Source organism: Pinus tabuliformis, chromosome 4_2 (genome assembly GCF_031772625.1).
Source record: "Pinus tabuliformis cultivar Carrire ecotype Pingquan chromosome 4_2, CPIR1, whole genome shotgun sequence".
NCBI lineage: Eukaryota > Viridiplantae > Streptophyta > Pinopsida > Pinales > Pinaceae > Pinus > Pinus tabuliformis.
In genome coordinates this window covers 569,182,452-569,254,540 of record NC_142304.1, presented here as the reverse complement: position 1 = coordinate 569,254,540, position 72,089 = coordinate 569,182,452, and the positions used below count along the sequence as shown (strand labels likewise).

Genomic DNA, 72,089 nt, shown 5'->3' with positions numbered 1-72,089 from the left:
CAGTAAGTTTATGTGAAGATAACTTAGCTTAGGGAGTAGATCAAAATGAAAAGATTTTTAGACAAGAAATGTGGCTTTTAAAGGAATAAGAACCACCATAAACCTCAAATTCTTCCATGAATCTCAACTGATGAAGGGATGTTAGTAATGAATGTGAAATGGGAAAATGTGAAGTTAGACATGCTCCTTTGCTTTGCTGCAACATGATGGAGAAGCAGACCTTCTCAATCCATTGATTTTCCTTTGTCAATAGGTTAGCACACATTCAATTGTAAGGAATGACATTTCTGCAACCCCATCTGCCTACCCATCTACTTGCCTAGCATTTTTTGTTTCTTCTTGGAGGGTGCACTTAGACTTGCAGACCCTTATTTGCCTTTTCTTTTCTCTTGGCTTTTCTTTTGATTTTCTATCTAGAATTACCCTTATTGCTTCCAAGGTCCCAGATTAAGCAGTTGGGAACCTTAATTCTCTACTCAAGCTACTGGTCTGCCAAGATTAAATAGTTTGGACAGACTTCTTTCTCTATTCTACAACAGAAAATTGAAACATGGCATGATCCAGATTAGGCTGTTGGACCATCCATCAAAATTGAGTCCACATCAAGCTATATACACACATTGTCTTCTCTTGGAAATATGGGATATTTGCATCATCAAAGCAGAGCATATTTGGCACTTGCATTTTCCAATCATGAAATATGAAACCTATTGATATAGGTATCCAACAGGGTTAGAAAAAGAATTGAGTAGCTCAAGGACCCTACAGTTTTTTGGGTTAGGGTGGTGTTGGGGCCCAAAAAAATATTGAAATATTTTTAACATAGTAATCTAATGTATTAGGAAAGAGGAGTGTGGAAAGGATAAGGTAGATCATATGAGAGGATTGGTGCAAGAAGCAGGAGTGTAGCAGAGGGATGACATAGGAAGAAGGAGTGCAACAGAGGGTTGATGCATGAAGCAGGATCATAGTGTAGAGTTGGTGTAATGGTTGGGATGCGATGAAGGAAGATGCCACATTGTACGAGGATATTTAGAAGTGGAATGAAAAGGTGCGAGTAGAGGATATCGACCATTAGGAATTTACAGGAGGAACCAACCAAGGATGACATTGCTAATGAAAAATTGAGATATATTTTGAGACAGAAAGTTATAGGCAGAGTGGATTTGAACGAGGGAGAGGATATTTTTCATAGCTACAACACACATGGGACAACTCAACAGGAACCAAGGGAAGTATCTCAATAGACTATGGGACAGCTCGCTTGAATCGGCAAGAAGGAGCTCAGATTCAAGAGAAATCCTAATCCTTATAAAATAGTCAAACTAAAGCCAAGGTAGGGTTATTTATTGGTCATTAGATGATGGTCAACTATTCAATTTGTTTCATAAGATAAGTTAGAGTCGGTCTTGGAAACAATATTATGTTAGTGTAATTTGGCAACCATGGTCGAGTATGTCGTTTCTCACCAACGATATAGTAATGGGTTGTATTTATTGCATATATCTATGTTGGCATGGATGGTTTATGATGGGGTTTCTATCATGTTTTAATGGTGTCGTAAGATGGCGAGAGAGCCTCATAGTTTAATGCATATAACTCTATGTACTTTTGCCTCTTTTTCTAATATATATATGAACTATTCTTAGAAGAATTGTTGTACTCTTTGTTGAGCTAATTTATGTTCCTAAACTAACACAATTATTTACTATCAATCCAGGTTGTTTATTCTTGGAGGAAAATTCACTATTTTTGAAGATCAAATATAATCAAACTTTGAAAGATAAATGATTAAAAACTAAGAGAAAATATATCTTAAAACTCTTGATTCAATCAGCTTAAAAGAGGAAACAGTGAAAGAGTTCTTGAACTCAAGAAGTCTACTTCCACCTCAGTTATTACTTCATGAATTAGAGATGATAACCAGAAACTCAAGATGCATAAATCATATATAAAAAAGGCTCTTAACTTAAGAGACACTTAAAGTTTTCCAACATAACTTATTCATCTTAAGATATAAATCTAAATGGAAACAAACTATTTGCATGTAAACAAAAGAGACTAATTCTAATTCACCATTTCATAGAGAGAATGCCCAACTTGAACATTTGTTTCCCAACTCAATTAGATGATGAATAAACCATTAAAAACTGAAATCAATCACTATTCATAACCATGATGCAATCTGAAATAAGACTTTGAAAAACTAAAGCTACCATCAACAAGATTTGCAATGAAATAAATCTAGTCTAACTTGGAAGTGTACTTAGCTTGGAGTGGGGGCCCTCCACCCTTGCCTTGCACACTTATGAAGATGATATCAGAAGATTTATATCAGCCAAACATCCATGTATTGATCAGCAAAATGAAAGTAACACAAGTCTCCAACTTAAGTCTTCACACCAAAAATATTACAGCATAAAAGTATCATATGCCAAGTGTGTTGAGCCATCAAAGTGTGGCTCTTAAATAAGGAGTTCATGAAACCAACTGATCTAAAATCACTCTAACAAACATATCTACTCTAATCCACCTATCCAAGTTGACTCCACCTTCCTCATCCCAAGAAATATGACTAATATCTTGGAATCCCAAAACAACCCTATTTAGATGGGATTTCTGGATGACTAGTCATGATTGACTAGCTCCAAAAAGGCATAATAAAGCTCGATCTGTTTGAACCAAGCATAGGTGGCTTGGTCCTAGTTCCCAAGCTTTCCATTCATGCATCCCATTCGTGCTGAAGTGGCCTGCATCCATATCAACCATGAAGTGATTACGAGAATTTCTGAAATTGCCAAAATTGCACTTAAAATCAAACTTTTATAAAAACTTTAGAAATTGACAAATTAAAGCTAAATACCTGATTAGACATCAAATATTCATTAAAATGAAATGGATGAAGTGAAAATGAAGGATAAATTGATAGTTAGGTAAGTTTCTCAAAGCAAAATGAAATCAAAACTGAAGCCCAACATCTCTCCCATGCTTATGATCAAGCATGTCCCCATGCTTGCTTGCTCCTCTTGGACCTTCTGCCCTCTGAAGTAGATGTTGTACCTGTAGCTGTTTCCCTATTCACACAACCAAATTCTAATTCCTGTCCTGCCTTTAACATTGCTGCTTTAACCTTTTGTTTTTCATATTTAGCTTTCCACATGTTTTTATCTTTTAACCACTGAAATGCCTGTTTGGAAAGCAATTCATTTCTCCTTTTTAACCTGCTTATTTCTTCTTGGAACTTTTCATTTGTTTTCATTAGTTTTGCATTGTCCTTTTTCTGTGCCTTGTTATCTGATTTTAATTCCTTTTCCACAATTTTGCTTATTTCTATCTGATATGTTAAGTCTTGGATTTTGGCCAAATGAATTTCCTTTTCAAAATCCTGAGTGGTTTTCATTAATGATTCTCCTGCATCATTATATATGGAATCTCATTCAAGGGGCTCTTGTGCTATATCCTGCTCTTCTGGTTTTCTAGGAGAATAAGCTTCTACTTCTTTCTCAAGATCAATAGAAGTTCTAGACATAAAAGATGTTTCAGTCTCATGCATGGCCATATTTCTAGCTCTTGTTCTTGGATATAGGGGAGAATTCATCATGCTTCTACTTTCCTGTTCTACCTTTTCCTGCATATCAATAAGATGTTCTGTAAAATGATTTTACCTGGTATTCCACTAAGATTTTAATTAACCCCTGATGATAGATCTGTGCTGACTTTGGCCTATTTTCTTGTTTCACTGATTCAATCATTTTTACAAGACTTTTGTGCAGGAAATATGGTAAATTAATTCTTTCATCCCCTTTAATATGCTGTAGTAATCTAACATGATATAAATGAGCAATGATGTAACCACGATCACATGTTAAAAACTTCTGAACAACCAAGACTAGTTCCTTCCATGGTTCATTGAACCATTCCCTGGTTATCCCCTTAGTTCTATCAAATGTTCCCTTTCGGTTCTTTTCAAGGAAGAAAGTCCACCCTTTCTCCTTGAAATGTACACCTTTGTGATACTTTTCCCCTATCATCGGTAACTCTAAGGCTTTGGACAAGTACTCTTGAGTTACAGGGACACTGATTTCTCCTACTTGAGTTTGGTCTTGGTTGAAATTATTGATGAAATCTTTAGTTATCTGATCAGAATAGCCATTAAATTTCTGTAGGAATCCTATCATTCCTGACTGATACAGTTTCTCTACAGTTTCTTTGCTCCAACTCTCAATTTGAAATTTTGGTTCTACCCGGTTTGTCATGATTTCTGTGAACCAATCAATATAATCCTCTGCTGTTACTAACTTCATTTGAACAAAAATTATGACTATTGTTTTTAAATGAAATTGTAGAAGCAACGAGGCTTACCTTCCCCCTCTGACTCAACTTTAATCTGTTTGACTCTATCTTCTTTGACCTCTGCTGTCTTTCCTCTGCACTGACTCTGTTTCAATTCCCTGTTTAAGTACACCACACCTGAATATCTTCGATCAATACTCTGTTTTCTGTTTGTTTTGAAAATTAAATACACATTAAGCAATAACCATGTTTCCTTGACTCAAATTAACATGCGTTACTGTGTATTTAAACAAACAAAAACTTGACAAATTTTGCTCTCGGCCTCTCAACAGATCCTTAAAACATTCTCTGATAATCCCATTTTATTGATTTCAAAGAAAAACATGACTGTAATACAACAAATTGCTCTCTGCCTCTTAAAAAAAAAAACATTCTCCGCCCATAAAAATGACTGTGTAACACACAAATGCTCTCGGCCTATTCATTTTTTTACAAAAATATGACTGCGTTTTATATGGCAAATACTGCACATAGATTCAATTGACAAAGTTACAAGCCTGGAGGACTAATCACATGCGCTCGGCCTCATATCTCTTAATGCTTATAACAAGTGTCAAACAAACACATTTTTTTTTAAAAAAACGCAGACAATGAAACACTTGGCCTCAAGGCACAAACAATGCAAATTTAACATTCAACTCGATTCTGCAATCAACATAGCATATATGCAGGCATGCCAACGCATTTCAACCTTCTGTATATGGCACAGACATTAAAATTCAATACACAGGGTGCAATAAACGATGAATGCCTTTGACTGGTTTTGAATATGAATCCTACAGCAACAATCCTCTCGGCATATACCAATGCGCACTCGGTTTATACACACAACACTCAAAAATATGTTTCAATGCGTTCAACCACCGCATATGACAACACTCTGTATTTGAATGCGTCCTCTGTTCTGAGCAAACACATATACAGATGCACATGACAGTCATTCCATGATTTATGCGTTCTCCGTTGACAGCTAATGACAATTGCGCACAGCCAAATCGTATTCATATGACAGACTTAATGGCTATGGATATGGTGGCGCGCAGCAAACAATTGAAGGTTATGTGCAAACAAATGGTTTAACAAACAGCGCCCATATATAACAACCCTTAGCGCTTCGGCATCCAACTAACACTTCCACCTTTGATGCATTGACTCCACATTTAACTCAACCTCTACTATCGTGTTATGCATGCAACAGGTGATTTTAAATGCCGTGGCGATTGACCATTAATTCTACACCATAATCTACGCATACAAATCCGTTTAACCTATCCATACATGCTGCAACTTGGAGTTATCCCGGTTTAAGTGTTACCTGACTGTCGCTGGCCGCGTGGGATGCAAACAACTCTTCAAATCCCTCTTTCTTCGGTCAATCGAACTGGTGGCAGAGCAACAACATCTGTGAGTTAATGGCGAACTCATCCCTATCTACAGTTGCCGAGCGAAATAAACGCGAGTTCTTACCTTGTTTGCTTGCAAAACTCGGCTTCTTCTATTCACACGACTCAGATTTTGCCTTTAAAATCTCCCTCAACACACTCCTTTCTCCTTTTGGTTTTGTTTCGGCTTCAAACCCGACTCTCTGAGCTCTGGCAATGAAGAATGGTGGTTTGAACAGTGCAGGGAAGGTTTCTTATGACCGTTTCCTCGCTGTACCCTGCATTCATTTGTTTGGTATACGTGGTTACATGGCCGTCCTCATTGACTCAGTCTCCTGACTGAGTCATGAGGATGGTCGTATTTGTTGTTTCCTACGCATATCCTCCACTACTACTCCAGCTAATAGCCATACGCTGCCATTACACCGTGTCATCACCGTACCTGTGTGTTGGCCTGCGTGGAGTCTATGGTTTCTCATTTGTTCTTGCGGCGATGTCTGTTGATTATGGCTTCCGTCGTGCCCTCCTTTGCAATGATATTTGCTTATTACCATTTCCTTACCTGGCCGTAGCACCGCTGTGTGGTTATTATCATATGGTTGGTGTAATAATGTGCCAAAATGATTCCATACTATTTACGTTCAAAGCTTATGGTTTTGAATTCATAACCTTTGCATTTGAAACGTTATGCCATCATATATATATACCACAGCTTGGTTTAAACATCATCCTTTCTCACCATCGAATGAATGCTTACGGCCTCCATTATATCATTACATTGCGCCTTCATAACCATATTATAGGCACGGCCTTCACATGTATCATAACCCGCGGCCTTTGTCACTATGTTATATACTCCTTAGTTGTTTGAATATGCGCGTTTGGTTATACATATTTCTTATATCTCCCTATTGTATGCGCAATACTTTATACCCAACCTTTGATATATGCGCATACTATATTCTTTTGCAACATCATTAGCTTATGCACTTTTGAAAAATACTTTAGCGCCCATATAACCTATGATGTATATGTTCAATGCTTTCATACTTTAGCGCATATCTTTTATAACATAGCTTTATAATTTTAAAATGACCATTGGGGTCATATTTAAAATTATAATCATTCTAATGCTCTGAGTTCATGTGCAGATGAAAAGAGTGGTCCCAGTTTGATCCTTTTGCTTTTAAGGAAAATACCTAGGGAAATTTATGTGAATGAAATGAAATGGAATATGAATAGGGAATGTAGGGTATATATACTGGGAATGAATATCAATGAATATTTGCAGATACTAACTTCAATTAGATCAAAACTAGAAGTTTCTAAAAAAAAAATTGAATTTCAAGCACAAAATGGCTATGAATATACTCCCTTGCTGTTGTTTATATAGGTGGAATGTTGAATGCTATTTGTACAGGTGGAATGGATGAAAAGTAGACTTTTATTACTGCTCCTTGTTTACTATGCTCTATTTCTTGAATTGTTCAGGTCCCTTTGAATAATGTTTCTCTTTTCAGGTCCCTCTGCAATGCTTCAGATAGATTATGTCTGCTCTGATCTAGTTCTGCTGCAACTATTTGCTTCAGGTCCCACTGAATAATGTTTCAGCTCAGGTCCCTTCTGCAATGCTTCTGGAATGATTTGATCTGCTGCAACTAAGTTTGCTTCAGGTCCCACTGAATAATGTTTCATCTCAGGTCCCTTCTGGTTCTGCTGCAACAAATTTGCTTCAGGTCCAAAGTGAACAACACAATCCCTTAGCTGAGGCATCTAAAAGCTTGCTACAAGACTCTCCCTTGTTGAATGTTTGACTTGTCCTCAAGTCAATTGTAGAAAGGTCCTGCATTGAAATTTTGTGAGAGTAGTAAAACAAGAATACAGAATTCATAGAGTCCAGGTTTCCCTGGTTTTCCCCTATGAATTCGTGTTTTCTTAGTGCCAGTTGCCTGGTTTTCACCAGAAAACAATTCTTTTTTTGTTTTGTTTTGTTTTGTTTTTTTTTCATATATATTTTTCTCTTTTTTTTATGTTTTTTTTTTTATTATTTTTTTAGATATATTTTTTACTATTCTTTTTCTGAACTGGAAGATGGCAGAGCCATAATTTCCAGTCCTGATTCTTCTACCAGTTGTTTCATGAATGTCTCTTTACTAATAGGCTGATGATAAACTTTCAGCCTATGACCATTTACAACAAATGAGGTGGGGGCCTGGTCAATGGTCTTAATCTTCACTGCTTCGTTATCAAAGATCTCTTCGATTTCATATGGCCCTAGCCAGTGTGTTGTAAATTTCGCCTTAAAATCCTTGAATTTGGAGTCAAATAATAAGGCCCAGTCTCCCTTCTGAAATGTCTTTGCCTTTATGTATCTATCATGCCATTTGATTCTCTGTTGCTGTACTAATGCTGTCTGTTCAATTGCTTGTTGACGATGTTCATCCAATTGGTTGAGTTCCATGATCCTTTGTTGCTGTGCTTCAGTCAGGTCCATGCCCAATTCTGCTGCTAGTCTATAGGTTTGTATCTGAAATTCAATAGGCAACAAGGCTTCTTTCCCATAGACCAACTGGTATGGACTAAAACCAGTTGTGTTTTTCCATGTGATTCTGTAGGCCCATAATGCATCCTTCAACTTTTCAGACCAATCTTTCCTATTCTGCTGCACTGTCTTAGTCATGATGTTTTCTAAGACTTTGTTTGTGGATTCTACCTGACCATTTGCCTGAGGATGATATGGAGTAGACTTCCTGTGTTTTATCTTATATTTCTCTGTCAAGTCCCGCACTAACTTTGAGGTAAACTGCGTTCCTTGATCTGTCACTATTTGTCTTGGGACTCCATATCTCAGAAAAATTTCTTCAAAGAGGAAGGTAACCACTGTGTCCTCTGTCCCTCTGCTCACTGCTTTGGCTTCCACCCATTTTGTTACATAGTCCGTGCACACTAGGATGTATCTTTTTCCACTTGATGGTGGATTAATGGGTCCAACAAAATCAAGTGCCCATTGTTCAAATGGCTCAATGAGGACTTGTGGCTTGAGCGGCATTTCATCTGACATGATGGGTCTCCCTATTCTTTGGCAACTGTCACACTGTTTGACATATGCCTTAGAATCTTTGAAGATAGATGGCCAGTAATATCCCAATTGCAGCACTTTATATGTTGTTCGCTTGTCTGCAAAATGACCACCACATGGTTCGTCATGACATGCCCTGAGAATATCTAGTATTTCATCTTCACGCACACACTTTCTAATCATTAGATCTGAACCTGTATAAAACAAATCACCATTCACCCAGCTATATCTAGAACTTTCTCTAACAATTTTCTTTCTTTGCTTGCTAGTGAATTGAGTTGGAAATTTTCCATATGACAAGTAATTGGCAATATCTGCAAACCAAGGTGTTTTAACTGCTATGGAAAACAGATGTTCATCAGGGAAGTTGTCTATAACTGGATTTGGGTCTTCAGGTGATTGGATGCGGGACAGAAAGTCAGCCACCTGGTTTTCTTTACCTGGCCGGTCTTGGATTGTAATGTTAAATTCTTGCAATAACAGGAGCCATCTAGTTATTCGTCCATTAGTGATGGGTTTATTCATCAAGTATTTTATTGCTGAGTGATCTGTGTGAATAAAAACTTGATATCCTGTGATGTAATGCCTGAATTTGTTTACTGCATGTATGACGGCTAACATTTCCTTTTCAGTGACTGTATAGTTTGTTTCTGCAGGTGTCAAATTCTTACTGATAAAGTATATTGCATAGTTGAACAAATTTTCTTTCTGCCCCAAAGAGGCACCTATTGCAGTGTCTGATGCGTTAGTGGAAATATGAAAAGGCAAAGACCAATTTGGTCCTCGAAGTATGGGTGCCACTGACAGTTTATCTTTTAAAATTTGAAAAGCATTTTGACAGCTATTCGTCCATTGGAATTCAACATCTTTTGCTAAAAGTTTAAACAGGGGTTGAGATAATTTGCTAAAGTTTTCTATGAATCTTCTGTAATAGCCCGCATAGCCCAAGAAACTTCTAACCTCCTTTTGAGTTGTAGGTGGCATTAAGTTAACTAGGACTTGAATTTTGGCTGGATCCACCTTAATTCCGGAGCTAGAAATATGGTGTCCCAGAACTATACCCTCTGTTAACATCATATAGCATTTTTCGTTACTTAATGACAGATTTGTTTCGATACATCGCTTCAAGAATTTCTCAAGATTGTTCAAACAATCTTCATATGTGTTTCCATACACTGTGAAGTCATCCATATAAACTTCTACACATTCATGGACTAGATCAGCAAATATCGCAAGCACTGCTCTTTGAAAAGTTGCAGGTGCATTGCATAAACCAAAAGGCAAAACATTATATGCATAGGTTCCCCAAGGGCAAGTAAATGTAGTTTTGTCTTGGTCTTCTGTTACTATTCTAATCTGATTGTACCCACTAAACCCATCCAAGAAAGAGAAGTATTTCTTTCCAGCCAAAGAATCTAGCACCAGGTCAATGAATGGTAGAGGAAAATGGTCTTTCAATGTAGCCTTGTTTAATTCTCGGTAATCTATACATACCCTCCATTTTCCATTTTTCTTTGGTACAACAACCAGTGGTGAAACCCATTGACTATCTGAAATAGGATAGATGAATCCAACATTTAGTAGTTTTTGCAGTTCTTCTTTCACTATTTCTTTCATCATTGGATTCATTCTTCGTTGTGGTTGTCTAACAGGTTTAAGTTTATCATCTGTATAAATGTGGTGGATACATGTGTTAGGATGGATTCCTTGCATGTCAGTGTAATCCCAGGCAAATGCTTTTGAGTATTTCTGTAGTAATGCAATTACCTCTTGTTCTTGTTTTGATTGCACTTGGTTTCCAATATTTAAATGTTTTCCAGGATGTACCTCAATTTTTTTGATTATTGGGTTGCTAATTGTGTTTACAGGAAAGATGTCTCCCAAAGAATGTTGCAAAGTTCTAATAGTACATGTTTCCTGAAAACATTGATTCAAAAGTTCATTTGCAGCTTCATATTGAACTTTCCTAAGCTGCTCTGAAATACTTGGTTCTGAGATAAAAAGGTCCATCAGATCTTCATTCTCCTCTTCTTCTCTAAAATCAAAGAATTGATTGATACTTAAAACTGCTTTTGTTTGTTGCTTTTCCTGGGTTTCAAGTATTGATTCTAAAGAAGTGGTTTGTGCAGGTGAATAAAGAGTGACATGCTTCCTCTCATCTCCATGTGAAATTATCATACTTCCAGATCTGCATCCTATGAAGGCATCTGCAGTGGCTAACCATGGTCTGCCTAATATCAGAGGTTGTCCTCCCAAGTTTGTCTTTGGTTGCAAGATCAAGAAGTCAACAGGATATTCCCATGAATCCAAGGAAACTATGATATCTTCTAACATTCCTTCAGGAACAACCTTTGATCTATCTGCTAATTCCAATACTGTTGAGGTTGATCTAATGTTGTTTAATTGCAAAGTTTTCATTGTTTCCATTGTCATTATGTTGATAGCTGCTCCCAAGTCTATTAATGTATTAGGTACAGAGAAATTATTTATTGATATGGTAACCATTGGGATACCAGGATCAATATATTTTTCTATTACAGTTTGAGTAGACCTGAGACTTGCTAATTTACCAATGACTTGGATTGTTGCAGGATCCTTTTTCTTTCTTTCTTTCCTAATGCACAATTCCTTTATTGTCTTTGCATATATTGGTATTTCTTTGATGGCTTTTAATAAAGGAATCTTAACATATGCATTTTTTAACTCATCTAAGATATCAAATTCAGGAAGGGTTATTTGATTTTGAATTTGTTGTTCTACCAACCTTTCAGGATAAGGTGGTGTTTGTGTAATATTTGCTCCTTTCTGATTTTGTACCTTAGTTTGTGTTGTTTTAGATGATTCCCCTTGTTCAGCTGGTTCTTCTATAATTGGAGGAGAATCCTTCTTAAGTACTTTTCTAGACCTTAAATGGACATCATCAAGAGGAAGAATTGAATATGCAGGATAATACGCTGTTTCCTCTACTGTATATGCAGATTTGTCCGCTTTGTTATTTGGATTTGCCACTGGTTGGGATGGTAATTGCGTTGGTCTGGGTTGATTTGAAGGTAACTGTAACTGTTGTGGTTGTGACAGAAATGGTGGTGGATTCTGCTGTTGGAATGGATATGCAGAATTTTGTTGCGGAAATGGCATGGATGGAGGATATTGCGGATATGAAAATGGCTGTTGGTACTGTTGCTGGTATTGCTGTTGATATTGTTGAGACTGTTGTGGCTATTGGTTTCCATAACCATATCCTCTCCAACCTTGTGCAGGTTGTTGTGGATATTGTTGTGGAGGCCAAGCTTGCCATGGCATTGGAGGGGTCCAAGGATTATAAGATGGATAAGCATAATTTTGCTGAGGGACTTGTGGCTGATTCGGTTGTGGCATTCTAGGTGGCCATGGTCTTCTTGGTGCAACATAATAGAAGCCTTCTGCTCCTTGCATTTCTTCCATTGAATTAGTTTGTAAGTCTTTTAATGTTACACAATTTTCAGTGGAATGATTGCCTGTACAAAGACCACACACTTGAATGCTATCTAAAGGACAATCTCTCAAAGGATGTTTCTTTTTACATTTTGAACAAAATATTGCTAAGGCTTGTTCTTGTTCTTCCTTTTTCTTGTTTGCCTTTAGCACATCTACTTGTGTGCCTAATGTACTCAAAAGATCTGTTTTGAAATTTTCCAATAGACTTCCTATTTCAGCCCTTGTTATCCCTCCTGCAGTTGACTTTGCTGCTTTGGAACTCACTTCCCTTCTTCTAGATTTTGATCTTCCTCTAGAATATTTCTGACATAACTCGACAATTTCATCAAATGGAAGATTTGAAATATCTCTTTTACCCATTACATTTAAAATGTCAAGGTACTCATCTCTTATGCCTTTGAGGAAGATTGTTCGAACAGTTTCTTGGTTTAGGGAATGTTGTTTAGACTTCTGCAGATTATATGCAAACCGTTCTAAATATTCTTCTAGATTTTCATCTTCTTACTGTGTCATTCTAAACAAATCTTCCTTTGAATCTCTAGATCTACAATAAGGCTGATATTTCTTAAGGAAGACAGTTCGCATATCATCCCAGGAGGCTATTGTTTGTTCTCCTAAACCCATAAACCATTTTAAGGCTGCTGCTTTTAATGTTGCAGGGAAAAGACGGAGCTATGGACATCATCAGTATAACCATATGTTCTACATAAGATATCGAATTCAAACATGAATGAATCCGGATCTTCTGTAGACATTCCATAGAAGTTTGGCAACACAGAAGGTGGAATGTTTTTCATCTTTACTTCTTCTCCTAGTATTGCACTTGTATCTATTATTGGGAAACCAAAAGTAGATTCTTGGTCAAGTCCATCTTCTTGTCTTTTCCTGTCATTTTCTAATTTCCTACCATTTTCATGTTTCCTTTCTTCCTCTCTCTTCCTTCTCCATTCTCTTTCTTGTCTTTCATTTTCAGCTCTTTGTTCTTCAGGAGTAAGATGAATGGATCGATGTCCCTCTTCTTCTGCCATTGGTGGAGTTATTTCAATTTCAGGTGGAGGTTCAAGTTGCGGGAAGATAGGAGGATCGATGGATGGAAAAACAACTTGTTTCCCTTTTTCTTTTAGTTTTCCGGAAGTGGAGAATTTTTGCTTTGTCTCCCAAGCTGACAAAGTTTGCCTTTCAATCAAGGTTAATCTTTGGCCACTCCTTTGTTTTTCAATCAGCTCTTCAATGATTGGATTACCAGTAACACGTGTATGTGATGATCCTATCTCTACTTGTGGGGGGTTTTTGATAAATCTACCTTGAGAATCTCTAACTCTAGGCATAAAGAAACATAATTAAAGAAATGAAATGTAACTAATGTTTTTGTGTATTTTGGATTTTATCTCTCTATTGACTATGCCGATATTTGCCTCCCCGGCAACGGCGCCAAAATGTTGAGCTAATTTATGTTCCTAAACTAACACAATTATTTACTATCAATCCGGGTTGTTTATTCTTGGAGGCAAATTCACTATTTGTGAAGATCAAATATAATCAAACTTTGAAAGATAAATGGTTAAAAACTAAGAGAAAATATCTTAAAACTCTTGATTCAATCAGCTTAAAAGAGGAAACAGTGAAAGAGTTCTTGAACTCAAGAAGTCTACTTCCACCTCAGTTATTACTTCATGAATTAGAGATGATAACTAGAAACTCAAGATGCATAAATCATATATGAAAAAGGCTCTTAACTTAAGAGACACTTAAAGTTTTCCAACATAACTTATTCATCTTAAGATATAAATCTAAATGGAAACAAACTATTTGCATGTAAACAAAAGAGACTAATTCTAATTCACCATTTCATAGAGAGAATGCCCAACTTGAACATTTGTTTCCCAACTCAATTAGATGATGAATAAACCATTAACAACTGAAATCAATCACTATTCATAACCATGATGCAATCTGAAATAAGACTTTGAAAAACTAAAGCTACCATCAACGAGATTTGCAATGAAATAAATCTAGTCTAACTTGGAAGTGTACTTAGCTTGGAGTGGGGGCCCTCCACCCTTGCCTTGCACACTTATGAAGATGATATCAGAAGCTTTATATCAGCCAAACATCCACGTATTGATCAGAAAAATGAAAGTAACACAAGTCTCCAACTTAAGTCTTCACACCAAAAATATTACAGCATAAAAGTATCATATGTCAAGTGTGTTGAGCCATCAAAGTGTGGCTCTTAAATAAGGAGTTCATGAAACCAACTAATCTAAAATCACTCTAACAAACATATCTACTCTAATCCACCTATCCAAGTCGAATCCACCTTCCTCATCCCAAGAAATATGACTAATATCTTGGAATCCCAAAACAACCCTATTTAGATGGGATTTCTGGATGACTAGTCATGATTGACTAGCTCCAAAAAGGCATAATAAAGCTCGATCTGTTTGAACCAAGCATAGGTGGCTTGGTCCTAGTTCCCAAGCTTTCCATTCATGCATCCCATTCGTGCTGAAGTGGCCTGCATCCATATCAACCATGAAGTGATTACGAGAATTTCTGAAATTGCCAAAATTGCACTTAAAATCAAACTTTTATAAAAACTTTAGAAATTGACAAATTAAAGCTAAATACCTGATTAGACATCAAATATTCATTAAAATGAAATGGATGAAGTGAAAATGAAGGATAAATGGATAGTTAGGTAAGTTTCTCAAAGCAAAATGAAATCAAAACTGAAGCCCAACACTCTTTTGTGCTTATAAACAATAGTTGGAAAAACCTTGTGTACCTTTTCTTTTATTGCATAGTTTTTTGATAAACAATAGCTGGAAAAACCTTGTGTACCTTTTCTTTTATTTCATAGTTTTTTGAGTGTATGGACGAATCTCATAACTAGGTGTATGTTATATATTAAGCGAGGGTTTTACATCTTTTTCATTGCGGGATTATATTTTCATTGAGGGTTTATTTTCTACTTATTTAAACCTAATCCTCATCTTGATGATATGTTTCGATGTAATTGTATATAGTGACAATTTGGTTTTGTATGGTCCTCTAGTATTATGATTGTTACACCTCACAAAGTGAGCACAATTGGGTCCCATGTAATTATAGTGTGAAGTGCGAGTGAGTTTTATATGTGCATGACAGTTGTGTAACACTTGCACACGTGTCACTATGTTTAAGGTTAATTGGGGAACATGGCCATGGTGGGGTTTCACAATAGATAGATGGACTAAAATATCACGCACTATGCATATGGCACATTAGGAGTGAGGTATTGCATTATGTGTCACCTAGAAACCATGTGCCTTATCCTCAATACAATCGTGTAGGATTTCATAAACTTGATAGTGAAAGTCACCCATTAGTGTATCCAATGAGACTTTAGTCATCTTGTTGGTGTTTCTGAAAGGGGTGATGCTAAGATGGTCTTCGTTGACCACCATCTCATAAATCCATAGTAACAACATCTCAATAAATTTTATCACTATGAGACTTGCTAGATCCATTTTTATGCTTAATCCAAAAAAATATTTTGAACCTTAAACCTTACATGGATTTTATACTTAATCTAGAAAATATTTTGAAGTGTAAACCTCACATGGATCTACAACATTTTTGTAAGTTTTGGGCTGTAAAATTTTTTTCTACTTTGAGAGACTTTATCTCTTTCACACTATCATAGATTTAAGCTAACATGAATCTAAACTTATGCCTAATCCAAAAATGCTCTAGAAAGTCACTTTGCATAATTAGTTGACTTTACAACATTCATTAGGCCGATAAAATTTGTAGTCTCAAAAAAATTCCACTATTCATTTTAAACTAACAAAATATCTCATCCTAAAAATAGAACCAAATCAAATGACTTTGAAACTCATAGAATGAGGTGGATAATATCATAAGTGTCCAAAAAAATATTTTATTCACTTTAAATTAACAAAATATATGATATTATGAATGATATGAGATTTTTATATAAAGATGAAATGAGTGAAGAAAATAAATAAATAGTACAATCTGAAAGTTAACTTTGAAGTATTTTACAATGTTACAGTGGCTCCATGGAAATAGAAATATTGACAGAAAGACTAAAAAACAATTAACCATACTCAAAACTAAGTTATATTCAACCCTCATGAGGTTTGAACATTAGATTTACTAAACCTCACCTAAATCAACTTATCTACACCTCAAAGAAATTGCAACTTTGATTTAGATACCACTAAAACAAAAACAATCAAACTATGTAAATGAAATAAATGATTGCCCAATAATTTGTTTAATTTGTTTAATAATAAAAAAGAAATAAATTGAAATACATAAAATTATATAAAATTATATAAAACATAGCCCCAACCAATGGACGATAATGACTCCTATTCAATGATAAATCAATCTTATATTAAAAATGTACATTAACCCACGCACATTCTAAATCAATCTTATATTAAAAATATACATTAACCCACGCACATTCTAGAACGACTTCCAAACTATAACAGTTTAGAATATTCATGGAAAAAAAGATGGACACCAACACATTACCAAGCAAGCAATATACTAGAAAGGCAAGAGATTCCTTCGGGTTTTATTAGATACATTTGGTATGGCACCCTATTGTAGTGTACGCGATACTAAAAGAATTTGTATTGCTCGTAGTGGATGGAACATCGGTCATTGTCTCCGATGGCATTGTTGTAATAGTGTGAGACAGAGTTACCGACGAAAGTAAGGTGGGTGGTGCAGAGAAAGCGAGGTTGCAGGGCCTAATTGCAGTTTGCTTGCCCGTAGGCAATTCTGGATGGCAATGTGGATGATGCCCTGGGGTGATATATTATATGTTAAAGGCAGTCCCTTGTTCCAGAATTATGAGCATGTTTTCGAAAGCATCGAAGAATCGACTTTTGCTTGGGATTTGGTGGGGGTCATAAGATTCTGCTATGGTATGACCTGGTAGCCCAGGTTATACTGTTATAGGTATAACTTGATAACTGACCAATATATGGGGTATATTATAGTTATGGTTATTTTAAATAAAACATTTTTTTTTTCCTTTTTTTTTATACTCTCTTTATCTTTTTTTAGGTTCTTTTTCTCTTTTTCTTTCCAAATCCATGTGTCTCTGGCCTTTATTTCTCTCCTCTACATTTTCTCTCTAACTTTATAGTTATCTCCCTCCCTATATCTCTTTCTCTCTCCCCCTCTTCTCCCCCAATTTATGAGTCTCCCTGTCTCTCCTTATCTTTCTTTAATCCAAAAATTCTCTAGAAAATCATTTTGCATGATCAAATGATTTTCCAAAGCTTTTGAGGTACATAATATTTGAAATCTCCAATGAAATCCATTATTCATTTTAAATTAACATAATATTTCATAAGAAACAGGATATGGGATATGGGAATTGTATAAACAGAAAACTAAAGAAAATTACTTTACAACAAGGGGAATGAGGCCACCAAAAAAAATCATTATTCATTTTAAATTAATGAAAAAGGCCACAAAAAAAAATCATTATTCAATTTAAATTAATAAAAGATAGGATACTATGGATGATATGAGATTTATATATAAAGATAAAACTAGTATTACATATGCAGAAAATAACTAAATATCTCAATCTCAAATTTATATAGAATTTTACAATGTTAAAAGAAATGTGAGCAGGAAGACAACTAGAAATTAAAAAGCCAAAATTAAAGGAAATAGTTAAAAATATGGGAAAAATAAAAATATTACATGTGAAGAAAATAAATAAATGTTTCAATGTTAAAATTTGAGGAAATTTACAATGTTATGATGGTGCCATGGAAATAGAAATATTGGTAGCAAGACAAGGAGAAATAAAAAACCATCTCTAAGAATGATCATAAAAAAAATCATTATTCATTTTAAATTAATAAAAAAATGCCAAAAAAAAACATTATTCATTTTAAATTAATAAAACATGAGATACTATGCATGATATGAAATTTATATATAAAGATAAAACTAATATAACAAATACATAAAATAAATAAATATCTCAATCTCAAATTTATATAGAATTTTACAATGTTAAAAGAAATATGAGCAGGAAGACAACGAGAAATTAAAAAGCCAAAACTAAAGAAAATAGTTAAAAATATGGTAAAAATAAAAATAATACATGTGAAGAAAATAAATAAATGTTTCAATGTTAAACTTTGAGGAAATTTACAATGTTATGATGGTTTCATGGAAATAGAAATATTTGTAGCAAGACAACCAGAAATAAAAAATCATATGGAAGAATGATCATAAAAAAATCATTATTCATTTTAAATCAATAAAAAAGGCCACAAAAAAAAACATTATTCATTTTAAATTAATAAAACATGAGATACTATGCATGATATGAAATTTATAATAAATTTTGACATCTTAAACGACCATGACGCTGGATCATAGGCCTTTACTTATAACTTTCAATTTTGTCATGTATAGAGTTCCAGTAGAAAATAATACTTATAGCCAAAAGAACTTAATATTTGATAGAAATAAAAATGATCTCTTTCTAAATGAATTAAAAACTAATTTGCTTCCCTTATCTAATATAGACAACATAGAAGACCTCTATCATAATTTTACTACAACCCTCTCATATTCTATTAACAAGTTCTCAATTAAGTTTCAAATAATAAAAGAAATAGCAAAACCAATCCATGGTATGACAAAGATTGTAAAAATGCAAGGAGAGAAATTAAGGAAGCTGTTGATGTATCTCTTAAAATGGACAAGATAAAAATATACAAAGCCCTAACTAAAAGGAAAAAGAGGAAGTACATTCGTCAAAGACAGGAGAATCTCTTACACCTCTCTAAGGTAGGTCCTAAGAAATTTTGGAGGCAGATTCTAACTAGGAAGACTAAGGATAATAATAAAATTGCTCTTCACGATTGGAATTCTTATCTTAAAAAGCTTTATGAATCTCCAAATGTCATGGATAATTTGGAAACCCTTCTTACAACGAAAGAAGTTTTCTCTTTAGAAGACATTAAGTTTTGGGTTAATCGCCTCGCTAATGGGAAAGCTAAGGACATTGAAGGTTACCAAGCGGAAATCTTAAAAATTGGAGGTCCTATCCTCATCCCCCACATCCACAAGCTTTTCAATCAAGTAGTCAAGCAAGGGTTCCCTAAACCTTGGACTGAGAGCCTCATTATCCCTATTTTTAAAAGTGGGGATACAAATAACCCATCTAATTATCGAACAATTATGATCAGCCCTCTCGTAGCCAAGTTATATGGTAGTATTTTGGAAAAGAAGTTAAGCATATGGCTTGAAAGTGAAGGTAAGCGGGCTAAAGGCCAAGTAGGTTTCAGAATGCATCACTCAACAACAGACCACCTTGTTACGCTTAGGATCATTATGGAGGAATGTCGTAATGATAAATCCAATTTATTTTGTTGCTTTGTGGACTTTAGAAAGGCTTTCGATACAGTTCCTAGATACGACCTTTGGAATATATTAGAAGAGCTAAAGGTTCCTCTCGAGTTGAGAGCTGCCGCTATAAGGTTATACGAGAATGTAATTGCCAAGCTAAAGAGCAATGAAGGGTGGTCGAAAGATATTAAGTGTAACATCGAAGTTAAACAAGGTTGCCCCCTCTCCTCTACCCTATTTGGCATTTACATCGATAAGCTCGAAGGCTATTTAGAGGAATCAGGATGTGATGGCACGATCTTAGCTGGGATAGTCGTCATCCTTCTTCTTTATGCTGACGATATTCTTCTTTTGGCAAGGTGCCCATCTGATATTAATAAGCAACTCAGGCTTCTTAAGGATTTCTGCTCTACCATGGGTATGACTGTTAACACTGACAAAACAAAAGTTATGATTATCAAATCCAAGAAGGACATTTACGCTAATTTTATGTATGACAATAATAACTTGGAGGAAGTGTATTCTTACAAGTACATAGGAATTGATATTCATCACAAGCTCAACTGGAACCATAGCATTGAGAAAAGGATTAATGGGGGGTGGAAAGCTTACTTTGGTCTTGAAAATAATTGTAAAATAGAAAACCTTGTAATGTGGGATAAAAAGAAGTTCCTCTTTGAAACTTTAGCCACTCTTGTTATCTTATATGGCTGTGAGGTTTGGGGTTGCAACATCTCTAGAGAATCATGGAGAAAGATTGAGCAAATTCAGAAGTGTTTTATAACTTATAACCTGAAAATTAAAAGTAATACACCCTATCCTATTCTCCTTATAGAAGCATGTCTTTCCCCTATTGAGAGCCTAGCTATGCTTAGGTTTCTGTTGTAGAAGCACAAAATCAGTAACATAGACGATCGTAGACTTCCTAAGCTAGCTTTAAATTCTAGCCAAAACCACCTAAGGCTCAATCGAGGGTGGCATAAAGACACAAGGGCCTGGTTAAGCTATTGGGAGATCAACGAAAATGATGCATTGCAAAACATAAATAACATTAAAGATATTGTTACTTCTAAGTTCAAAGAAAAAATGTGGTGTGAGAAAGACTTAGCGGCTAAAAGAAAATTAAGTTATTATAAGAAAGTCATCAACCCCACCCTAGAAGATCAAAAGTATCTCTCTATTTTAACTAGCTCAAAGAAGAAAATTAATATAGCAAATATTAGAACGAATTCTCATGAGCTCCATAGTGAAACAGGTCGTTCGGTATTTCCTAAAACGCCATGGATGGAAAGGATCTGCCATATATGTGAGAATAGGAACATCGAGGATGAAAACCACTTCCTCTTAGATTGCCCTGCGTATAACCACATTAGATCTCAGTTTCACAATCTTTGTTACAATACTGACCTTCCTAGCCTTTTACAATGTCAAAATTATAGTGAGCTCGGGAGGCTTCTCTCCAAGCTTTTTGAGCATAGGAATAAAATCTTAAATCAAAATAGATAACTTGTTTCTTTAGGTCCGATAGACCATTATTTGGTCTCAGTCGATGTTAACCATCATCATCATCATCATCATAAACATAAAACTAATATCACAAATGCAGAAAATAAATAAATATCTCAATCTCAAATTTATATAGAATTTTACAATGTTAAAAGAAATATGAGCAAGAAGACAACCACAAATTAAAAAGCCAAAACTAAAGAAAATAGTTAAAAATATGGTAAAAATAAAAATAATACATCTGAAGAAAATAAATAAATGTTTCAATGTTAAACTTTGAGGAAATTTACAATGTTATGATGGTTCCATGGAAATAGAAATATTGGTAGCAAGACAACCAAAAATGAAAAACTATATCTAAGAATGATCATAAAAAAATCATTATTCATTTTAAATTAATAAAAAAGGCCACAAAAAAAACATTATTCATTTTAAATTAATAAAACATGAGATACTATGCATGATATGAAATTTATATATAAAGATAAAACTAATATAAAAAATGCAGAAAATAAATAAATATCTCAATCTCAAATTTATATAGAATTTTACAATGTTAAAGGAAGTAAGACCAGGAAGACAACTAGAAGTTAAAAAGCCAAAACTAAAGAAAATAGTTAAAAATATGGTAAAAATAAAAATAATACATGTGAAGAAAATAAATAAATGTTTCAATGTTAAACTTTGAGGAAATTTACAATGTTATGATGGTTCCATGAAAATAGAAATATTGGTAGCAAGACAAGGAAAAATAAAAAACTATATCTAAGAATGATCATAAAAAAATCATTATTCATTTTAAATTAATAGAAAAAGGCCACAAAAAGTACATTATTCATTTTCAATTAATAAAACATGAGATACTATGCATGATATGAAATTTATATATAAAGATAAAACTAATATAACAAATGCAGAAAATAAATAAATATCTCAATTTCAAATTTATATAGAATTTTACAATGTTAAAATAAATATGAGCAGGAAGACAACCAGAAATTAAAAATCCAAAACTAGAAGAAATTGTTAAAAATTATGGTAAAAATAAAAATAATACATGTGAAGAAAATAAATAAATATTTCAATCTTATACTTTGAGGAATTTTACAATGTTATGATGCTTGCATGGAAATAGAAATATTGGTAGCAAGAGAAGGAGAAATAAAAAACCATAACTAAGAATGATCATAAAAAAATCATTATTCATTTTAAATTAATAAAACATGGGATACTATGCATGATATGAAATTTATATATAAAGATAAAACTAATATAACAAATACAGAAAATAAATAAATATCTCAATCTCAAATTTATATAGAATTTTACAATGTTAAAATAAATATGAGCAGGAAGACAGCTAGAAATTAAAAATCCATAACTAGAAAAAATAGTTAAAAATATGGTAAAAATAAAAATAATACATGTGAAGAAAATAAATAAATATTTCAATGTTATATTTTGAGGAATTTTACAATGTTATGATGCTTGCATGGAAATAGAAATATTGATAACAAGACAAGGAGAAATTAAAAAAAAAACTAAAACTAAAAATGACCATACTCAAAGATGAGTTATATTCAACCCCTCATGGCCAGATTTGAACTCTAAATTAACTAAAACCCACTCAAATCAACTTATCTGCACTTTAAAATTCATTGATACTTTGGCTTCATATGATGACGATAATTACTACTATTCTGAGGCAAATCAATCTTGTATTGAAAATTCACAATAACCCCACACACAAGGAAGCATTATGGCTACACAGATGAGAGATTCCTTCCTATTTTATTCAATGAGTAACGGCTGGAGCTAACCAGCCTGTCATAGGTCATTAAATGCCAGATTATATGTAGGCTGGAGTGTACCCATTTTTTATTTATCTAGTCTCCTGCTAGTGTTATTGGGTTATCCAGCTTGCATATAACAGGACATTTAATGCCCTATAGCAGGCTAGTTAGCTCTTGCCGTAACATGAATAACTAATAGTTATATCCGGCATAGAGGATGGTACAGTTGGACACCGTTTCCATTTGAAGCATCAAGTTATCCAATCGAAGCAGCCACGGCATTGTTGCAACCTTGCCAGACATGATCACCCAGGAAAATAAGGCAGGTGGTGCACTCAAAGGGAGAAAGTACCAGATAACAGACTGCTTGCCCGTACGCAGCTGTGGCTGTAGTTGCGTCATACACAGTCGTCTCGAAGTTGTAACTGTTGACCGCCGTGTCTTGTTCCAGAAGTACGAGCAGCTTTCCGATAATATTGAAGAATGGACTTCCGCTTGGGATTTGATTTGGGTTACAGACGAGCGATACATCCTGCGAACCCACCATTGTGAGTAGTAACATAAGAGATAAAGCAAAGCCAAAAACCCTGATCGTCATGGCTACGATCAAATGAAATAATATGACCGGTAACAGTAATAATCAGATAAAATCAAATGATATTAACTGTAATCCCTTCAAATGCCAAAAAAATCTGATAAAATCAAATTTGTGTTAAAAATACACTTTTTTTTTCAGAAGATGTTAAAAATACACTTTATTTGTTGAGGACGCCCCCGTTTTATATAGCCTTGGCGACACAACCATGATGGTGCTTAGTGCCATGCTTTGTCATTGACAGAAACGAACAAAAGATTCCTTTTGGATTCGTTTTCATAGCCGGAAGCAAAGCATATTCAAAATTATCCTTATATTCTTTCTTTCAATCTCATTTTTAGCCAACTGCATCAAATTTTAATCACATTTTTATCTGAGTGCACAAAATTAATTTTAATCTATTTTTTACCTAACTGCACCAAATTTTAATATTATGAAGCAGATGTATTCCATGTTGTATGGGAATTATTTGACTTGATACTATTGGTAATCAAACATATCAGATTTTACCATTCCAAAATTTGGTAAATGCAATATTTTAAAATTTAATTTAAAAAATAAAATCAATTTTAAATTTGGTAAATGCAATATTATCTTGGATTTTGAGAATATTTTAAAATTTAATTTAAAAAATAAAATCAATTATTAAAATATATTACGTTAAAAAAAAATTTAATATTATAAAATAGATGTATTTAGTTTTTTTTAATATTATTTTTATTTAATTGGACCCAATTTTAACATGATATTGATATATTTCATTATCAGTCAGAGAAACAAACAAATACATTTCCCATTTATTCCTTCACACATGAATCATGACATTCTCAAAATCATAGATTATTTTGGGAATGATTTGTTCAAATTCATGAGAAATTTCGCACTTCATACCCAAGTGGAAATGACTATTTGGTTATTTCAAAATATTTAAAAAATATTTGTTTTTCATACAAAACAATTTTATAATACAAAAAATTATGCATTTCTCACAGATGTTAGGAGTGATTCATTATTTAGTGATTTAATTTATTTATTTAGTGATTTATTATTTTTATTTAATTGGGCTAAATTTTAATATGATATTGATATATTTCATTTCATTATCAGTATTGTTTTTCGTACAAAACAATTTTATAACTCAAAAAATTATTCATTTCTCACACATATTAGGAGTGTTTCATATTTTAATTCATTATTTACTTATTTAATTAATTTATTTAGTGACTTATTATTTTTATTTAATTGCACTGAATTTTAATATCATATTGACAAATTTCATTATCAAATATTGTTTTTCATACAAAACAATTTTATAACTCAAAAAACTATGCATTTCCCACACATGTTAGGAGTGATTCATATTTTAATTCATTATTTAGTGATATAATTTATTTATTTGTGATTTATTTTTTTTGTTTAATTGGACTGAATTTTAATATGATATTGATATATTTTGGATCGATGACCGGAGAATCCACAGTTTTAACATTTTTGTACCAACGTTTCAAATCCATCCACAGTTTTAACATTTTTGTACCAACGTTTCAAATCCCAAATGGGATCCATCATCAGGATATGAGAATGATGATGACAGAAGAGCAACAAAGAAGTAATAAATAGTGAAGTAATAATTGATATATTTCATTATCAGTATTGTTTTTCATACAAAACAATTTCATAACTCAAAATATTATGCATTTCTCACCCATATTAGGAGTGTTTCATACTTTAATTCATTATTTAGTGATTTAATTAATTTATTTAGTGACTTATTATTTTTATTTAATTGGAGTAAATTTTAATATGATATTGATATATTTCATTATCAGTATTGTTTTTCATACAAGTCAATTTTATAACTCAAAAAATTATGCATTTCTCACACATTAGGAGTGATTCATATTTTAATTCATTATTTAGAGATTTAATTCATTATTTAGTGATTTAATTCATTTATTTAGTGATTTATTATTTTTATTTAATTCTACTGAATTATAATATGATATTGGTATATTTCATTATCAGTCAGAAATAAACAAGTAAAAGATTGTTTTGGATTTATTCCTTCACACACATGAAGCATGACATTCTCAAAACCAGAGGTTATTGTGGTCATATTTTAGAAATGCAAATTCATGAGAAACTTTCCACTTCATACCCAAGTGGAAATGAGGACTTCAAAATATTTTTAAAAATATTTGTTTTTCATACAAAACAATTTTATAACTTACAAAATTATGCATATCTCACACATCTCATGAGTGATTCATATTTTAATTCATTATTTAGTGATTTAATTTATTTATTTAGTAATTTCTTATTTTTATTTAATTGGATTGAATTTTAATATGATATTGATATATTCGATTATAAGTCACATAAACAAACAAACAAACAAAAGATTCATTTTGGATTTATTATTTCACACACATGAAGCTTGACATTCTCAAAACCAAAGATTATTGTACTCATATTTTGGGAATGATTGGTTTAAATTTATGAGAAATTTCCCACTTCATACCAAGTGGAAATGGCTACATCAAAATATTTTAAAAAATATTTGTTTTTCATACAAAACAATTTTATAATGCAAAAAATTATGCATTTCTCACGCATGTTAGGAGTGATTCATATTTTAATTCATTATTTAGTGATTTATGATTGAAAGTCTATAATTAATGTAAGTTGAACTCATTCATACATAATAAACATTTAACACACTTCTCATGCATCTCATATTGCTAAAACTAAAACAAACAAACATATATATATATATATATATATAGACTAACTAAATTATAACTTTATTTTAAATTACTACTATTTTATTATTAACTATAAAAAATTAATATATTTTTCAAGCATTTATACATATTTTTCCCCTAGAAAAAATAGTAATTTTATTAATATTAACAAAATTACATTTTGTAGATGCTCAAGCGCATATCCAATAGAAATTCAAAGAATGATGTTCAAAAAACACAAAAAACAAAGTAAATAATGTACAATTGGGGAGAAATTATACTTTTCTCCCCTTTTTCTTTTAGACCTTTCTCCACTCCCCTTGAGTCGGCAAGGACTAGACAAGTTCTAATGAAGTGTCTTCCATAGGGTGAGGATTATCCTTGTCTCAATCTCAGTGCTCTGATGTATGATGTCTTTTGGCTCCGCTAGTATCCATTGTGTCTAAGATCTTCCCCGGCAAAGAGTCCAAGAGAGTCTCGTTGCTCTCTTTGGGAATGGGGTGTTCCTATTCCTCTACTTCCTCTACTTTAGGGACATCAAGGTCTGATGGGGAGAATTGCCATCCCTTGGGTTGTTTTCCTACTTTCTTCTTCCTACGCATGTCCTATTTGGCGTCAAATTCTGCATCTGAATGGAGTATTTTCATAATCTAGTATCTGTGTCAAGCACCTTTGTTTATTCTTGATCTGAATTTGGTCTCGCAATCCTTTGTTGAGATCTACTTCCACACAAATGCGTGCAAATGTGTAGATTCCTTCCTCCATTCTTTCTGTGTCCATTTTAATGAAACGCCCAATGGTGTTGCCTATACCAGACAGGATATGATGGCGCTAGAAATGTAGTGGTAGGTTATGGAGGAAAACTCAAACTGACATCCGAGATACAACCATTGTATTTGGATCAAATTCTAGAAACCCTGGGGTGATGAAGAGACCTATGGAGCCCATGAACCATGGTCCTTCCCTCATAATAATATCCCTTTTCTCTGATGTACGAAATTTTACAATAAAGAAACCTTTGGAACAGAGATAAATGTCACATAAATTAGTCGAGGTTCTAGAAACCCAAAGGAAAATGTCGATAAGTTTGGGCCAAAAACAGTTGAATCTGCAAATTATTGCTTGTTTTTCAAATGAGGTACACTACTCATCTGTTTCTGGAATATTCGTATTTAATTCTCAGGTGAAACTCAGTTGTTCCACAATGTATGGGGCAGGTTCTATGCCAGCTTGCTTTGTAGCTGGTTTATTACCTTCAAGAATGTTCTTGAAAGATAACCCTTCACTTTTTTTCTTTTGATGTGTTTCTGGGATTTTTGTTGTGGTGATTCCTATGCCACTGCCTCGAGGATTTGTTTTGCATTGGGTTGTTACACCTCCCCTCAGCCTCAGGTTGTGAGTGATGGTAGACTCAGGTAAGGTTTTGTAGTCCATAAGTGGTTTGCAATCTTTGATTACTCTGCCTCCAAATATCAAAACCTGTGATCCTATAGGATAACCAGTATGCTGGAATATGTTGTTCTTTAGATGTTGTACAGTTTTGGTTACCTGTATCTAAGCTAGATGTGTCCTCCCAGAAGGGGTTTTAATAAAAACTTGAAAGGGAAGAGGGTTTACAGCGATTCAAGTTATGGTTCTGTCTGAGAGAAAATTTTCCCATTCTCATGAGATTCACCACATAGCTTTGTATTCCCAGAAGTTTCCTTTAGGAACTGAAAACGCCGAGAAAATGCTGAGTGGGCGAGATCTGGTTCCGGCTGAGTTCTACCAGTTTCTCTGCTCTATTTGGAATATACCAAAATGGAGGTTAGGGTGAGCCTAAAGTCACCCAATTTGCCACATTGCCCTTCAATCCCCAAATTGCGGTTTGTGGGTCTCCATTTGAGACTGCGCACATACATATTTGTCATGCTTTTCTCATCATTCTCGTTTCTACAATCTCGTTTCTGCTGCCTGCATGGCTCATAGGACATGTGCTAGAAAGTGGGGTTTTGAGATTAATGCCTTCGATCCATTTAGAATGGATGGAGCTGGGCCAGAATATGCAGTCTTGTTGCCCTGGATCCAAGATTATCGTTTCTTCCACCGTTATCTCTATTTGCTCTAGACCATGCTTCCAGTTCCTCTGCATGGTTTCTTTATTGGCTTACTTCCATAAGACCGCCGCCAAATCAACACCAGTGATGACTGAAATCAAAACCCTTTTTCCCACAAGATTTAGTCCCTCTTTTCCTTTGGCCCTGGGCATGTTCTTATCCGCCAAATCCATGTCGATGTTGATAGCAATCGAAGCCCTAACTCTCGCTTGACTGTGTCCCTCCTTACATTTGTCCATGGGCCTGGTCTGAACCTCTGCGACCTCTCCTGCGATAGCTGTAACTAAAACCCTAGCTCCCGCGAAAGCTATCTTTTTCTCCTCCTTGAGTTTCAAGCATTTATACATTTAAAAAAAATCAACAATATTTTTAACCATGAATATTTACCACACTTTATCATAAAGATTCTTAATATGTAAATAGACATGAATATCTACCCCACTTTATCATAAATATTCTTAATCTTTAAATAGACTTTGTTATAATACCAAGCACCAATACCTTGTTTTATCAATATCACATGCACAAAAAACATAACTAATTTCATATGCCACTTGTTCATATAACATTTATTTTAATTAATTAATTTAATTAAAAGACAAATACGGACACAACCCTAAGGCTAGGAGTAACTCCATGAATGAATTATTAACATAGAACATTGATATATACATGGAGAGAGAGACTATTTGGTTCCCCTCCCAATGTCTCTTCGTCTTCCAATTCCATTTATTTTTCTATTTATAATATTTGCATGGATTTACCTAATCCAAAGGATTAGGTGTCAAAATTTCCCTCCTAATCTTAAGGGATGTACGTGAGTCCAAAAATCATTATGAATCTTGTTGGCATTATGATGCATGTGTTGTACTTGCTGGCAACCCACTTGTAGCAGAACATCTCACTTGTATATGGTAAGTAGATGAATATATGTAACTAGATGAATCTATAGGAGAGATATGAGATCTCACAAAATGCATGATAGTTGTGTTTACAAATGTGAAAAAATGCAAGACAGTTCAATGGAATCATTCGAGAAGTAATATGGAAAATCGCATTATAACAGGTCTATTCAAAGGGAATAAAGTAATGGTACAAATGAATGGGATGAAGGAACAAAGGACTACATATCAGAATTAAGAAATTAAAGAAAGAGAATGGTTTAAGAAGTATACACTGGTTCACCTTATCCAAGTAGCATATACACGAGGGCTCGCGGAACAAAAGAAGCCTATACATATGCAAGCACTTTCACACAAGGAAAAGCATGTATGGGATAGAAAATCAAGTTTTTGGTTTGAGGTATTGGTCTGAGGTTTCGGTCTAAGCTATTGGTCTCAGGTTTTGCTCCGAGGTATTGAGAAAGGGTAAAAATATATAAGGAGGAGAATATCAAAGGGATAAGTGTACAAGTAATGAATATCTTATGAACTGTTCGATCAAAAGGAATATCCTTGTTATGTGTTTCTGATGCTTTTCTTTATCTAGACTGACTATGCACCTAAGTGTTTGAAGATAGATGAGATGTAATGATAGATGAGGATCATAATGACTTATCTTTATGTGATTTGATAATGGATAGTCTAGATCTGAGTGCTAACAAATGATTTATCCTTTATATGTTATGATCTCGGTATTACTAAAGTCTCAAATAACTGCAAGCTTATAAGTAAGTATTTCCAAATCTATACGCTGGCTCGTTTTGGTGAAGGTGCATATACTTGCTGGTTCAGCTCTTCCAAGTAGCGTATGCCAAAGAAAAGTTTGTTGTTCAGAGATGATTGATCTATCTAGTCAGTATTGTTGTCTTACTATTGTTTTTCAATGATGTATTCATTAAATCTAAAAGTAAAATTGATTGGATAAGGAAATTGAGTCTAGTTGAATGATTGATTGAGAAAGAAGGGTGATCCTTGTTGTTATCTATTTAGAACTCTATAATATGGCAGTATATCTTCAGAATGTCATTGATTGGTATCTTTAAATGTATGCGTAGTTTGCACTAACGGAAGTAGTGTATACACAGAGGTTGGCTCCATTGAAGGAGCATATACATTCTGACACATGAATTTTTAAGGTTACAGATAGTTTAGTTTGTTAATGCAGTGTTCTGGGTTCATATTTGTTCACTTGTTATAGTGATATATATGTTCGAGTTGATTGCTTGAATTTGATTATGTTTTGAATGAGTGGTTGATTCAGTTGTGTCAAAGTTTCAGTGACTATTTGATTCAGTATGTCAGAGGTGTCAGTGATTGAATTAAATTATGGTTGATTCATAGATCCATGATTAGGTTTCAGTTATATCAGAGATTGATGATTGGGTGATGCAGATGTATTTGATGGTTGTATTGTAGTTGTGATTTATTTTGAGCTTTAATGTTACTAATGGGTCGAGTGTGAAAATTTGATGAAACGTTGCCTTCATAGCATGTTGTTGTGTACGAGGAGTATCCAGTCTCAAAATTTATTAAACTTGGTCCTTAGACGATGCTAAAGGTTGGATCCTTCAATGAAGAAGTCGAAGCTTCCTGCTAGTAATGGCTCATGATTTAATGAGGGGTTTGGATCTCCCTTCGAGTAGCAGTTGGAGAATGAGTGAAGGTTGTAGCCTTTTGTAGGTCAACACCTATGTACTAGTAAACATATCAACTAGTACAAGAGCTAGGGGATTGTAGCTCCCATCAAGTAGAAGCTGGAGAGCGAGAGAAGCTTCTAGCCTTCTACAGGTGGGTGCCTTCCTATTAGTATGAGTCTTCACGAGTACAAGATTGTAAACAAATTATTTTTAATATTGAAAGAAGACACAAACAACAACAGTAGGTGGTTTTTCTCCCACATTAGGTTTCCACCTTAAATCTTGGTGTTCATGTGTGTTTCTTATGTGTGATGGTTTATTTTGTTATTACTGCACATGATTATTTTTCAATATTTACTGAAGTATTGATGAAATGATTAAAGATTATCATATGATGAATTAACTTAATCATAAGTTCAGTAGATATACAATGGTTTCCTTAAGAACAGTTGTGTGCACACGCGAGTTACCTTCACTGAAGTAACGTATATAAATATGACTATGGAAATGAAAATTTATTGATTTGTAAATACTCATTCACCCCCCCCCCCCCCCCCCCCCCCCCCCCCCCCCCCCCCCCCCCCAACAATTGGTATCAGAGCAGGTCCTTTGGCAAAATCTTGATTTCTTGAAGGAGATCTGTAGTAAAAATTGGAAAGAAGCAAAAGAAGAAATCACCTCAAAAGAAGAAGACATCTCAATGGAACTATGACAGTGGGAGAGACGACTAGCCATTATGTGGAAGAAACTCTTCAGATTCAGAATCACCTTAGAATGAAGATGAACAAGCAAACTAATTATCAGGTACCAATTGGTTGTCCTCTCGTGATACATTTCTTTGTTCACTTGAAGATAATTAACATGACAACAAAACAACTGAATTTTCTCTTATGGGTGAAAGAGAAACAAATCAAATAGAGGTAGAATTTAAAAATCTCGTAGACACAATTAGATATCAAAAGGATCTAATGGATAAAAGGGAATGTGCCTACAAAGAAAAAGTTACCAGGTTAAAAGCTCAGTTGGAGGAAGGAAACAAATTAAGGAAGCAGTACAAGGAAAGGGAAGGTCAATGTCAATGGCTGCAGGATGAAGTGGCATCATTAAGAAATGAAGTAAATGAAAAGGGTACAACAATCATGAAACTTATAGAAAGATATAGTTACTATAAAAGTGTTGAAGCTCAGATGGTCTCTCTAAAAGAAGATCTTGAAAATTCAAGTAAGCAGAATCAATAACTACCTAGAGAATATGAAGAAAAAGAAAATGAGATTCTCAAATTAAGGCAACAAGTGGAATAACGAAGAAAAGTTGAAGAAATCATGAAGAAGAAGTATCTTAAAAAGGAAGAGAAATATCAGGTTGAGGTAAATATACTAAAAGGTAAATTAGAAGAAAATGATAAAATTTTAAGATTTCAAGATAGTACTAAGATTTTGGATGATATTCTTAGTAGTCAAAGGTCTCTCGCAATCAAATCTAGTCTTATTTTTCATCAAACTATTAAACGTGAATCTAGCTCACAAACTGAAGAAAGGAACTCTAGTGAAAATTTTGAAATTCTCAACAATGAGATAGGAGGTCTGCCCTTGCTGTTCTCTCCTTTGATCTTTTCTTTGTATTATCATTAACAAGTTCGTTTATTTATGATTTTGTTGTTCATAGAATTTTTTGTTCATAACGAAAATATTTCCTCTTGTACTAAATTGTTTGAGAAATAGTTTCATTAGCATCATTGTTAAGGACATTTAACCTCTTTAAAATTGGTAATCACATCATTACTAATATGGTATTTTCTTTCGATTATGGTTGTGGACCAAATTATGGATCTTATTCTCATTAAATGGTATCCAAGGGATATACTTATGTCTATAACTCTTAGACCTAGATTGAGGAAAATACACCTTATTTAATTCAAATATCTCCCTTTAAAATTAGTGCTTTTTCCTCCCATAGTTCAATTGGTTCATTCAATATGATTTTCCTTCATATAGTCGAATTATTCAAATCACTATACACATTAAAATCTAAATACTATGTTATGGCATGACTCTACACTTAATTTCACTAACGTTCTTTAATCCAATTCGCAATTACTAGTGCATGTATCAAGTTCACTTTGATATATTCAAACCCTGTGAAATGTTAAATATTATGTGCACATAGTTTTTGCAATTCAATCACGGGATAATGCGTGCTAGTATTGACCCCCGGACGGCAATGGATCGTTGGTCCAATTGGTGCCAATCATGTGAACTTCATATGTGCTATGACTAGGGTTAACATTGAAAGACTCTGATTTCATCTAGGAAATCCAATAGTTGGTTGAGGTTAAGGTTTTCCCAAAACCTAACCTTCCAATTTGATTTTCCTCATTTTGTAATTGTTCACTCCGTGAGGCACTCCTCTGCATGCGGGAATTTGAAATAGAGGGCTTGGGGTTTTCCTACCCCGGTCACCTTTTAGTTTACTCTCTAGCTTACCATTGGCTCGATGTAATCTCCATGGAGTCATTTTCTCAAGATGAAAAAGAAAAGGTAAATTTTTGGTTTGTAATCATAGTGGCACTGTTCATTTTTTTCCTTAATAATTGGTTTTGTAGTTATAGTTTCCCATACATTCATTAAATTTCGTAGCTATGTTCTAGGAGGGCTTCGCCTCGACTCAGGTGTATGTAATTTTATCATTTCATGATTGTATCAGGTACAAGAGGCTTTTTTTTTTTTTTTAAGCATATTCCGGTAATGGTATTTAGCCATTCCATTTCCCTTTCATTGGTATGCTTACTATAAATTTTCCATTCGAATAATTAACCTTACCATCATCCATTCAGGATCGTGACTTCGGTTTTTTCTTTAAATTCTTCATTTTGGTCTCTTTACTGTTAATATGAAATTTCATATTTGTAAGTACCGTTACCTTAGGGTCATTTTACACCCTCCTCTTCCCTTGAAGATAAATTTATATTCCAATTTCATGATCTCATTAATTTAGGACATTTTTCTTAGTTTTTTCTACTCTATTGTTTTATAGCCCTAACATATATTGTGAGTTATATGCTGGGTATCAAATCCTAAATTCAGGATTAACCCTGAGGTAATCATTTTGGGTTTTCTTTTTTCTTTATATTTAGAAATTTTACTCTGTGTGAACTTTTGTTTTATCTACTTAGGCATTATTCAGTGACACACTAACATTTGTGGGCATATATATAGTTTTAGGGGAGATAAGTTCACAACACAACTATGATAGGTGATCAGAGTCCTACTGCTCCCTCCCGAATTGGTTATCATATAATGGGTTTTTTTTATGTTGATATAATGGATATAAAGTCACCCTTCTTCTCATTTTCTTTAACACGAAGGCCATGGAGGTGGGATCGTGATGCAGATTTACCATAGGTAAAACAATGTCACCAATTCAACTCTAGTTTTCTCTTTTATCATTATACTCATTCGAAGTTGAATACAAAATTAATGTATGGGTTTTTTTTCCCTTTCAGGTGCCCTGTGCAATTTTTGGTGAGCCATCTGTTAAATTTCAATGACCTCCCTACTTAGAGTTTTCAACGCTTTGACTCTAGCATTCTCCTACACTTCAAACTTTTTATTTTCTTACCCATTCTTCATGGATATGTTGTTCGCAAGGTCACATGAACTAATTCAGGGTTATGAAAGGATTCCTTTAAAGTTGTTTATGTATTCCTACCTGATCTAGTCATGATTCATGGTGCAATTTCTCTTGGAAGAATTTATCAAGTTTCTCAACTTGGGTTGGAATACGAATTGCAGCTTTGACCATATATTATCACGTTAATATCCAACATACCAGCTCAATACGATTTCAATAGTAATTTTAAACTTATATAGTTCTTATATTGTATGTGGTTGTCCTTAAGGTCGAGAACATTAAGCTTCTTGATCATAAATTTAAGGGATCTTACTTCAGTAAATTTACAGGGAGAAATAAGCATATAGTCTAGGAATTTTATTTCCAATTTAATCAGAATCACTACAATGTTATTTGTTAGTGTTATTCGATCATAATAACTGTCCAACTAGGAAATAAAATTTTAATAAATAATTTAGAGAAAGTCATCTTTTCTTTTATTTCTCAAATAGCTAGGCTCACAAACAGAAGGTATACTTCATACATAATTTATGACTACATAACCATACAAGTTCTTTAATATTCATGCTGGTATAAAGTTTACTATGGTAATTATTCATAACTAGAAGTTTAATAAACAGTCTTATCATATTGCTTCACAAAGTAATATCTCTTTAACTTTACATCCTTAATTATTTTGTATAATATAAAAATATTGTTTCTCTATAAGTAAACCATCATATTTGAATACAATTATTATGATAACTCCCTCTAATTAGATGAATATTTCCTACATGCATCTTTCTCTTCTCATCATTAAAACTAAATGCACATATCTATTTAATTCTAGAATTTCTATTCAACCATTTTCCTTTCATTCACATATGAGAATAATAACATAATTAAATAATAACCTCTTGTATGCATAATATTTACAGTATTAACCATGACATATTCGTATACATGTGATCCATTCTTATTTATCAGAAAACATTAGCATAGATTTATACCATACTCTCTCCATGGACTCTCACCGTAGACTTCTAGCCTATTCTACTATTCCATACTGGCAATAAATCAAATAGTAAATTGTAGAATAAACAAGTGCAGTTATATCTAACTATAAACCAAGGCTTTGGAAATATTCATCAATCAAAAATGTTCAGCGCAACCATCAAATACCTCTACAAATTCTCTCTCGGGTAAGATATTATTACCCTCTTGAGCCAACAACCTCTTTTATTCTAGGTGGTTTGTTTTATAGATTTCTTCCCAACATATTTTCAGTAGCGTCTTACTTTAAGGTCTTCCAACACTCTTTCCTAGACCTTTTTATTTTATCTTTTTCAAAAAATGTCATTTTTTTTTTAAAGCATGTCTTTCTCTCCCACAATGCTTTATTCCACCCCACTTAGTGTTTTTCTTCAACTAAGTGATTAACATAATATTTTTCTCCCGTTATGTTAATATTTCTAAATTATTTTCTTCTACGGATTGTTAGGAGACTTCTAGGGAAGGCCCATCATGTGGACATGACCACCAAAAACTTTTTATGAGCTAGCAAGAAGTCTTCTAAAATCTAGTGATATTTATAGAATATTTCCAAGAAATTTATTTATTAATTCAAATAATAATACAATAATTACATCATCACATAAGTCCCATCATGGCTTCCACAACCATTCAATCCCATGATAGTTCAATGCATAAAAATAGTAATCAATTAAAAAGAAGAGCCATAGGGGTGTTAAAATACTACTTTGGAGATAAATCTAAATTTTTTATTTATGTATACTACTATCAATATTCTTGAATAATAGTCTATGGAGATTAAATTTCCACTATCCACTTAATAGTTAATTATAATTAAATTAAAATTCTACAAGCCTTGTTTTAAAATGATTTAATTAAAAGTAAAAAAAGGCATCCATGAGGCCTGAAATAGACAATGACATGGTGTTCTATTAAGGAACTATTGAGCTTAGGCTGGACAATCAACATCTAACTTTTTTTAATTGGGCAATTGAGGTTGCCTATAGACATCCATGGTGTTCCAAGCATGGTCGATTTCAAGGTCCTCAAAACCATGGACAATAGTGATCACTATCCATCTCTTCTAAGGATCAATTGGGTCTTTGATATCGAAGTAAGTATCAACTTGAAAAGAAGATATATGATTTTCGAAGGAGGATATACTCATATCATCACACCATTGGATCTTCATGAAATGGATCACTATGTAGAGGATGTGAAGGGTGTGCTTAGTCAAGAGGATATAGATAATATCTATAATGTTACGACCTCATAAGATTATTATGTAAACCCCACAACTCATGGAGTATTAATCTGGCGCAACGTCCTGACCTACACATCTGACTTAGACAAGGCTTTTGTGAACTGAGAAAATTAGTTTCAGGATGTCAGTACTAGGTGAGTAACCCATATTACGAGAATGGTGCATTGGATCGGGACTAAGGTGAACAATCCACCTTGTTTCGATGGTTTTTCTAAGGTAAATATTTTTGTACGAGAGTATGAAGAGCACATAGTAGATTGTGAGAGAATTTATGCACTCGATGTCGTACTAAGTGCTACACCAACTAGGTGGTGGGCTGCACATAGGGACCGAGTCATGGTGTGGTAATAATGTAAATAATTATTAAAGATCAAGTTTGAACCCAACTTTGGGGTCACTCGAGAAAAATACTCACGAGTGGAATGTCGTAGAACTCACCTAAAGTGGTGCATCATAGCGTTGATGAAGGGTGGATTACCTCAGCAATAGTTGGTACACCACATTTTCCATACCTTGGATTTCATTCGAGAAATTTGGTATATTGAGTTAGAAGTGCGCAGAGGAACCTAGGATAAGGATCAGTTGGCGTAAAACCAAGGATGGACCATTGTGTGATGTATCTTATCATTCACAACAGATGCATGAATTTTTGGAATATTGCAACATATTAGAAAACAGAGGAGATGATGAGGAGGATCCTTGGAATATCTAAATTCCATAAGTTGAAGGAAAGTGTGCAGTGGATGGCCCTCCATTTTTTTTAAGGAATATGCACAACTAATCAAACCAAAGAAGGTTAATCTTGGAATCAAGGAACATAACAAGTTGGTGGCCATTAGAATTTACCAAGACAGTAGTATCATTTGAAGGGTCATGAGTTCATCATACCAAGAAGTAACTATTAACAATGGTAGGGAATTCATAGGTATTGATGAAGCTAAGATCGAAGATGTGGAAATCGTAATTGTACCAATTAGTACTTCAACTTGATGGCTATGCCACCTTACAAGAGATGTGTAAAAGTTGAGATGACCTAGGAAGCGAAGAAGGGGTGAATTCTCCCATATGTACATAAGTAAATTTTGTAATTAGGTAGGATTAAGGGTTAGAGAGAGTGGGACTTAACCATAGGTTACATAGGTATAGTTAAAAATAAGTAGCATGTTGTGTTGCGGGTTATTTTGACTTGGGTACCTAAGTCATTATAAATTATGGGTGTGCAAGATAAACATTGGTGAAAATGTAACTTAGCATGAGAAGGATCAAATATGTTGATGATGTTCAATATCATGTGAGTAATACTGCATTAAAATGATTTACCCCTTCATGGCAATCTTCGAGGAGAGAGAAAGAGGTGGCTAAATTGATTATTGAATCCCATTTTGAGGCAAGAGGAGGCTTGCAATCTATCAATCAACCCATGGATTATCGAGACACAATGGATATGAGGACTAAAATTTAGGTGAGGGAAGGCCTGAATCGACTAAGGTTGACTAGGCTGAGATAGTGGCTCATGTGAACCATCATATCAGACAAGGTTGAAAAATGACTATGTATGAGATTGATGTTAATCAAGGAGATTTAAATCTCAACTCCATCATAACTAGGAGAAGATTCCATCAAACATAATGGAGAAAGAAAAAGGAAAAGTTGTTGTAAATTATTGATGCGGCTATGGAAAAAGAGGTCTCAATAAGGAGACTTAGGTAATAGAACTAGGAATAGGAGGTGTAGGTCCGAGGGGGTGGGAAAAATTCACTGAGCGGTTCAAATAAAGGAGGATTCCCTCCACTCGCAACAATGGTTCATGCTTGATAACACAAACTTATTAGTGAGTTTAGTTGGATAACATATGACAAGAGGACTTGTAGCCTCTTCGAATAGGATGGTGTCACTCTAGTACACATTAGAAGGACTATAGTGAAACTATGAGGTTTTATCACGATGCATGATAGAGAAAAATGAAGAAACATGAGACAATTCCCATGTTTTAGCGCAAGGGAAAGGCTTACATCATGAAGAGAATAAACAACTTTAGTCCTTGTTCTATTGCACCAAGGGAATGATTGGGTACAACTGTAAGAATGATATAAATGCTAGGGACAAGCATAGAATTCAGCCCTAGAAGAGGAGTGGTGGCTAGGTATTTTTGTCTGAGAGCAACGATGCAGGGGAGGGGGGCATGGTTGACCCCTATTTGGGTGTCTTAAGAGCTCTAAGGTGTCCAGGTTCTATGTATTTTCCTACAATAGTAGTACTGAAGGAAAGGAGACAACCTCGGTGATATTGGAAGTCTCAAATCCATGGGGTTAGAAAAAGGATTGAGTAGCTCGAGGACCCTAGAGTTTTTTGCATTAGGGTGGTGTTGGGGCCCAAAAAAATTGAAATATTTTTAACATAGTGATATGGTGTATTAGGAAAGAGGAGTGTGGAAAGGATAAGGTAGAGCATATGAGAGGGTTGGTGCAAGAGGCAGGAGTGTAGCAGAGGGATGACATAGGAAGAAGGAGTGCAATAGAGGGTTGATGCATGAAGCAGGATCATAGTGTAGAGTTAGTGTAATGGTTGGGATGTGATGAAGGAAGATGTCACATTGTACGAGGATATAGAGAAGTGGAATGAAAAGGTGCAAGTAGAGGATATCAACCATTAGGATTTTATAGGAGGAGCCAACCAAGGAGGTCATTGCTAATGAAAAATTGAGAGATATTTTGAGACAGAAAGCGATAGGTAGAGTGGATTTGAATGAGGGAGAGGATATTTTGCATCGCTGCAACACATATGGGACAACTCAATAGGAACCAAGGGAAGTATCTCAATGGACTATGCGACAACTCGCTCGAATCGGCAAGAAGGAGCTCAAATTCAAGAGAAATCCCGATCGTCATAAAATAGTCAAACTAAAGCCAAGGTAGGGTTATTTATTGGTCATTAGATGATGGTCAACTATTCAATGTGTTTTAGAAGATAAGTTAGAGTTGGTCTTGGAAAAAATATTGTGTTAGTGTAATTTGGGAACCATGGTTGAGTATGTCGTTTCTCACCAACGATATAGTAATGGGTTGTATTTATTGGATATATCTATGTTGGTGTGGATGGTTTATGATGGGGTTTATATCATGTTTTAATGGTGCCATAAGATGGCGAGAGAGCCTTGTAGTTTAATGCATATAACTCTATGTACTTTTGCCTCTTTTTCTAACATATATATGAACTATTGTTAGAAGAATTATTGTACTCTTTTGTGCTTATAAACAATAGTTGGAAAAACCTTGTGTACCTTTTCTTTTATTGCATCGTTTTTTGAGTGTATGGATGAATCTCATAACTAGGTGGATGTTATATATATTAAGTGAGGGTTTTACATGTTTTTCGTTGCGGGATGATATTTTCATTGAGGGTTTATATTCTACTTGTTTAAACCTAATCCTCATCTTGATGATATGTTTCGATGTAATTGTATATAGTGACGATTTGGTTTTGTATGGTCCTCTAGTATTATGGTTGTTAAACCTCACAAAGTGAGCACAAGTGTTGCCCATGTGATTATAGTGTGAAGTGTGAGTGAGTTTTATATGTGCATGACAATTGTGTAACACTTGCACACTTGTCACTATGTTTAAGGTTAATTGGGGCACATGGTCATGGTGGGGTTTCACAGTAGACAGATGGACTGAAATATCATGCACTATGCATATGGTGCAGTAGGAGCGGGGTATTGCATTATGTGTCACCTAAAAACCATGTGCTGTATCCTCAAGAAAATCGTGTAGGATTTCATAAACTTGATAGCGAAAGTCACCTATTAGTGTATCAAGTGAGACTTTAGTCACCTTGTTGGTGTTTCCGAAAGGGGTGATGCTAAGATGGTCTTTGTTGACCACCATCTCACAAATCCAGAGTAACAACATCTGAACAAATTTTATCCGTATGAGACTTGCTAGATCCATTTTTATGCTTAATCCAAAAAATATTTTGAACTTTAAATCTTACATGTATTTTATACTTAATCTAAAAATATTTTGAAGTGTAAACCTCACATGGATCTAGAACATTTTTGTAAGTTTTGGGCTGTAAAAAAGTTTTCTACTTTGAGATACTTTATCTCTTTCACACTATCATAGATTTAAGCTAACATGAATCTAAACTTATGCTTAATCCAAAAATTCTCTAGAAAGTCACTTTGCATAATCAGTTGACTTTGCAACACTCATTAGGTGGATAATATTTGTAGTCTCAAAAAAATTCCATTATTCATTTTAAAATAACAAAATATCTCATACTGAAAATAGAACCAAATCAAATGACTTTGAAACTCACATAATGAGATGGATAATATCATAAGTGTCCAAAAAAATATTTTATTCACTTTAAATTAACAAAATATATGATATTATGAATGATACTAGATTTTTATATAAAGATGAAATGAGTGAAGAAAATAAATAAATAATACAATCTGAAAGTTAACTTTGAAGTATTTTACAATGTTACATTGGCTCCATGGAAATAGAAATATTGACAAAAAGACTATGATAAATATATATAAAAAAAAAATAAACATACTCAAAACTAAGTTATATTCAACCCTTATGAGGTTTGAACACTAGATTTACTAAACCTCACCTAAATCAACTTATCTACACCTCAAAGGAATTGCAACTTTGATTTAGATACCACTAAAACAAAAACAGTCAAGCTATGTAAATGAAATAAATGATTGTGCAATAATTTGTTTAGTTTGTTTAATAATAAAAATAAATAAAAATTGAAATACATAAAATTATATAAAACATAGCCACAACCAATGGACGATAATGATTCCTATTCAATGATAAATCTTATATTAAAAATGTACATTAACCCACACACATTCTAGAACGACTTCCAAACTATAACAATTTAGAAAATTCATGGAATGGCTAAATACCATTACCGGAATATGCAAAAAAATTCATGGGAAAAAAATGATGGATACCAACACATTACCAAGCAACCAATACACTAGAAAGGCAAAAGATTCCTTCGGGTTTTATTAGATGCATTTGGTATCGCACCCTATTGTACTGTACTCGATACTAAAAGAATTTGTATTGCTCGTAGTGGATGGAACACCGGTCATTGTCTCCGATGGCATTGTTGTAATAGTGTGAGACAGAGTTACCGACGAAAGTAAGGTGGGTGGTGCAAAGAAAGCGAGGTTGCAGGGCCTAATTGCAGTTTGCTTGCCCGTAGGCAATTCTGGATGACAATGTGGATGATGCCCTGTGGTGATATATGTATATGTTAAAGGCAGTCCCTTGTTCCAGAATTATGAGCATGTTTTCGAGAGCATCGAAGAATCGACTTTTGCTTGGGATTTGGTGTGGGTCATAAGATTCTGCTATGGTATAACCTGGTAGCCCAGGTTATACGGTTATAGGTATAACTTGATAGCTCACCAATATACGTAGTAAATTATAGTCATGGTTATTTCAAATGAAATGATATTATTTTTAATAATTTTTTTTTATTTCTTTTCTTTTTTTTTCTTTTCTCTTTCTTTTTCTCTATTTTTTTTCAATTTTTTCTATTTTTCTTTTTAGGTTTTCTTTTTTTCTTTTTTTCTTTCCCAAGTCCATGTGTCTTTGGTCTCGATCTCTTCCCTCTACATTTTCCTTCTAACTCTATAGTTATCTCCCTCCCTATATTGCTCTCTCTCCCCCTCTTCTCCCCCAATTTATGAGTCTCCCTGTCTCTCCTTCTCTTTCTTTAATCCAAAAATTCTCTAGAAAGTCATTTTGCATGATCAAAGGATTTTTCAAAGCTTTTGAGGTAAATAATATTTGAAATCTCTAATGAAATCCATTATTCATTTTAAATTAACAAAATATTTCATAAGAAACATGATATGGGATATGGGAATTGTGTAAACAAAAAACTAAAGAAAATGTCTTTACAACAAGGGGAATGAGGCCACAAAAAAAATCATTATTCATTTTAAATTAATAAAAGATTGGATACTACCCATGATATGAGATTTATATAAAAAGATAAAACTAGTATAACTTGTACATAAAATAAATAAATATCTTAATCTCAAATTTATATAGAATTTTACAATGTTAAAAGAAATATGAGCAGGAAGACAACCAGAGATTAAAAAGCCAAAACTAAAAAAAAGATAGTTTAAAATATGATAAAAATAAAAATAATACATGTGAGGAGAATAAATAAATATTTCAATCTTATACTTTGAGAAATTTTACAATGTTATGATGATTGCATGGAAATAGAAATATTGATAACAAGACAAAGAGAAATAAAAAAACTAAAACTAAAAATGACCATACTCAAAGATGAGTTATATTCAGTCCCTCATGGCCAGATTTGAACTCTAAATTAACTAAAACCCACTCAAATCAATTTATCTGCACTTTTAAATTCATTGATACTTTGGTTTCATATGATGATGATAATTACTACTATTCACAATCAATCTTGTATTGAAAATTCACAATAACCCCACACACAAGGAAGCAATATGGCTACACATATTAGAGATTCCTTCCGGTTTTATTCAATGGGGAACTAATAGTTGTATGCGGCATAGAGGATGGTACAGTTGACACCGTTTCCATTTGAAGCATCAAGGTATCCAATCGAAGCAGCCACGGCATTGTTGCAACCTTGCCAGACATGATCACCCAGGAAAATAAGGCAGGTGGTGCACTCAAAGGGAGAGAGTACCAGATAACAGACTGCTTGCCCGTACGCAGCTGTGGCTGTAGTTGCGTTATACACAGTCGTCTCGAAGTTGTAACTGTTGACCGCCGTGTCTTGTTCCAGAAGTACGAGCAGCTTTCCGATAATATTGAAGAATGGACTTCCGCTTGGGATTTGATTTGGGTTACAGACGAGCGATACATCCTGCGAACCCACCATTGTGAGTAGTAACATAAGAGATAAAGCAAAGCCAAAAGCCCTGATCGTCATGGCTACGATCAAATGAAATAATATCACCGGTAACAGTAATAATCAGATAAAATCAAATGATATTAACTGTAATCCCTTCAAATGCCAAAAAATCTGATAATCAAATTTGTGTTAAAAATACACTTTATTTGTTGAGGACGCCACCGTTTTATATAGCCTTGGCGACACAACCATGATGGTGCTTAGTGCCATGCTTTGTCATTGACAGAAACGAACAAAAGATTCCTTTTGGATTCGTTTTCATAGCCTGAAGCAAAGCATATTCAAAATTATCCTTATATTCTTTCTTTCAATCTCATTTTTAGCCAACTGCATCAAATTTTAATCACATTTTTATCTGAGTGCACAAAATTAATTTTAATCTATTTTTTACCTAACTGCACCAAATTTTAATATTATGAAGCAAATGTATTCCATGTTGTATGGGAATTATTTGACTTGATACTATTGGTAATCAAACATATCAGATTTTACCATTCCAAAATTTGGTAAATGCAATATTTTAAAATTTAATTTAAAAAATAAAATCAATTTTAAATTTGGTAAATGCAATATTATCTTGGATTTTGAGAATATTTTAAAATTTAATTTAAAAAATAAAATCAATTATTAAAATATATTACATTAGACAAAAATTTAATATTATAAAATAGATGTATTTAGTTTTTTTTAATATTATTTTTATTTAATTGGACCCAATTTTAACATGATATTGATATATTTCATTATCAGTCAGAGAAACAAACAAATACATTTCCCATTTATTCCTTCACACATGAAACATGACATTCTCAAAATCATAGATTATTTTGGGAATGATTTGTTCAAATTCATGAGAAATTTAGCACTTCATACCCAAGTGGAAATGACTATTCGGTTATTTCAAAATATTTAAAAAATATTTGTTTTTCATACAAAACAATTTTATAATACAAAAAATTATGCATTTCTCACAGATGTTAGGAGTGATTCATATTTTAATTCATTATTTAGTGATTTAATTTATTTATTTAGTGATTTATTATTTTTATTTAATTGGGCTAAATTTTAATATGATATTGATATATTTCATTTCATTATCAGTATTGTTTTTCATACAAAACAATTTTATAACTCAAAAAATTATGCATTTCTCACACATATGAGGAGTGTTTCATATTTTAATTCATTATTTAATGATTTAATTAATTTATTTAGTGAATTATTATTTTTATTTAATTGCACTGAATTTTAATATTATATTGACAAATTTCATTATCAAATATTGTTTTTCATACAAAACAATTTTATAACTCAAAAAATTATGCATTTCCCACACATGTTAGGAGTGATTCATATTTTAATTCATTATTTAGTGATATAATTTATTTATTTTGTGATTTATTTTTTTTCTTTAATTGGACTGAATTTTAATATGATATTGATATATTTTGGATCGATGACCGGAGAATCCACAGTTTTAACATTTTTGTACCAACGTTTCAAATCCCAAATGGGATCCATCATATGAATCAGTATAAATGATGATGACAGAAGAGCAACAAAGAAGTAATAAATAGTGAAGTAATAATTGATATATTTCATTATCAGTATTGTTTTTCATACAAAACAATTTCATAACTCAAAATATTATGCATTTCTCACCCATATTAGGAGTGTTTCATAGTTTAATTCATTATTTAGTGATTTAATTAATTTATTTAGTGACTTATTATTTTTATTTAATTGGACTAAATTTTAATATGATATTGATATATTTCATTATCACTATTGTTTTTCATACAAGTCAATTTTATAACTCAAAAAATTATGCATTTCTCACACATTAGGAGTGATTCATATTTTAATTCATTATTTAGAGATTTAATTCATTATTTAGTGATTTAATTCATTTATTTAGTGATTTATTATTTTTATTTAATTCTACTGAATTTTAATATGATATTGGTATATTTCATTATCAATAAGAAATAAACAAGTAAAAGATTGTTTTGGATTTATTCCTTCACACACATGAAGCATGACATTCTCAAAACCAGAGGTTATTGTGGTCATATTTTAGAAATGCAAATTCATGAGAAACTTTCCACTTCATACCCAAGTGGAAATGAGGACTTCAAAATATTTTTAAAAATATTTGCTTTTCATACAAAACAATTTTATAACTTACAAAATTATGCATATCTCACACATCTCACGAGTGATTCATATTTTAATTCATTATTTAGTGATTTAATTTATTTATTTAGTAATTTCTTATTTTTATTTAATTTGATTGAATTTTAATATGATATTGATATTGAATCTGCAAATTTTTGCTTGTTTTTCAAATGAGGTACACTACTCATCTGTTTCTGGAATATCCGTATTTAATTCTCGGGTGAAACTCAGTTGTTCCACAATGTATGGGGCAGGTTCTATGCCAGCTTGCTTTGTAGCTCATTTATTACCTTCAAGAATGTTCTTGAAAGATAACCCTTCACTTTTTTTCTTTTGATGTGTTTCTGCGATTTTTGTTGTGGTGATTCCTATGCCACTACCTCGAGGATTTGTTTTGCATTGGGTTGTTGCACCTCCCCTCAGCCTCAGGTTGTGAGTGATGGTAGACTCAGGTAAGGTTTTGTAGTACATAAGTGGTTTGCAATCTTTGATTACTCTGCCACCAAATATCAAAACCTGTGATCCTATAGGATAACCAGTATGCTGGAATATGTTGTTCTTTAGATGTTGTACAGTTTTGGTTACCTGTATCTAAGCTAGATGTGTCCTCCCAGAAGGGGTTTTAATAAAAACTTGAAAGGGAAGAGGGCTTACAGCGATTCAAGTTATGGTTCTGTCTGAGAGAAAATTTGCCCATTCTCATGAGATTCACCACATAGCTTTGTATTCCCAGAAGTTTCCTTTAGGAACTGAAAACGCTGAGAAAATGCTGAGTGGTCGAGATCTGGTTCTGGCTGAGTTCTACCAGTTGCTCTGCTCTGTTGGGAATATACCAAAATGGAGGTTAGGGCGAGCCTAAAGTCACCCAATTTGCCACACTGTCCTTCAATCCCCAAATTGCGGTTTGTGGGTCTCCATTTGAGACTGCGCACATACATATTTGTCGTGCTTTTCTCATCATTCTGGTTTCTACAGTCTCGTTTCTGCTGCCTGCATGGGTCATAAGACATGTGTTAGAAAGTGGGCTTTTGAGATTAATGCCTTCGATCCATTTAGAATGGATGGAGCCGGGCCAGAATATGCAGTCTTGTTTCCCTAGATCCAAGATTATCATTTCTTCCACCGTTATCTCTATTTGCTCTAGACCATGCTTCTAGTTCCTCTGCATGGTTTCTTTATTCGCTTACTTCCATAAGCCCGCCGCCAAATCAACACCAAAGATGACTTAAATCAAAACCCTTTTTCCCACAAGATTTAGTCCCTCTTTTCCTTTGGCCCTGGGCTTGTTCTGATCTGCCAAATCCATGTCGATGTTGACAGCAATCGAAGCCCTAACTCTCGCTTGATTGTGTCCCTCCTTACATTTGTCCATGGGCCTGGTGTGAACCTCTGCGACCTCTCCTGCGATAGCTGTAACTAAAACCCTAGCTCCCGCGAAAGCCATCTTTTTCTCCTCCTTGAGTTTCAAGCATTTATACATTTAAAAAAATCAACAATATTTTTAACCATGAATATTTACCACACTTTATCATAAAGATTCTTAATATGTAAATAGACATGAATATTTACCCCACTTTATCATAAAGATTCTTAATCTTTAAATAGACTTTGTTATAATACCAAGCACCAATACCTTGTTTTATCAATATCACATGCACAAAAAACATAACTAATTTCATATGCCACTTGTTCATATAACATTTATTTTAATTAATCAATTTAATTAAAAGACAAATACGGACACAACCCTAAGGCTACGAGTAACTCCATGAATGAATTATTAACATAAAACATTGATATATACATGGAGAGAGAGACTATTTGGTCCCCCTCCCAATGTCTCTTCGTCTTCCAATTCCATTTATTTTTCTATTTATAATATTTGCATGGATTTACCTAATCCAAAAGATTAGGTGTCAACATTTCCCTCCTAATCTTAAGGGATGTACGTGAGTCCAAAAATCATTATGAATCTTGTTGGCATTATGATGCATGTGTTGTACTTGATGGCAACCCACTTGTAGCAGAACAACTCACTTGTATATGGTAACTAGATGAATATATGTAACTAGATGAATCTATAGGAGAGATATGAGATCTCACAAAATGCATGATAGTTGTGTTTACAAATGTGAAAAGATGCAAGACAGTTCAAAGGAATCATTCGAGAAGTGATATGGAAAATCACATTATAACAGGTCTATTCAAAGGGAATAAAGTAATGGTACAAATGAATGGGATGAAGGAACAAAGGACTACATATCAGAATTAAGAAATTAAAGAAAGAGAATGGTTTAAGAAGTATACACTGGTTCACCTTATCCAAGTAGCATATACACGTGGGCTCACGGAACAAAAGAAGCCTATACATATGCAAGCACTTTCACACAAGGAAAAGCATGTATGGGATAGAAAATCAAGTTTTTAGTTTGAGGTATTGGTCCGAGGTTTTGGTCCAAGCTATTGGTCTGAGGTTTTGCTCCGAGGTATTGAGAAAGGGTAAAAATATATAAGAAGGAGAATATCAAAGGGATAAGTGTACAAGTAATGAATATCTTATGAACTGTTTGATCAAAAGGAATATCCTTGTTATGTGCTTCTGATGCTTTTCTTTATCTAGACTAACTATGCACCTAAGTGTTTGAAGATAGATGAGATGTAATGATAGATCAGGATCATAATGACTTATCTTTATGTGATTTGATAATGGATAGTCTAGATCTGAGTGCTAACAAATGATTTATCCTTTATATGTTATGATCTCGGTATTACTAAAGTCTCAAATAACTGCAAGCTTATAAGTAAGTATTTCCAAATCTATACGCTGGCTCGTTTTGGTGAAGGTGCATATACTTGCTGGTTCGGCTCTTCCAAGTAGCGTATGCCAAAGAAAAGTCTGTTGTTCAGAGATGATTGATCTATCTAGTCAGTATTGTTGTCTTACTATTGTTTTTCAATGATGTATTCATTAGATCTAAAAGTAAAATTGATTGGATAAGGAAATTGAGTCTAGTTGAATGATTGATTGAGAAAGAAGGGTGATCCTTGTTGTTATCTATTTAGAACTCTATAATATGGCAGTATATCTTCAGAATGTCATTGATTGGTACAGTTTGTGGTATATAGGTTTTATGATTTAGTATCTTTAAATGTATACGTAGTTTGGACTAACGGAAGTAGTGTATACACAGAGGTTGGCTCCATTGAAGGAGCATATACATTCTGACACGTGAATTTTTAAGGTTACAGATAGTTTAGGTTGTTAATGCAGTGTTCTGGGTTCATATTTTTTCACTTGTTATAGTGATATATATGTTCGAGTTGATTGCTTGAATTTGATTATGTTTTGAATGAGTGGTTGATTCAGTTGTGTCAAATTTTCAGTGACTATTTGATTCAGTATGTCAGAGGTGTCAGTGATTGAATTAAATTATGGTTGATTCATAGATCCATGATTGGGTGATGCAAATGTATTTGATGTTTGTATTGTAGTTGTGATTTATTTTGAGCTTTAATGTTACTAATGGATCGAGTGTGAAAATTTGATGAAACGTTGCCTTCATAGCGTGTTGTTGTGTACGAGGAGTATCCAGTCTCAAAATTTATTAAACTTGGTCCTTAGAGGATGCTGAAGTTTGGATCCTTCAATGAAGAAGTCGAAGCTTCCTACGAGTAATGGCTCGTGATTTAATGAGGGGTTTGGATCTCCCTTCGAGTAGTAGTTGGAGAATGAGTGAAGGTTGTAGCCTTCTGTAGGTCGACACCTATGTACTAGTAAACATATCAACTAGTACAAGAGCTAGGGGATTGTAGCTCCCATCAAGTAGAAGCTGGAGAGCGAGAGAAGCTTCTAGCCTTCTACAGGTGGGTGCCTTCCTATTAGTATGAGTCTTCACGAGTACAAGATTGTAAACAAATTATTTTTTATATTGAAAGAAGACACAAACAACAACAACAGGTGGTTTTTCTCCCACATTTGGTTTCCACCTTAAATCTTGGTGTTCATGTGTGTTTCTTATGTGTGATGGTTTATTTTGTTATTACTGTACATGGTTATTTTTTAATGTTTACTGAAGTATTGATGAAATGATTAAGGATTATCATATGATGAATTAACTTAATCATAAGTTCAGTAGATATACAATGGTTGCCTTAAGAACAGTTGTGTGCACACGCGAGTTACCTTCAGTGAAGTAACGTCTATAAATATGACTATGGAAATGAAAATTTATTGATTTGTAAATACTCATTCACCCCCCCCCCCCCAAGTATTATTCCCAACAATTGGTATGAGAGCAGGTCCTTTGGAAAAATCTTGATTTCTTCAAGGAGATCTGTAGTAAAAATTGGAAAGAAGCAAAAGAAGAAATCACCTCAAAAGAAGAAGACATCTCAATGGAACTATGACAGTGGGAGAGACGACTAGCCATTATGTGGAAGAAACTCTTCAGATTCAGAATCACCTTAGAATGAAGATGAACAAGCAAAATAATTATCAGGTACCAATTGGTTGTCCTCTCATGATACATTTCTTTGTTCACTTGAAGATAATTAATGTGACAACAAAACAACTGAATTTTCTCTTATGGGTGAAAGAGAAACAAATCAAATAGAGGTAGAATTTAAAAATCTCGTAGACACAATTAGATATCAAAAGGATCTAATGGATAAAAGTGAATGTGCCTACAAAGAAAAAGTTACCAGGTTAAAAGCTCAGTTGGAGGAAGGAAACAAATTAAGGAAGCAATACAAGGAAAGGGAAGGTCAATGTCAATTGTTGCAGGATGAAGTGACATCATTAAGAAATGAAGTAAATGAAAAGGGTACAACAATCATGAAACTTATAGAAAGATCTAGTTACTATAAAAGTGTTGAAGCTCAGATGGTCTCTCTAAAAGAAGATCTTGAAAATTCAAGTAAGCAGAATCAATAACTACCTAGAGAATATGAAGAAAAAGAAAATGAGATTCTCAAATTAAGGCAACAAGTGGAATAACGAAGAAAAGTTGAAGAAATCATGAAGAAGAAGTATCTTAAAAAGGAAGAGAAATATCAGGTTGAGGTAAATATACTAAAAGGTAAATTAGAAGAAAATGATAAAATTTTAAGATTTCAAGATAGTATTAAGATTTTGGATGATATTCTTAGTAGTCAAAGGTCTCTCGCCATCAAATCTAGTCTTCGTTTTCATCAAACTATTAACGGTGAATCTAGCTCACAAACTGAAGAAAGGAACTCTAGTGAAAATTTTGAAATTCTCAACAATGAGATAGGAGGTCTGCCCTTGCTGTTCTCTCCTTTGATCTTTTCTTTGTATTGTCGTTAACAAGTTCGTTAATTTATGATTTTGTTGTTCATAGAGTTTTTTGTTCATAACCAAAATATTTCCTCTTGTACTAAATTGTTTGAGAAATAGTTCCATTAGCATCATTGTTAAGGACATTTAACCTCTTTAAAATTGGTAATCACATCATTACTAATATGGTATTTTCTTTCGATTATGGTTGTGGACCAAATTATGAATCTTATTCTCATTAAATGGTATCCAAGGGATATACTTATGTAACTCTTAGACCTAGATTGAGGAAAAGACACCTTATTTAATTCAAATATCTCCGTGTTTTTTCCTCCCATAGTTCAATTGGTTCATTCAATATTATTTTCCTTCATATAATCGAATTATTCAAATCACTATACACATTAAAATCTAAATACTATGTTATGCCATGACTGTACACTTAATTTCACTAACGTTCTTTAATCCAATTCACAATTACTAGTGCATGTATCAAGTTCACTTTGATATATTCAAACCCTGTGAAATGTTAGATATTATGTGCACATAGTTTTTGCAATTCAATCACGGGATAATGCGTGCTAGTCTTGACCCTCGGACGGCAATGGATCGTTGGTCCAATTGATATTATGTGCACATAGTTTTTGCAATTCAATCACGGGATAATGCGTGCTAGTCTTGACCCTCGGACGGCAATGGATCGTTGGTCCAATTGGTGCCAATCATGTGAACTTCATATGTGCTATGACTAGGGTTAACATTGAAAGACTCTGATTTCATCTAGGAAATCCAATAGTTGGTTGAGGTTAAGGTTTTCCCAAAACCTAACCTTCCAATTTGATTTTCCTCATTTTGTAATTGTTCACTCCGTGAGGCACTCCTCTGCATGCGGGAATTTGAAATAGAGGGCTTGGGGTTTTCCTACCCCGGTCACCTTTTAGTTTACTCTCTAGCTTACCATTGGCTCGATGTAATCTCCATGGAGTCATTTTCTCAAGATGAAGAAGAAAAGGTAAATTTTTGGTTTGTAATCATAGTGGCACTGTTCATTTTTTTCCTTAATAATTGGTTTTGTAGTTACAGTTTCCCATACATTCATTAAATTTCGTAGCTATGTTCTAGGAGGGCTTCGCCTCGACTCAGGTGTATGTAATTTTATCATTTCATGATTGTATCAGGTACAAGAGGCTTTTTTTTTTTTTAATCATATTCCGGTAATGGTATTTAGCCATTCCATTTCCCTTTCATTGGTATGCTTACTATAAATTTTCCATTCGAATAATTAAGCTTACCATCATCCATTCATGATCGTGACTTGGGTTTTTTCTTTAAATTCTTCATTTTGGTCTCTTTACCGTTAATATGAAATTTCATATTTGTAAGTAACATTACCTTAGGGTCATTTTACACCCTCCTCTTGCCTTGAAGATAAATTTATATTCCAATTTCATGATCTCATTAATTTAGCGCATTTTTCTTGGTTTTTTCCACTCTATTGTTTTATAGCCCTAACATATATTGTGAGTTATATGCTGGGTATCAAATCCTAAATTCACGATTAACCCCGAAGTAATCATTTTGGGTTTTCTTTTTTCTTTATATTTAGAAATTTTAGTCTGTGTGAACTTTTGTTTTATCTACTTAGGCATTATTCAGTGACACACTAACATTTGTGGGCATATCTATAGTTTTAGGGGAGATAAGTTCACAACACAACTGTGATAGGTGATCAGAGTCCTACTGCTCCCTCCCGAATTGGTTATCATATAATGGGTTTTTTTATGTTGATATAATGGATATAAAGTCACCCTTCTTCTCATTTTCTTTAACACGAAGGCCATGGAGGTGGGATGGTGATGCACATTTACCATAGGTAAAACCATGTCACCAATTCAACTCTAGTTTTCTCTTTTATCATTATACTCATTCGAAGTTGAATACAAAATTAATGTATGGTTTTTTTTTTCCCTTTCAGGTGCCCTGTGCAATTTTTGGTGAGCCATCTGTTAAATTTCAATTACCTCGCTACTTAGAGTTTTCAACGCTTTGACTCTAGGATTCTCCTACACTTCAAACTTTTTATTTTCTTACCCATTCTTCATGGATATGTTGTTCGCAAGGTCACATGAACTAATTCAGGGTTATGAAAGGATTCCTTTAAAGTTGTTTATGTATTCCTACCTGATCTAGTCATGATTCATGGTGCAATTTCTCTGGGAAGAATTTATCAAGTTTCTCAACTTGGGTTGGAATACGAATTGCAGCTTTGGCCACATATTATCACGTTAATATCCAACATACTAGCTCAATAAGATTTCAGTTTCTCTGTGGAATATTTAATGTGATGTTTATTATCCTCAATATCAACAGTCTCTTTGACAATGTAGTTAAATTTTATTATATAGTTTCTGTCTAGAAGAATTTTGATCACTTTCATTTTTTTTAACAACTATGGTTCATATCATATTACTATTATGTTAAATTTTTTACTTAGAGACTTGCATAGATATGCCTATACCAATTTGACTGCTTTGTCGTATCAAATGATTCCTTTAAGGTTATGTATATTCAATTAACTAGACTATAGATGGGGTTGATGTATATTTTTATTATAATTCTATCCATGTTATCTAATCTTGTTGAATTCTACTTGGAATTATATGATTATTAGTATTATGGAGTTACTATAAGGATTTTTCTTCTTTTTTCAGATCAAATGTTAGTAATTTTAAACTTATATAGTTCCTATATTGTATGTGGTTGTCCTTAAGGTCGAGAACATTAAGCTTCTTGATGGTAAATTTAAGGGATCTTACTTCAGTAAATTTACAGGGAGAAATAAGCATATAGTTTAGGAATTTTATTTCCAATTTAATCAGAATCACTACAATGTTATTTGTTAGTGTTATTCGATCATAATAACTGTCCAACTAGGAAATAAAATTTTAATAAATAATTTAGAGAAAGTCATCTTTTCTTTTATTTCTCAAATAGCTAGGCTCACAAACAGAAGGTATACTTCATACATAATTTATGACTACATAACCATACAAGTTCTCTAATATTCATGCTGGTATAAAGTGTACTATGGTATAAATTCATAACTAGAAGTTTACTAAACAGTCTTATCATATAAATACATAAAATTATATAAAACATAGCCACAACGAATCGACGATAATGACTCATATTCAATGATAAATCAATCTTATATTAAAAATGTACATTAACCCACGCACATTCTAGAACGACTTCCAAACTATAACAATTTAGAATATTCATGAAAAAAAAAATGGATACCAACACATTACCAAGCAAGCAATACACTAGAAAGGCAAGAGATTCCTTTGGGTTTTATTAGATGCATTTGGTATCGCACCCTATTTTACTGTACTCGATACTAAAAGAATTTGTATTGCTCGTAGTGGATGGAACACCGGTCATTGTCTCCGATGGCATTGTTGTAATAGTGTGAGACAGAGTTACCGACGAGAGTAAGGTGGGTGGTGCAGAGAAAGGGAGGTTGCAGGGCCTAATTGCAGTTGCCCGTAGGCAATTCTGGATGACAATGTGGATGATGCACTGGGGTGATATATTATATGTTAAAGGCAGTCCCTTGTTCCAGAATTATGAGCATGTTTTCGAGAGCATCGAAGAATCGACTTTTGCTTGGGATTTGGTGTGGGTCATAAGATTCTGCTATGGTATAACCTGGTAGCCCAGGTTATACTGTTATAGGTATAATTTGATAAGTCACCAATATATGTCGTAAATTATAGTTATGGTTATTTTAAATAAAACAATATATTTTTCTTTTTTTTTTCTTTTTTTTTACATTCTCTCCATTTTTTTTTAGGTTCTTTTTCTCTTTTTCTTTCCAAATCCATGTGTCTCTGGCTTCGATCTCTCTCTTCTACATTTTCTCTCTAACTCTATAGTTATCTCCCTCCCTATATCTCTTTCTCTCTCCCCCTCTTCTCCCCCCAATTTATGAGTCTCCCTGTCTCTCCTCATCTTTCTTTAATCCAAAAATTCTCTAGAAAGTCATTTTTCATGATCAAATGATTTTTCAAAGCTTTTGAGGTAAATAATATTTGAAATCTCCAATGAAATCCATTATTCATTTTAAATTAACAGAATATTTCATAAGAAACATGATATGGGATATGGGAATTGTGTAAACAGAAAACTAAAGAAAATGACTTTACAACAAGGGAATGAGGCCACAAAAAAAAATCATTATTCATTTTAAATTAATAAAAGATTGGCTACTATGCATGATATGAGATTTATATATAAATATAAAACTAGTATAACTTGTACATAAAATAAATAAATATCTCAATCTCAAATTTATATAGAATTTTACAATGTTAAAAGAAATATGAGCAGGAAGACAACCATAAATTAAAAAGCCAAAACTAAAGAAAATTGTTAAAAATATGGTAAAAATAAAAATAATACATGTGAAGAGAATAAATAAATATTTCAATGTTAAACTTAGAGGAATTTTACTATGTTATGATGGTTCCATGGAAATAGAAATATTGGTAGCAAGACAAGGAGAAATAAAAAATCAAAACTAAAATGACCATAAAAAAATCATTATTATTTTAAATTAATAAAAAAGGCCACCAAAAAAAATCATTATTCATTTTAAATTAATAAAAGATAGGATACTATGGATGTTAAACTAGTATTACATATGCAGAAAATAAATAAATATCTCAATCTCAAATTTATATAGAATTTTACAATGTTAAAAGAAATATGAGCAAGAAGACAACCAGAAATTAAAAAGCTAACAATAAAGAAAATAGTTAAAAATATGGTAAAAATAAAAATAATACATGTGAAGAAAATAAATAAATGTTTCAAGGTTAAACTTTAAGGAATTTTACAACGTTATGATGGTTCCATGGAAATAGAAATATTGGTAGCAAGACAAGGAGAAATAAAAAAACCATAACTAAAAATGATCATAAAAAATTCATTATTCATTTTAAATTAATAAAAAAAGCCACAAAAAATTCATTATTCATTTTAAATTAATAAAACATGGGATACTATGCATGATATGAAATTTATATATACAGATAAAACTAATATAACAAATGCAGAAAACAAATATCTCAATCTCAAATTTATATAGAATTTTACAATGTTAAAATAAATATGAGCAGGAAGACAACCAGAAATAAAAAATCCAAAACTAACTAAAATAGTTAAAAATATGGTAAAAATAAAAATAATACAAGTGAAGAAAATAAATAAATATTTCAATATTATACTTTGAGGAATTTTACAATGTTATGATGGTTGCATGGAAATAGAAATATTGGTAACAAGACAACTAGAAATAAAAAAAAACTAAAACTAAAAATGACCATACTCAAAGTTTGTTAGACCAGATCAAAGACTTAGACAACAATCTCACAGAATAATTCACAGAGACAGAGAAATGGAGAAACAACAAGATTACTTAGTGAGAAACAGGGGAATAGATAAAACAATCACTAGAGAACAAAAATCACTTTACATTACATAACAGTTAAAATCCTAATAAAGGCATGCACCTCGAACCAAACCAGAAACAGAGTATATTTCCATAACATATATACCTTGCTTCTTTACAAGGCATCTTCACTAAACTACATCTAGAAACCATTAACACAACCAATCGTAGTACATGTATTTTATCATTATGCCACTCTCACATATATAATAAATCTCCATCAGTCTAATTCCAAGATGAATCTACTCTAGGAGATCACTACGAAGGGCCTAGGAATTGACTCTTCCTTCAAGTGTTTTCTCGTATTCCTCGATGGATTTAAACAGTTCTGAAAATTTGCCTTTGCCAAATCCTCCACATCCACCCTTTTGATAGGATTGCCGATTCTCATCAGTTAGCACACAGCCTACACGTTGAATTATCTCAATAAAAATAGTGCGCCTGTTGCCAATGGGCTTTGTGAAAATCTGCAAGAGGACTCCTTGATCATCCCTATCGACCAAAATCCCCAACTCGTCGCACTCTTCCATCTGCTTCTCAGTCAAGACATATGCAACCCTATTCCTCAGATTCTTATAATAAGTAGGAGGCGGCTTGGGCATGAATTCAAACCATCCAATTTCACTGCGCATGCGCATCTCCTTAAGCGTGGAGAATATATCAGAGCAAATAAGAGCCAAATGCTGCAAGCCGGGGCCCTCATTGTGCTCCAGATAGGTCTGTATCTGTGACTTCCTTTTGGTCCCAAACACAGGCTCGTTCATGGGCAATAGAACCATCTCATTATTGCTCGCCAACACCATCGAATTCAGGCACCTCTCTCCAGTCCCGACGTCTTCTGCCGCAAACTCGGCAAAACAGTGAAACCCGCTAAACTTGGCCACATATTGGACGGCTTCCTCCAGTTTCTCCACATTCCCCACAGCGTGGTCGACCCGAATGATTCCATCGGACAAGTGAACCGACTGAACAGGCTCGTAATTGGGCAAAAAGGGGCCCTTGAAACCGTCCTGGTTGACAAAACGAAGAACCACATCTCCGTAAAGCTTAACCTCCGACATACAGACCTTCCCGCCCGTGGCCTCATCGACAAGATCGCATGGCTCCAGCACAGGCACGGCACCGTTTTCCACGCTATTCTGGAAAAAATCTCGAGCATCTTCGACAAGCACTCCCACGGCTCGAACTGCTAACCCATGCTTGTCAAAGAAACTCCGCGCCTCATCGGAATCGACTGGTGGTGGACTGGTCGACTTTCGAAGAATAAGGCGCCGTGAAGACGAAAGTGAGATCGTTGGACTGTATGGCGAAGCTGCAATATGTCTGATTTCTGGTGCTCTGATCGGACTTGGTCACCACCTGCATGCCCAAACCCCATGAGAAGCGCTTGTGGGTATTGGTGGCATCGCCGCACCAGAACTCAATGTGGTGGAATTTCTTCACTTGGAAGCGATCGCTCATGGGATTGTGGCGAACAAAGTTCTTGTATCCCACCAGTTTAAAGCTCTGACTCTCATCCTTACCCATTGTTTCTTGCACTAAATTCCCCAATATCAAATGATATGATTCTGCAAATTTTGGGGAATTTAGTGCAAGAAACAATGGGTAAGGATGAGAGTCAGAGCTTTAAACTGGTGGGATACAAGAACTTTGTTCGCCACAATCCCATGAGCGATCGCTTCCAAGTGGAATTTATTGAACAATGATAATTGAACAAGAATTTAAATTAAAAAAATAAAATCAATTATTAAAATATATTACATTTATGTAATTGAACAAGAATTTAACGTTATAAAATAGATATATTTAGTTTATTTTTTTTAATACTATTTTTATTTAATTAGACTGCATTTTAATATGATATTGATATATTTCATTATAAGTCACAGAAACAAACAAACAAAAGATTCATTTCGGATTTATTCCTTCACATACATGAAACATGACCTTCTCAAAACCAGAGATTATTTTGGGAATGATTGGTTCAAATTCATGAGAAATTTCCCACTTCATACCCAAGTGGAAATGACTATTCAGCTTTTTCAAAATATTTTAAAAAATATTTGTTTTTCATACAAAACAATTTTATAACTCAAAAAATTAAGCATTTCTCACACATGTTAGGAGTGATTCATATTTTAATTGATTATTTAGTGATATAATTTATTTATTTAGTGATTTATTATTTTTATTTAATTGAACTGAATTTTAATATGATATTGATATATTTTATTATCAGTATTGTTTTTCATACAAAACAATTTTATAACTCAAAAAATTTTGCATTTCTCACACATATTAGGAGTGTTTCATATTTTAATTCATTATTTAGTGACTTAATTAATTTATTTAGTGACTTATTATTTTTATTTAATTGGACTGAATTTTAATATGATATTGATATATTTCATTATCAGTATTGTTTTTCATACAAAACAATTTTATAACTCAAAAAATTATGAATTTCTCGCACATCTTAGGAGTGATTCATATTTTAATTCATTATTTAGTGATATAATTTATTTATTTAGTGATTTATTATTTTTATTTAATTGGACTGAATTTTAATATGATATTGATATATTTCATTATCAGTATTGTTTTTCATACAAAACAATTTTATAACTCAAAAAATTATGCATTTCTCACACATATTAGGAGTGTTTCATATTTTAATTCATTATATAGTGATTTAATTAATTTATTTAGTGACTTATTATTTTTATTTAATTGGACTGAATTTCAATATGATATTGATATATTTCATTATCAGTATTGTTTTTCATACAAAACAATTTTATAACTCAAAAATTATGCATTTCTCACACGTTAGGAGTGATTCATATTTTAATTCATTATTTAGTGATTTATCATTTTTATTTAATTCTACTGAATTTTAATATGATATTGATATATTTCATTATCAGTCACAGAAATAAACAAGCAAAAGATTTGTTTTGGATTTATTCCTTCACTGACATTCTCAAAACCAGAGATTATTGTGGTCATATTTTGGGAATGATTGGCTCAAATTCATGAGAAAATTTCCACTTCATACCCAAGTGGAAATGAGGACTTCAAAATATTTTTAAAAATATTTGTTTTTCATTCAAAACAATTTTATAACTTACAAAATTATGCATTTCTCACACATCTTAGGAGTGATTCATGTTTTAATTCATTTATTTAGTGATTAATTATTTTTATTTAATTGGACTGAATTTTAATATGATATTGATATATTTCATTATCAGTCACATAAACAAACAAAAGATTCATTTTGGATTTATTCTTTCACACACATGAAGCTTGACATTCTCAAAAACAGAGATTATTGTGGTCATATTTTGGGAATGATTGGTTTAAATTTATGAGAAATTTCCCACTTCATACCAAGCTGAAATGGCTACTTCAAAATATTTTAAAAAATATTTGTTTTTCATACAAAACAATTTTATAATGCAAAAAATTATGCATTTCTCACACATGTTAGGAGTGATTCATATTTGAATTCATTATTTAGTGATTTATGATTGAAAATCTATAATTAATGTAAGTTGAAGGCATTCATACATAATAAACATTTAAAACACTTCTAGCATTATGCATCTCATATTGTTAAAATTAAAACATATATACATATACATATATATATAAACTAACTAAATTATAACTTTATTTTAAATTACTGCTATTTTATTATTAACTATAAAAAATTAATATATTTTTCAAGCATTTATACATTTTTCCTCTAGGAAAAATAGTAATTTTATTAATATTAACATTACATTTTGTAGATGCTAAAGCTCATATCCAATAGCAGGTCAAAGACTGCTGACACAAAAAAACAGAAAGTAAATAATGTAAAATTGGGGAGAAATTATACTTTTCTCCCATTTTTCTTCCAGACCTTTCTCCACTCCCCTTGAGTCGGCAAGGAAGAAACAAGTTCTAATGAAGTGTCTTCCATAGGGTGAGGATTATCCTTGTCTGAATCTGAGTGATATGAAGTATGATGTATTTTGGCTCCGCTAGTATCCATTGTGTCTGGAATCTTCCCAGGCAAAGAGTCCAAGAGATCATGTGATACAAATTCCTCTGTTTCTCATTCCTTGAATATCTCGTTGTTCTCTTTGGGAGTGGGGTGTTCCTTTTCCTCTACTTCCTCCGCATGAGGGACATCAAGGTCTGATGGGGAGAATTTCCATCCTTTGGGTTGTTTTCCTACTTTCTTCTTCCTACGCATATCTTTTTTGGCTTCTGGGCACGAATTTTGAAGATGTCCTATTTGGTGGAAAATTCTACATCTGAATGGAGTATTTTCATAATCTAGTATCTGTGTCAAGCACCTTTGTTTATTCTTGATTTGAATTTGGTCTGGCAATCCTTTGTTGAGATCTACTTCCACACAAATGCGTGCAAATGTGTAGATTCCTTCCTCCGTTCTTTCTGTGTCCATTTTAATGAAATTCCCAATGGTGTTGCCCATACCAGATAGGATATGATGGCTCCAGAAATGTAGTGGTAGGTTATGAAGGCAAACTCAAAACGACATCCAAGATACAACCATTGTATTTGGATCAAATTATGAAAACCCTGGAGTGATGAAGAGACATGTGGAGCCCATGAACCATGGTCCTTCCCTCATAATAATGTCCCTTTCCTTTGATGTACGAAATTTTACAATAAATAACCCTTTGGAATAGAGATAAATGTCACATAAATTAGTCCAGGTTCTAAAAACCCAAAGGAAAAGGTCCATAGGTTTGGGCCAAAAACAATTGAATCTACAAATTATTGCTTGTTTTTCAAATGAGGTACACTACTCATTTGTTTCTGGAATATCGGTATTTAATTCTTGGGTGAAACTCAATTGTTCCATAATGTATGGGGTGGGTTCTGTGCTAGCTTGCTTTGTAGCTGGTTTATTACCTTGAAGAATGTTCTTGAAAGATAACCCTTCACTTTTTTTCTTTTGATGTGTTTCTGGGATTTTTGTTGTGGTGCTTCCTATGCCACTGCCTGGAGGATTTATTTTGCATTGGCTTGCCGCGCCTCCCCTCAGCCTCAGGTTATGAGTGATGGTAGACTCAGGTAAGATTTTATAGTCCATAAGTGCTTTGTAGTCTTGGATTACTCTGCCTACAAAGATCAAAACCTGTGATCCTATAGGATAACCAGTATGCTGGAAGATGTTGTTCTTGAGATGTTGTACAGTTTTCGTTATGTGTATCCAAGCCAGATGTGTCCTCCCAGAAGGGGTTTTAATAAAAACTTGAAAGGGAAGAGGGCTTACGAGTGATTCAAGTTCTAGTTTTGTCTGAGAGAAAATTTGCCCATTCTCATGAGATTCGCTGCACAGCTTTGTATTCCCAGAAGTTTCCTTTAGGAACTGAAAACATCGAGAAAATGTTGAGTGGGCGAGATCTAGTTCCAGCTGAGTTATACGAGTTGCTCTGTTGGGAACATACCAGAATGGAGGTTGGGGGGAGCCAAAAGTCACCCAATTCGCCACATTGTCCTTCTATCCCCAAAATGTGGTTTGTGGGTCTCCATTTGAGACTGCACACATACATATTTGTCGTGCTTTTCTCATCATTCTGGTTTCTACAGTCTCCTTTCTGCTGCCTGCATGGTTCATAGGAAATGTGTTAGAAAGTGGGGTTTTAAGTTTATTGCTTTTGATCCGTTTGGAATGGATGGAGCCACGCCAGAATATGCAGTCTTGTTGCCCTAGATCCAAGATTATCGTTTCTTCCACCGTTATCTCTATTTGCTCTGGACCATGCTTCCAATTCCTCTGCATGGTTTCTTTATTGGCTTACTTCCATAAGACCGCCGCCAAATCAACACCAGCAATGACTGAAATCAAAACCCTTATTCCCACAAGATTTAATCCCTCTTTTCCTTTGGCCTTGGGCTTGTTCTGATCTGCCAAATCCATGTCAGTGTTGATAGCAATCGAAGCCCTAACTCTCGCTTGACTGTGTCCCTCCTTACATTTGTCCATGGGCCTCGTCTAAACCTCTGCGACCTCTCTTGTGATAGTTGTAACCGAAACCCTAGCTCCTCCGAAAGCTATCTTTTTCTCCTCCTTGACTTTCAAGCATTTATACATTTAAAAAAAATGAACAAGATTTTTTACCATGAATATTTACCACACTTTATCATAAATATTCTTAATATGTAAATAGACATGAATATTTACCCCACTTTATCATAAAGATTCTTAATCTTTAAATAGACTTTGTTATAATACCAAGCACCAATACGTTGTTTTATCAATATCACATTCACAAAAAACGTAAATAATTTCATATGACACTTGTTCATATAACATTTATTTTAATTAATCAATTTAATTAAAAGATAAATACGAACACAACTCTAAGGCTAGGAGTAACTCCATGAATGAATTGATAATTTGCAATAACATAGAACATTAATATATACATGGAGAGAGAGACTATTTGGTTTCCTCTCCCAATGTCTCTTCATCTTCTACTTCCATTTATTTTGCTATTTACAATATTTTCATGGATTTACCTAATCCAAAAGATTAGGTGTCAACATTTCCCTCCTAATCTTAAGGGATGTACGTGAGTCCAAGCATCATTATGAATCTTGTTGGCATTATGACGCATGTGTTGTACTTGATGGCAACCCACTTGTAGCAGAACAACTCACTTGTATATGGTAACTAGATGAATATACGTAACTAGATGAATCTATAGGAGAGATATGAGATCTCATAAAATGCATGAGAATTGTGTTTACAGATGCGAAAAAATGCAAGACAGTTCAAAGGAATCATTCAAGAAGTAATAACGGAAATCACATTATAACAGGTCTATTCAAAGGGAATAAAGTAATGGTACAAATGAATAGGATGAAGGAACAAAGGACTAAATATCAGAATTAAGAAATTAAAGAAAGAGAATGGTTTAAGAAGTATACGCTAGTTCACCTGATCCAAGTAGCCTATACACGCGGGCTCACGGAACAAAAGAAGTCTATACATATGCAAGCACTTTCACACAAGGAAAAGCATGTATGGGATAGAAAATCAAGGTTTTGGTTTGAGGTATTGGTCCAAGGTTTTGGTCCAAGGTATTGGTCTGAGGTTTTGGTCCGAGGTATTGAGAAAAGGTAAAACTATATAAGGAGGAGAATATCAAAGGGATAAGTGTGAAAGTAATGAATATCTTATGAACTGTTAGATCAAAAAGAATATGCTTGTTATGTGTTTCTGATGCTTTTCTTGATCTAGACTGAGTATGCACCTGAGTGTTTGAAGATAGATGAGATCTAATAATAGATCAGGATCATAATGACTTATCTTTATGTGATTTGACAATGGATAGTCTAGATCTGAGTGAAACAAATTATTTATCCTTTATATATTATGATCTGGGTATTACTGAAGTCTCGAATAACTACAAGCTTATAAGTAAGCATTTCCAAATCTATATGCTAGCTCGTTTTGGTGAAGGTGCGTATACACGCTGGTTTGGCTCTTCCAAGTAGCGTATGCCAAAAAAAGTCTATTGTTCAGAGATGACTGATCTATCTAGTCAGTATTGTTGTTTTACTATTGTTTGTCAATTATGTATTCATTATATCTAAAAGTAAAATTGATTGGATAAGGAAATTGAGTCTAGTTGAATGACTGATCGAGAAAGAAGGGTGATCCTTGTTGCTATCTATTTAGAACTCTGTAATATGATAGTATATCTTCAAAATGTCACTGATTGGTACAGTTTGTGGTATATAGGTTTTATGATTTAGTATCTTTAAATGTATACACAGGTTGGACTAAAGGAAGTAGTGTATACATAGAGGTTGGCTCCATTGAAGGAGCATATACATTTTGACACATGAATTTTTAAGGTTATAGTTAGTTCAGGTTGTTAATGTAGTGTTCTCGGTTCATATTTGTGTATTGGCTATAGTGATATATAAGTTCGAGTTGATTGCCTGAATTTGATTATGTTTTCAGTGAGTGGTTGATTCAGTCGTGTCAAAGGTTCAGTGACTATTTGATTCAGTATGTCAGAGGTGTCAGTGATTGAATTAAATTATGGTTGATTCATAGATCCATGATTGGGTTTCAGTTATATCAGAGATTGATGATTGGGTGATGCAGATGTATTTGATGGTTGTATTGCAGTGGTGATTGATTTTTAGCTTCAATGTTACTAATGGGTCGAGTGTGAAAATTTGATGAAACGTGGCCTTCATAGTGTGTTGTTGTGTACGAGGAGTATCTAGTCTAAAAATTTATTAAACGTGGTCCTTAAAGGATGCTGAGGGTTGGAGCCTTCAGTGAAGAAGTCAAAGCTTCCTGCCAATAATGGATGGTGATTTGATGAGGGGTTTGGAGCTCCCTTCGAGTAGTAGTTGGAGAATGAGTGAAGGTTGTAGCCTTCTGTAGGTCGACGCCTACGTACTAGTAAAAATATCAACTAGTACAAGAGCTAGGGGATTGTAGCTCCCTTCGAGTAGAAGCTAGAGAGTGAGAGAAGGTTGTAGCCTTCTAAAACTGGGTGCCTTCTTATTGGTATGAGTATTCACTAGTACAAGATTGTAAACAAATTATTTTTTATATTGAAAGAAGACACAAACAACAACATCAGGTGGTTTTTCTCCCACATTGGGTTTCCACCTTAAATCGTGGTGTTCATGTGTGTTTCTTATGTGTGATGGTTTATTCTATTATTACTGCACATGGTTATTGTTGTTTACTAAAGTATTGATGAAATGATTAAAGATTATCATATGATGAATTAACTGAATCATAAGTTCAGTAGATATACAATGGTTTCCTTAAGAACAGTTGCGTGCACACGCGAGTTACCTTCACTGAAGTAACGTATATAAATCTGGCTATGGAAATGAAAAATTATTGATTTGTAAATACTCATTCACCCCCCCCCCCCAGTATTATTCCCAACAATTAGTATCAGAGTAGGTCCTTTGGCAAAAGCTTAATTTCTTGAAGGAGATCCATAGTAAAAATTGGAAAGAAGCAAAAGAAGAAGAAATCTCAATGGAGCTATGAAAGTGGGAGAGACGACTGGCCATTATGTGGAAGGAACTCTTCAGATTCAGAATCACCTTAGAATGAAGATGAACAAGCAAAATAATTATCAGGTACCAATTGGTTGTCCTCTCATGATACATTTCTTTGTTCACTTGAAGATAATGAATGTGACAATGAAACAACTGAATTTTCTCTTATGGGTGAAAGAGAAACAAATCAAATAGAGGCGGAATTTAAAAATCTTGCAGACACAATTAGAGATCAAAAGGATCTAATTGATAAAAGGGAATATGCCTACAAAGAAGAACTTACCAGGTTAAAATCTCAGTTGGAGGAAGGAAACAAAGTAAGGAAGCATTACAAGGAAAAGGAAGGTCAATTTCAAGGGTTGCAAGATGAAGTGACATCATTAAAAAATGAAGTAAATGAAAAGGGTACAACAATCATGAAATTTATAGAAAAATCTAGTTGCTATAAAAGTCTTGAAGCTGAGATGGTCTCTCTAAAAGAAGGTCTTGAAAATTCAAGTAAGCAGAATCAATAACTACCTCAAGAAGATGAAGAAAAAGAAAATGACATTCTGAAATTAAGGCAACAAGTGGAATAACGAATAAAAGTTGAAGAAATCATGAAGAAGAAGTATCTTAAAAAGGAAGAGCAATATCAAGTTGAGGTAAATAACCTAAAAGGTAAATTAGAAGAAAATGATAAAATTTTACAATTTCAGGATAGTATTAAGATTTTGGATGATATTCTTAGTAGTCAAAGGTCTCTCACCATCAAATCTAGTCTCCGTTTTCATGAAAATATTAAAGGTGAATCTAGCTCACAAACTGAAGAAAGGAACTCTAGTGAAAATTTTGAAATGCTCAATAATGAGATAGGAGGTCAACCCCATCAACAACCAAGGAAATAAGGTCTTCAAAAAAAATCATTTACTCCTAACCATGGAAGTGTTAATCAATTCTTTCCTCTGATGAATAATGATGAATGTTTTATATGTCCTAATTTTGGACATGTTGCAACAAGATGCAAAAGTGGAATGGTTCAAGCTAATAACTTTCACACAAAAAGATCATGAGGATCTAGGTACTTCAAGGGATATTGTTTTTCTTGCAATATTTTTGGTCACGAGGCCATTAACTACTACAGAGGGAATATGAAAGATATAAGATTCTATGGCTGTAACAAGTCTCGTCATATAGCAAAAGAATGCAGGAGAAAATTTCATCCAACATACCAAAAGGAGCAAACATCATCACACTCCAAGGTTTGGAAGAAGAAGGAAGTACAATAAAAAATATGTGGCATAGCTCAGTATACAGACATAACAGACTCAGGAGGAAATGAAAGTATGAACTTTCAGTGTTCTAATTCTCATACTTAGTAATCATGAAGACAAGTCATATATACACATGAGTTCGAAGATGCACAGTCGCGTATATGTTGGTTTGACGAAGAAGCAGTGGGGCAGACTTAAAATTTTGCTCGAGGAAGCCTTTGAGTGACAGAGGAATGTGATGATGGATAAATTTTCCCAGATCCTTCGATGACTACCCATAGGCGATGCATCTTCATCCAGCAGCCACTCTCGAAGTGCCTCTCCTTTTAAGGTACAAGTTAACTTCTATATTCCCATATTTGAGGGCCTGGTAGATATAGACGCCATCAATAAATGGTTAAATCTATTGCAAGGATATTTTTCAGTTCATGACTTTTCCAATAAGGAAAATATTACTTTTGCACTTCTGAAAGCCGCCCCACACATCAAGGACTAGTGGAAAACCTACTCTGAACAAAAGGACAAGAGTAAACCCTCGATGTTTTTAACGACACCCACCTGGGATTCTTTTTGAGATGCCATCAAGGGATAATATCACCCTGTCGGGAGCTATGAAGATAAATACATAAAGTGGACCACTCTACGACACAGAACCAGGATGCACCAGAGTTCACAAATATTTTCCATACCCTTCGCATGAAGTTGGGTATCAAGGATACTTAGTGTAATTTGGTACTCAAGTACCGTGGCTATCTATAAAAGTACATCTAGGAATAAATAGAGTTCCTAGACATTTCCTTGCTCGGAATGGCATACCGATACGTTGTCAAGGTTGAGCAGAAGTTTAAACAAAAGAAGCAGGATTTTGGATCTTAGAATCTAAAACAAGGAAAAGGTACCCCCAAACCACGAAGGAAAGGACGGGACCAAGGAGAGGCTACCCAGGATATCCCACTGAAGCTGCAAGAAAATAATAACACCACGAAGACAAACAAGGACATGAGAAAATGCTGTGAGTTCCATAACAGCTCCACTCATAACACAAGTGAGTATCAGTTCAAGCAATCTCTAGTGGCCGAGCTAAAGGCCTCCAAACTAGATGCATATTCCAACTCTGAATCAAAACCTGATAAGGGAATGACAAAGGGAAGCAGATCATCAATGTAGACCAGAGTGCCAATGTGGCCACCACCAAGATCAAAAATATTGAGCCTCAAGATCCACACGAGGGGGAACAACTCTTCCACTCATAGATGTGGGTGAAGGGTTCTATACTACAGTTCATTGTTGAGAGCGGGAGCCAAAATAACGTCATTTCAGCAGAGGTCATGAAGTGGCTAGGCCTAAATACTATATCACATCCACATTCATACACCATCGGGTGGCCTCACCAAGGATGAGATCTCTGCCTCAGCCAACAGTGTCACCTTCCCTACAACATTAAGCCTTTCATGGATGAGGCAGTGTGTGATGTTGCTGCACTTGAAGTTTGTGATGTATTGTTAGGACAACCATACTTGTGGAAGCGGCATGTTGTATATGAGTATAGACCTCGTTATGTGATTATTACTTTTGGCCAATAAGTTGTACAAGATACCAGAGGTAGCCCTACCGCCATTTATTTGCTCACTACAAAGAAATGTAGTAAGATCATTTCCCAGACCAAGAAATTTGTTTTCCTTATGATTTGCCCTAAGGGAAAGAAGAAGGTTATGGCCACATATTCTAGGCAGGGCTCCTCTGCATAGAAACAACATATGGATAAGATCGTGGAGGAGTATAGGGATATTTTTGCCTCACCTACAGAGGTACCTCTGCACTATTAGCTCAAGCACTCCATTGATCTGGCCCTGGGCGCGTCGCTACCCAATGGACCGATCTATTGACGCTTTGTTATGGAGAATTATGAGATCAAGAGGAATATTAAGGAACTAATGCAAAAAGGGAACATCATGCTATGTCCATCACCCTGTGGGAGCCCGATCATATTGGTACAGAAGAAGGATGGGACTTGAAGACTCTGTATTGACTATTGGGTGCTGAACAAGATCATTGTCTGGAATATGTACCCAATCCCGCAGATTTTGTACCTTTTGGACCAGCTCAAGGGGGCAAAATATTTTAGCAAGATTGACATGAAGTCAGGTTATCACCAGGTGTTTATCAAACCCTCTAATGTGTGGAATACTACCTTCAAATCCAAGGAGGTCATTTTGGAATGATTGGCCATGCTATTCGTATTGAATAATGCCCCTCCAACCTTCATGAGACTCATGGACGACATCTTGCAACCCTTCACCAATGCATTCATGGTGGTTTATTTAGATGACATCTTGATCTTCAGCCATATTTGGTAATAGCACCTCCACCATATTCAATAGGTCCTTCAAAACCTGCGACAACACAAGCTATGTGCTAATTTGGAGAAATGTACTTTTAGCTTGACCCGGGTTCAATATCTAGGGTACATCATTAATGATCAGGGTGTACATGTGGACCCATCCAAGACAAAAGTCATTCAGTATTGGCTAGCCCCAACCACTCTAAGAGTGTTTTTCCGATTTTTGGGCCTTTCCAATTTCTACCGCAAGTTCATGTTGGGGTTTTCTCATATCGCTTGCCCTTTAAGTCAAGTCACCAATGGAAGAGCGAACGCAAATATGTTTTGGTTTGAAACCCGACAATAGGTGTTTTTTGAGTTGAAACATTGCCCTCTACTCTGTATCAATGCTCACATTACCAAACCTCCAACAACCATTTTAGATTGAGAGAAACACCTCCGACTATTCTATTGGTGTGGTTCTTACTCAACATGGGAATCCAGTGGCTTACCACAGTGAGACACTTTTAGACACAGTCCAAAAGTATCCCACATACAAAAAATAAATGTATTCCATTATGCAAGCTTATCGTCAATGGAAGAATTACATTCTAGGGAAGGAAACGGTCATCCACATAGACTACCGACCCCTGTAGTTCATACAGACACATGGGAAGTTGCAGAATGGCCACCATTAGAAATGGTCCACCTACCCGCAACAATTCCATTTAAACATTAAGAATAAGAAGGGTAGCACCAATAATTTCATTGATTGCCTCAACCAACCACCGATCATGGCGCTAATCACTATGCTTGACTCTTGTGGGCATGAGACTTTGGGGTGGCCGCATCTTTACAAGAGAAACCTAGAATTCGGCCACACCTACCAGACACTCCTGGATGGGAAACATGTTCCAAATTTTTAGCTTTAGGATGCACTATTGTGCCACCTGGGACACATCTATGTTCCTTCAAGTGAGCATGACAATATGATTTGGGAGGCACACTATAGTCGGGTGGTTGTATATTTTGGAGTAGAGAAAATATTGGCAGTATTGCAGAAGTATTTTTATTGGCTGAAATTTTGTCACCATGTTGGGAAGTACATTAGATCCTACATTATATGCATCATTTCCAAACCAACCATCAAGAAGCAAGGCATATATACTCCACTACATACTCCTAGTCAGCCTTGGGAATCTATCTCCATGGATTACATGTTGAGCCTTCCTTCTACTAAGCATGACAATGGTTATCTTTTCGTGGTCGTCGACAGATTCTCTAAGATGGCCATCATGGCATCCTACAAGAAGAGTATCACAATAGAGGCCATTATTAAGCTCTTCTTTGAGCGAGTGTTAGTTAGGAGAACTTGTATACATAAAGACCAAGCTTTGAGGTCACAAGAAAGGTTCACAAACATGACATAACAACTAAACATGCCAAAAGACGACAATTGATCCAACAAGAGAAAGGGAGCAAGACACTTAGAGGAAACACATAATGATAAGAGGTCCTTAATGCTACAATAAGAGGTGTATTTCAAAATATGTACTTTTTTTCCATACCTACCCTCCAAAGGGTTATGCATTAAATGGAGTCTTCATGTGGTCCTGATATTCTATCATACCCTGGGTTCCTTGGTCTCCTTATATTTTCTCCTCAGCTCCTTGAGAGTCATCTATCATGTCATCCTTCTTAGTGGCCACTGAGAGAAAAAATTGTGCAGTTTAAGTAGGCAGCGAGTGTTGTGGGATAAGGTCCTAGGAGGACACATCTATGCAGTTTCAAGATGCAACGCAGACTGTGATGCTAAGATGCCTAAGGGAAAATGTTGTGCAATGTCTAGAGATAGTGGGTTCCAGATGAGGGAAGGACATTGGAGGAAGTCACTACGTAGTTTTGGATGCCAAGGGAGGTTGGGATTTCTCACATTGCACAATTATAATAAGCAAGGGAAAAGCTTGAGGGTTACATATGTGAAGTGCGCATTTAAGGAAAGCTTGATGAGGCTAGGTTGCTAGGGAAACTCTGGAATTTGGCTAAGTGTGGGATCAATAGAATTGATGTGAACATTGGTAGAAATTGACTATGATCACACACTTGAACACTTAGTGATACAACATAGACCATCCAGAACATATAAAAACATACTTCTCTTATTGCAACAACATTTTTGGCAGCTTACGACAAGTGTGGCTATTATGATAGACTTTGGGAGGATTAAGGCAAAACTTGTGTAAGAGTGTGTGAAATGAGTGAGAAACATGTCTATGTGATGAGAACACCCCATTCTCACAAATATTTCCCCTTGAAGAAAAACAAACTTCCCTTTCCATGGAAAGTGAGAATCCCCATGCCCAAAGATGACTTATACTATATAAAGATAAAAGCATGAACGACTCTTAAGATTTAGGAAGGGAGCTTGAAATCAAGAGCTTACCAATAAGTGACTAAGGAACGACCGATCATAGGATCCACAGTATGTTTGGAAATTTGAGTGCAAGCCAAAATTTTAGAGGGTGTTGGAGCCACTACAACAGGTTTATATGGTGTGTGTTCTATCTACAATTGTTTAACTAA

At 34.0% G+C, this 72,089-nt stretch overlaps 1 protein-coding gene and 3 pseudogenes across 1 annotated transcript; all 4 read right to left on the bottom strand.

Annotated features, from left to right (window-relative positions):
• Positions 1-23,253: 23,253 nt before the first annotated feature.
• LOC149170574 (antifungal protein ginkbilobin-like protein 1 pseudogene) lies at positions 23,254-23,595 on the bottom strand (annotated as a pseudogene).
• A 19,890-nt stretch (positions 23,596-43,485) lies between these two features.
• LOC149170573 (antifungal protein ginkbilobin-like protein 1 pseudogene) lies at positions 43,486-43,890 on the bottom strand (annotated as a pseudogene).
• A 13,118-nt stretch (positions 43,891-57,008) lies between these two features.
• LOC149170572 (4-hydroxyphenylpyruvate dioxygenase-like) lies at positions 57,009-58,018 on the bottom strand. Its single transcript, XM_089427315.1, has one exon. The coding sequence runs from the start codon at positions 57,920-57,922 to the stop codon at positions 57,131-57,133; it is 792 nt and encodes a 263-aa protein (XP_089283441.1). The 5' UTR covers positions 57,923-58,018; the 3' UTR covers positions 57,009-57,130.
• A 64-nt stretch (positions 58,019-58,082) lies between these two features.
• LOC149170571 (4-hydroxyphenylpyruvate dioxygenase pseudogene) lies at positions 58,083-58,388 on the bottom strand (annotated as a pseudogene).
• Positions 58,389-72,089: the final 13,701 nt, after the last annotated feature.

What these genes read in the sequence shown, in the direction of transcription:
- LOC149170572 (XM_089427315.1), bottom strand. Translation starts at nt 57,922, where the DNA reads ATGTCGGAGGTTAAGCTTTACGGAGATGTGGTTCTTCGTTTTGTCAAC.